General features: G+C 52.0%; 2 protein-coding genes across 4 annotated transcripts in view; both read left to right on the plus strand.

Annotated features, from left to right (window-relative positions):
• Positions 1–12548: 12548 nt before the first annotated feature.
• Positions 12549–45342, plus strand: MMD2 (monocyte to macrophage differentiation associated 2). The gene is given in 8 exon segments (XM_032872765.1): positions 12549–12783; positions 34406–34487; positions 35913–36073; positions 38176–38250; positions 40932–41033; positions 41681–41710; positions 41712–41820; positions 45139–45342. Coding segments are annotated over 8 exon segments (810 nt in total). The 5' UTR covers positions 12549–12736.
• A 14379-nt stretch (positions 45343–59721) lies between these two features.
• Positions 59722–70275, plus strand: part of RADIL (Rap associating with DIL domain) — a 66859-nt gene continuing 56305 nt past the window's right edge. For 2 of the 3 annotated variants that reach the window (XM_032872767.1, XM_032872766.1), the window contains exon 1: positions 63666–64241. In XM_032872767.1, the coding sequence (XP_032728658.1) occupies positions 63707–64241 (535 nt within the window). In that variant the 5' untranslated portion in view covers positions 63666–63706. Of the gene's footprint in view, positions 59756–63665; positions 64242–70275 lie in introns of those variants that run through there. The other variant, XM_032872769.1, reaches the window with a different exon arrangement.

Here is a 70275-nt window from a genome sequence, read left to right on the forward strand (position 1 = left end):
TAATATATAATATAAATACATTTGCATATATTTATTTATATAATATAATATAAATATATTATTTATATAATATAATATAAATATATAAATAAACATATGTAAATGTTTGTTTACATTTATACCTATGTGGCTGCCCATAGAGCCCACCTCCAATCACTGAAGTCAAGGTGTAGCACAGAAGCAATGTCTTTAGTGGTTCTGTCTTTATCAGTTGGCAGTTTCCTGTGGACCATTATTTTTGAACAAAGGCATGTAGGGAGGTGTCCAAATAAATCCCCTGGGTTCTAGACACCGTCCTTGACTTCATTTTGAAAAGCCACCCAGTTTCCCCTTGCTCATCAGAATCTATTATTTCATCCAGGAAAATAACTTCTCTCTCCATTGGTTCAGCCAATGAAGATTTCTAAATGGTGGGGGGTGGGGGGTGGGGGCTGGGAGGGGTAGACTCCATTTCCAATTTACCAGAACCATGACTCTGTTCCCTGAAGTAACAGGGGTCCTTGAGACTAGAATCTCAAAATCCAGTGAACCCAGGGCTGTAGGGAAAGAAACCAAAAAATTTTTCAGTGGATTATTAGTTGTAATCTGCAAGGAAACGCCACCATCTCTACTGCCAGTTGACGACATGTCCTGAATGTTGTAGAATGACATCTCAACCCCACAGGGAGTGGCCTCTTAGCTGGCTTAGCCTTCGGGAGGCCATTCTACCATCTATGTGGGTAATAGGATACGTGAGAGGAATGGTGAATTCCAAGGGCATGAGCCCATTGTCAAGCTTCCTTCCCCTTAATGTAATTTCTTGGCCAGAAAACATATGGTATGAACACCTGGATAACCCTTTTAAAAATGGTAACCTCCAAAGCGTCTGCCTTCGGCTCAGGTCCTGGTCTCAGGGTCCTGCTCAATGGGGAGTCTGCATCTCCTTCTACCCCTCTCCTCCCCCTCCAGCCCTACTAGAGCTCTCTCTTTTCTCTCAAATGAATAAATAAAATCTTTTTTTTTTTAATGGTAACCTTGGGGTGCCTGGGTGGCTCAGTGGGTTAAGCCTCTGCCTTTGGCTCAGGTCATGATCCCAGGGTCCTGGGATCGAGTCCCACATCAGGCTCTCTGCTCGGCCAGGAGTCTGCTTTCCCCCCTCTCTCTCTGCCTGCCTCTCTGCCTACTTGTGATCCCTCTCTCTCTGTCAAATAAACAAAAAATCTAAAAAAAAAAAAAAAAGGTAAAAGGTAACCTCCACACTTTCTCACATTCTGTATCCCTTTCCTTGCTTTATATTTCTACATAGGACTTAACACTTTCCAGGGGACTACAAAACACCCCCTTCTGACTAGAACATAATCCTCCAGGAAGGGAGGGTTTCTGTCTCTCTTGTTCACTCTGAGCTCGTATTACCTAGAAACTTGGAACTTAGTGCCTGAGGAACTAAACTCTGGCCTCCATTCGTGGTGCCCATAATGGGCTGGAGCTGAGGGCTGCTGCCCACTACCCTGTATTGGTCCCACTGCTCTCCTCTCCGGGTGGCCCCGGAAACCACAGGCGAGTGTCGCTGGGGAGTAGTAGGCTGGATTTGCACCTGAGAGCTGACCTGTGTGTGACTCAGAAGCGCACTCTTGTGTCCCAGCTCACCTGGGGACGGCATGAGCTGACATTCCTGATGGCAGGTAGAGCAGGAAAGATGCTCGAGACCTTCTCTCATCACTTTAGGAATCCTCCAGCTAACTGACCTGACGATGCCAATCCCATGAAGAAGAGGTTCCCTTCCTCCTTTCGACCTTAGAGCAGAACCGTCATCTGCTGGGGCTTAAAGCATTCCTCAAGTAGTCTTCTCATGCGCCACATTCAGAGATGAGCAATCCTCCCACGGGCGAGTTTCTAAATAAACCCGTGGTTGAACAGCTGGTAGAGAGGGAAGGAACCACGGGCTGAGTGAAAGGGCGTTGGAGTGCACCTTGCGGGAGGTGAGGCAGTGGGAGGGAGGTCGGGACAAGCACAACACTGAAATCAGACAGGCACACTGAGGTTCAAATCCAGATTCAGGTTCTCTGGAGGTGTGTCTCCTTAAGTAAGATCGTACCCTCTCTGAGCATCTATTTCCTGAATAATAACAAGGGCTAGATAATTCGCCTCTTGGGGGCGCTATGGAGATTGGATGAATGGCAGCAAGCACTTCCGAAGAGGGGGGCAAGAATCTTTGAAAACCATCCCTCCGTGCCAGCAATGAGAACACTGCCCAAAATGAGCAAAATTAACTTCTTCAGAACTCTTAAGGCTCGCAACCTTCTAAGAGGCGTTTATATAAGCACAACAGCGGAATCTCTGTAAAAGCAGTGAGATTTATAGCATTTTTAGTTTTTCCTGATACCATCTCTCCCTCTGAACTCCATGGTAGCCTTGAATATCGGTAGCTTTGAACATCAGCAGCCTTGCGATGGTGACAGGTGTAAAAACAAGCAGTCTAGCCGTCACTGGAAGGGGTGGAAAGGGCTTGGAGCTCCCCAGAAGTCCCATCCCCAGAAAATGGTCAGCATTCTGGTACAGTTTTTGCCAAAGAGCTCCATTTTCTTTTCTTTTTAAAAAGACTTTATTTACTTATTTGACACACAGAGAGAGAAATCACAAGTAGGCAGAGAGGCAGGCAGAGAGAGAGGGGGAAGCAGGCTCTCTGTTGAGCAGAGAGCCCCATGCAGGACTCGATCCCAGGACCCCAAGATCATGACTTGAGCCTAAGGCAGAGGCTTAACCCACTGAGCCACCTAGGCGCCCCAAAGAGCTCCATTTTCAAAGCGTGTCTTTATTTGATCCAAGAGTCTGCTAGTTCATCGTGTGGATGAAGTTTCCTCCTTTATTCCTATTATTCCGAGTTGGTTGAGTTTCATTGTGAAACGTGGTTGGATTTTGCCAAAAGCATTTCTGCCTCTACAGGATGATTCCGTTTGGAATTTGTTTATTTGGTCAGTGGCTTGGTTGGACTGATTCTGAGAAGTCAGCCCAACCCTCGCATCCCCCGGTCCCACCCTGCGCAATCTCTGATTTTTTCCTCTTCTTTTTGCCCTTTAACATGCCTACCTAGGGTCATCCCTGGTTCAGCAGGAGCCACTGATGAGTCCAAGCTTATGCATAAGCCCCTTGGCCAATTAGATTTCTGCCTTTCCTGTTGCATGTATGGGATAGACGCTGCTCTTGTAATTCAGAGAATTTACTTGTTTCTGCCATATTCAGCCAGAAACTCGTAGCTCAGTGTTCTTTCTCTGGTCTATCCTGAGAGGGTGTAACCCTGGGCACATGCACCGTCTTCCCTAAGGCCAGGTTGACTGGAATACCATTTGAAACCCTGGCTTGCTAGGAGGCACTATTGAGAAGCAGGAGCTAACTGTTCCGTAAATGCAGGTGTGAACTTCTGGTAAGCTCCTCGTGCCAATGAGGTTTCCACCTGTTTTGACGCATCTGGATACAGCATGGAGAATGCCTTCAAGTTTACCCCATTTACAGCCGCTCTGAATGTTCTGGAGTGGTGCATTCTTCCTGGCTCCCAGAGCTGTCCGGAATCCCAGGAGGGCTATGGGAATCTACCATATTTCTCTTCAGGCTTGGAGTTTTCAACTCTGGCTTCTGCATGAAGTCAGTCTTCCCTGGTGTAGCAGGAAAGCTCCCCATCCTGGATCCCCACATTCTGGTTTTGGCTGATTACTTTCCTGTGGGTTTCACTTAACACGAGGATAATTGAGAATGTTCCTCTTGTCTCTTTGACTTAGAACTAGAGGAAATAACATTTTGGGAAGAAGATATTATCTGTGATTCCCAGAGCTGGGGTCAATGGGGCAGAGGTCTGTGCATTTTAGAAATTGACACGTATTGGGGAACCTGCGTGGCTCAGTGGGTTAAAGCCTCTGCCTTCAGCTCAGGTCAAGATCCCAGGGTCCTGGGATCGAACCCCATATAGGGCTCTCTGCTCAGCAGGGGGCCTGCTTCCTCCTCTCTCTCTGCCTGCCTCTCTGCCTACTTGTGATCTCTGTCTGTCAAATAAATAAAATCTTAAAAAAAAACACAACTTAGTGTTTAAAAAAAAAAAGAAATTGACACGTATTGCTGAGAAGGTTACTCTGATTATACCCTCCTGGGACAGGTTGGTGGGTGAGCAGCCCTGTTCTCAGCCCCAGATACTTCCAGATTGAGCCAGTTCCCAGGCTTGTCATTTTTAATGTGCAATAATGTGATAATTCTGCTTCTGGCCACCAGAGGCCAGCAAGGCCCAGACAGTGGACCCAAGGGGATTCTCTAAAGGCTAGATCCTGTGCTTTGAATCCTCTTGTTGGGGCTGGGATCTGGGGTGTCCAGTAATCAGGAGGTAGGAGAGTAGGGCAGACTGGACAGGGGTGGATGAGGGCTGGGACATGTCAGAGAGGCCCTGGAGAGAGAAGGGCTGAAGGCCAGAGCAGGCAGTCAGCTCCTGGAAATTCAAACAGTGAACATTTCTGTGACTGATGTTAATTAAAGCTTATAATTATTAATTATAGCAAAAACTGGGCCTATGAGCACCACACACTTGAACTTTATCTCTTCTGCATATATACACATGACAGGTACAAAGATACGGCCTTTTAAAAAAAATTGCTATAGGGGCACCTGGGTGGCTCAGTGGGTTAAAGCCTCTGCCTTCAGCTCGGGTCATGATCCCGGGGTTCCTGGATCGAGCCCCGCATCGGGCTCTCTGCTCAGTGGAGAGCCTGCTTCCTCCTCTCTCTCTCTGCCTGCCTCTTTGCCTACTTGTGATCTCTGTCTGTCAAATAAGTAAATAAAATCTTAAAAAAAATTGCTATACAGGGATGTCTTCGTGGCTCAGTTGTTAAGTATCTGTCTTTGGATCCAGTCATGATCCCAGAATCCTGGGATCGAGCCCCAAATCGTGTTCCCTGCTCAGCAGGGAGGCTGCTTCTCTCCCTACCCCGCTCCCCTGCTTGTGCACACACACACTCTCACTCTCTCTCTCAAATAAATAAATAAATAAATAAATAAATAAATAAATTCTTTCTAAAAAATAGAGAAGATTGTTAGCAAAGAATCCATTGTTTTAGGCAAGGTCACCCTTCTAAGGAGAATGGATGGGATCTATTCATAGATTTCCTAGAGCTGACTGGGGAACTCGCTTATTGACCTGTTAAAGGTTATGTTTCTGGGGCATTTGAAACTGCAGTTGGATTGGATACCAAGTCTTGGTTGACTGACTTAGGACCTTAACCGAAGTGACGCCATTTTGGTCCTATGGTTTTCTCTTTAAACATTCGATTAAGTTTTGTGTTTCTTGTACGTATAAAACCAAAACAAAGTTTTTAAAATCTACTTACTTTTGAAAATGATATTTTCCTCCTGGGGTCTCAGGGAAATTTTTTAAATAAAAAGCCAGAGGACGATCCTCTCGTGTTGAGGGGGAAGTCACCTCCTCCCCCAGCAAGATGTTTGGTGTACATTCTTCTCATGACATAACAGGTTATCATTACTGATCTTACCTGCCTGGTTGTTTTTGCTTTAAATCTGAGGTCCCCAAGTCAGTGGAGGGCCTGGATTTGAATTTGGCTTCAGCCTGTGTGGACGTGTCTCTGGGTCTAATGTCCTTTGAATGATGCCCTGGGCATTTGGCAAATGCAGAGGTAACTTCTAAGTTCCTTTCCTCCTCCAGGATTTGGATAGTATGCTGAGATGAGGGGTGTCTGGAATGCAGAGACCAGATGCCCCAGGATCTGGCCCCCACACCCTTCCTTCCCCAGTTCACTTCCTGCTCTCATCTCTGCTGGTTTAGAATCTCGGGATTTGGATTCCTGGCTAAAGCTGGAGTAGAGCAGAAGGGAGAAGGGCATTCATCTGGAGGTGGTGGGAGGCTGGGACAGTTCAAAGAGTGTCCGATGAGGCACTTGCCAGAAATGAGGAGGTACCCTCCAGGCTGTCAGACCCCTTAAGGGATTGCCGTGCCCACCTTGTGCCCCTTTCCTGCAGCTGCACCCAGTGACTGGTGGATAGGAAGCGCCCCCCCCCACCTTGCTCCTGCTGTCCACCCCAAGAATAATCCCTTGATCAATCTCCTTGCCTTAATCTCCTCTCAGAGCCTAGTTCCCAGGAACCCTAGCTGGAACAAGCTGGTTTCTGGGAGCTACTGCTTTGCTTTCCTGCAAAGATCCGAAGCTGGCTCTGAGCCCACAAACCTGGAAGAGAGGAAAGTCTCCCCCGCCCTGGTCACAGTGGCTTCCCCAGCTGAGCTGATTAGTGACCAGGACAAACCCTGCCCCTTCAGGCTCAGAGCCCAGCACACAGTAGGCTGAACAGAGAATGGACTGTCAGAGTCCCAGTTCTGAGCAATGACAGGGGTCAGGGGATCCTGATCAGACGAGCTCTCCAACAGTTAGACAGACACGGTTAAAAAGAAAGCTATCGGCCCTAAATGGAGTCATTTGTGTTAAGAACCTCACATCAGGAAACCTGGACTTAATACCTAATCTAACTGTAGTTTTCTCCCTCTACCCTCCCCCCGCCCCAAGGTAATCTTGAACCCATTAACCTGGAATTTCCTGGTTGGCACTAGGAAATTGACAGATAGACATTTTCCTGTTCCCCTTAGGAGGGCAAACTTGTCTAAAATAATGCATTCTTTGCTTATAGTGTCCCTTTTCCATTCTCTCTGTCTCTTGAAAAACCTTTCCTTTCCCGCAGTGAAGTTTCCCTCTGCTTGCTGGATGGGATGCTGCCCAATATTCATGAATTGATTAGTAAAACCAATTATATCTTTACTAGATTGAATATCTGTTATTTAACAACCTGTATCAAATAAAATCTGAATATATATTATAAAATCTAATATATACAAGTATATATATAAATTATATGTGAGTGTGCATATGTATACAGACATACGTGTATATTTTACACATACATGTACATAGGCATGGATTATAGATAAAATATAGATATAGACACTGATGTAGGAAATGTTGGGGTTTGGGAGTGAATGGTCAAGAAAGAATTCTTGAGACGTCTTTGGTGCAAAAAGGTGGTTTAATTAAAGCACGGGGACAGGACCCCTGGGTAGAAAGAGCCGTGCCCATTATATACTTTCAAGTTGAGAGGAGGTTAGGGAGAGCGTAAGTCTCTTAGGAATTTGGAAGCAATGTTTCCAGGACCTTGAGGGGCTAGCTGTTGTTAGGAAAAGGATATTTATTTCTGTCTAGTAAAATCCTAGTCATGACACCCTTCAGATGCATATCAGTGGTCCACATGCTTGGAGGATGATTGCTAAGAAAAATCTTGGGGGAGGGGGTAGAGATAAAGGAAGTTTCCAAAGGATTTTTTGCGTGTTAAAGGAGAGTTACAGGATCCTGGAGGTCAGGATAATGTTAAGCTAAGATTGCCTTTTGCCCTTAGCAAAGATTAACATGGAGGCAGTTTCTAGAGGAAGGTCACTCTGCCCGTCTCAGGGACTTGTCAATGGGCTGTAAGTCGGAAGGAAATTTTAATTTTTTGTTCTTTTGCCTTTGTTCCCCGCATCAGATCCCATCTGAAATGACCAAGAGCAGCCAGAAACTGGAGAAAAGCTTGAAAGGAGTAACATTTGCAAGTTTGTAGCTGAGGACTGCTTCAGTATGGATGTCAGCTTTCAGTGTGTTTGCTGTCATATCCTTAGAGGTGCAAGGGGCTGACAGAGAATTTAAATATGTTTCCGGCTTTTCCGCAGAGCGCACTCCACTTTGACATTGACCCCTATGGTCTCCGGTCACGTAGATAGCAGTCTGGTGGGTGGTGTTTGGAGAAGAGTGTGGACAGTGAGATCTGGGATGGGGAGCCTCACCTCTGGGGGGTAGGGAGACCAAGGACAGACTTGAAGACCCTGTCCGGACTTGACCCAGATTATCTGTAGAACCACACAGGTACTCAGTGGCTCCCCAACCAACTGGCCAGGGGCTCTGAGAGGGGGCCCGAGGCATCAGGACTATGGCAAGCTTCCCAGGAAACGCTGGAAGGTGAGCACCCCTGGGCCAAAGTCAGTGAAAAAGCGTTCCCACAGTGCCCCTCCACTGCAGAACCAACCCGGGGCAGTTGTCCAGAGACAGAAAAGAGACTGATGCAGGCAAAGCACCTGTCTGGCTTTGTGATTATCCTTCTTCTTCCTATTTTGCACACCAGGCAGATGTGGCTGGAGGGTGGCAAAGCCAAGGCCAGAGAAAATTTACGTGGGACAGTTTCTTACTGTCCACTCATCATCTACCTACCAGTGGTGGGTGTTTACCTTGAACCCAGTCCTGTCCGTAGCCGTGGTCCCCACAGGTTAGAAGAAGCTGGGCAGGAAGCTGATCTCATGGCAGAGGGCTGAGAGAGGAAAGGGAGTCCCAGCCAGCCAGGAGCTGTCCACCCATGTCAGACAATGCCACTCTGTGACCCTGGTATAGTGAGACAGAGACCAAAACCAGCTCAAAAACTTGTCTAGCCACAGAAATTAAGGTCCCCGTTCAAAGCACAAAAATACCAAAGAGCCCTACTCTCCTGGCTAATATAAATGACAGTCACAGATTTGTCCATCACAGCCCCACCCTCCCCCTGCTCTGTCCCCCTTTTAGAGAAGAAGATATGCCACCAAAAATCGGTCCTGCTTCCTAATAGTATCCAGTAAAAAGGACAACCCCACTTCCTTGAACTTCCCCAAGCACCTAAGGCAAGTACAAATTCTGCCCTGAGTCTTTCCTGACCCTTCCTGGAGGAGAGTCCTACGGTTCCCCATGGCGTACCCTCTGAATTCTTGTAACCAGTCAGTAAATCTCCCTGAAGTCTTTCGCTGGTGGGCTTTGACAGGATAATACCGTGGGGCCCTGGGGCTGGTTCGAAGGTGGCACAAAGAGAAGGAAAGCCCATTTCCTTAAAACCTCTGGCAAAAGTGGCCTTTGAACTGGGTCTGGAAGAATAACTAGAGACCTGCTAGCCAAACTGAGAGGGAAAGGCCTTCCAGGTGGAACAGCATCTGCGTAGTCACAGAGCATGAGAAAGCTGTACCCATTCTGGGAGTCTGTTTGGATTCATTTGCTGGGTATGGGGGCTGGGCAAGGCTGTTTTATCCTAACTCCATCCTGAAGGGAAGGGGACCACTGAAGGGTTTTAGGGAGAGGGACTTAATCAGACTTGTGTTTCAGAAAGTTGCTCTGGTAGGGAGGGTATATGGGCTGGAGAGCCCGAGACAATGGGGACAATGGGGACTTTGTTGCTAAACATATAGTAGATGCTCATGTGGGATCTGCTGATTGAGGATGGAAGTCACCAGGAGGGAGGAGGAGAATCAGGTCAGGTCAGAAGGGGACATCGGTCCTGGGGACAGATGGCAGAGGGTGGCCTCATGGGAGGAGACTGGTGATGTGGTCAGGGCTCCATCCAAGGAAGGGGTGAAAAGCATGGGTGGTTGCTGGGGGGGCGGCTTTCCCTCCCACCCCACTTGCCATTCTGCCCCTCCAAAGAGCCAGGAAGACAGTAGGTACTTAATCAGTGCGCATTCAACAGTGCAGGGCATTTCAGGGACAGACAGATGTAGGTCTGTGCATGCTTGAGCACAGCCCCTCACCTGCAAATTAGGAAGGGCACTCCTACCTTGTAGAATTACAGAGGGCACTAGAGGGGTAATGACAGTGATGACACTGGGCCCGGGCTGCCTTTGTTCCTTCAGTAATCCTGCAAGGAAGGTGCTGTTATTTCTACTTTACAAGTGGGGAAAATGAGCCTCGAGTGGGAAGCACCTGGGTTCAGGGCACACAGCTAGCTGGTGGCAGAAGCAGGTGATGGATCCTGGGAAGGCCACCTTCAGAGTTCCCAGCCGCGGCTGGCCTGGCCAAGGGGGTGGCATGGGGTGGCCTTCTGGGTCGGGGGTCAGAGAAGGAGCCCCAGAGTCCTAGGAAAGATGGGGTGGGTTTTGGCCACCTGGTTGTGGGGCCGATCTCTTAGGTGACTGTGAGCTGTCACTGTGGGAGGGGCTGCAGTTTGCATCTGGAGACAAGGGGACAGGCACCCCCTCCCAGGAGTGGTGATGGACAGGCCCGGTGACAAGGCTGGGGGAGTCCGAACCCACACAGTGAGCAGGAGGTGGGCTTGCACCAAAGAGACGGCTGGCCACAGTGAAGTAGGCACAGGTGAACTTCTGCCATGGGGGGAAAGGACAGAGCCGGGGGGGTGAGGCAGCGGGGATCCCAGAGGGTTCCAGGGTCAGGAGCCCAAGGCCTGTCCGGTGGCTGCTGCCACCCCTGGCACCCACCCCGTCTCCTTCATGCACAGTCTAACCCTGACTCCCCCGTGGGAGTCAGGCCCTCAGTTGCCATAACAACTGGATCCCAGCAGTAAAAATAGTAACATTTCTTATTCAACTTTTTTTTTTTTTTTGCTCTTTGAGAAAAAGAAAATCCAGTTCGAGGTTTGTGTTTCCCTTCAGGGGTCTCCTCTGGGGCCCCACTGAGCCCACTGCCAAGATCTGGGAAAGGTCGACCGCAGGCTGGGGCCGGGAGGAGGCCAGCGGGCCAGCAGCCTGAGGAGCTCTGGTCCCACACCTGTGGCTTCCCTCAGCCTCTGGATGGCTGCGCTCAATGACGATCGATGCCCCGGGCCTGCCCTGGACTCCCCGGGGAAGAGGGGGCCACAGGGAGGTCAGTCCCCTGGGGGCTTTCACTTCTATAAAGTCAGCAGGGACCTTTTTGGAATTGAAGTTGAGGGCAGAAGAGGAGGTATGCCTGGCACCTGGGGACAGGTGTGTCCCAGTGGGGCTGACAATAAGGCCTGGGTGGGGGGGTCACAACAATGGTGAAGGAGGTTAAGGTCAGGGAAGAAGCCATGAAATGCAGGTTCAGAGCTCAGATCCTGGGCAGGTCCTCTGGCTGTGTGACCTTGGCAGGGTCCCTCTTAGCCTCTTTCCCTCCTCCATTGAGAGGACAGGAGGTGTTGGTCACTGTACCCATGAGCCTCTCCCAAAATGTAAAGAGACAACTGAAACAAGTTTCCTGAACGTGACTTATTCTCTCCTGGCACCGTGTACTCTGGACGGAATGTCTTTTCTGTTTCATTTCCGACAGCTGCTTGTCTGACTCCCTGATCTTCTAGAACCACGCTGCCCCCTAAGGACTTTCTGTGGTGTTGGGAATGGTCCAACACGCCAGCCACTGATCACATATAGCTGCTGAGTGAGTACTTGAAATGTGGCTTGTGTGACCCAAGAGCTGCATTTCAAATTGCATTTCATTTTGTTTAACGTAGAAATAACCAGACACAGGAGGCTGGTGGCTTTCATGTTGGAGGTCTCCGCTCTGGGAAGTCCAGGTGAAAGTTCAAAACTTGCAGCTCGCTCTGAGGAAACTTCCAGCTCACCTGGAACCTTGACCTCAAGTCCACCTGGACAAAACCCAAATCACATCTTCCCTCAACTCCCTGCTGCTCCTCCCTTGGTCTCCTCCCCCTCTCTCCACACCCCCAAATGTCATCAGTACTCACCCAGCAGGGCCAGCCAGAAGCCCAGGGGTCACCCTTCACTTCTAATCCATTTGACCTCCTAAACATCCCCAGACCCCTTTTCTGGTCCCTATCTCCAGCCTTCCCTCTCCCCGCAGCCTGTGAATGCCTGTACCTGCAATATTTCTTGTCCACACTAATCCTGCGTGTCTCTGTGCCCAGCATTTGGGAGTGCAGAAATGAATTCCATAGGGTCGCTTTGCCCTGGGTGGGGTTATTTCCTGAATGTGTACTAGGATCTCAAAGAAAGCCTTGTTATTTAAAATCGCAGGGAGCTGGGGTTTGGGAACCCGAAGGGAAGAGAGAGGAGGGGGGGAAGGAGGTGACTGCCTTTCAGTTTAGACACCTGTCCTTCCGTGGTGAAGGCTCTTCTGCTTCCCTCAGTCCCCAAAAGTGTCATCCGCTCCTGTTGGTGGTTTCCCACAGCCTATAACCCGAACCAAGGTCTCCTAAAGGAGAGAGCTGGATTTCGTAGAAGATGGGGGGTGGGTGAGTGGGCAGATCGTGGGTACGCTGCGATCCGACATTAAAATGCGCGTGCCCCTGTCTGGGGGTCGTGAGGGTCCCTAGAGTCACAGTCTCTGGGAGTGGAGAGGTTCCGCCAGAGACCGCGGCCATTCCCGGGCGGATCCCCTGGGCCGTCCCGCCTCGCAGGCGCTCGGAAGCAGCAGGCGCTGGCCTTGGGGGAAGCGCGAGCTACAAGTGCACTTCCCCGGCCGGCCACGCCGGGGGCCTGAACGCCTGGCGCGCCAGCGGTGTCCGCTCCCTTTCCAGCCCAGTCCCGGCCGAGGACAGCGGGGCTCCGTCTAGCAGGCCGTGACCTCGCGACCGGGGGAGGGCACACCGGGAGAGGGAGGGAAGGGGCTCCAAGGGGAAGCCCCCATCCCTCCCTATCGCCCCTCCTCCTCCCCCAGCCAGCCAGGGCAGGAGGGGTCTGCCGGGCACCGGGAGGGGGCCGCGGCCGAGGGGACTAAGGCGATTGGCCCGGAGCCCCCCCCACCCCGCCGGCTCCACCCCCGCCCCATCTGCTAGGGATTTGGCGTCGGCGTCTCGGGCTCCGGCTCGGCTCGGCTCCAGCTCGGGCTCAGCGCGCCCCCCGGCCGGCCCTCGCCCAGCGCCCGCCTACCTGCTGCTCCCGCGCCCCGCGCCTCCCTCCCTGCCTCCCGCGCTCCCTCCTCGCGCCGGTTGTCGGAACCTCGGGCTGGGTGCCGATGGAACCGCCGCGATGTTCGCTCCCCGGCTCCTGGATTTCCAGAAGACGAAGTACGCGAGGTGAGGTTGGGGGCGCGTGGGGAGAAGGGGACGGGAGGGGGCGAGCCGGGAAGGGGACGCGCGCTGGAGGGGGGACGCGCGGGGAGCGGACCGCACGGGGAGGGGCGCGTGGGGAAGGGGACGCGCGCGCGCGGTGGTGGGGGGGTCGCCGGAAGGGGATGCGCGGGGAGGGGCGGCCGAGGCTCTCTCCCGGCCCCGCGCCGCCGGCCTCACTCCCCCCGCCGCGCGGAGAATTCGAGTTGACAAATGGACCCTAGCCTCGGCCGGAAGAAACCAGAAAGGAGACTTGGCGGTCTTTGTGAGAGTCTCGGCGCCCAGCTTTGCGCCCCGGAGCGGGAGGAGCGCGGGTTCCCAGCGCCTGCTCTCCTAGCGGCGAGCCCTGAGGCGAGTCGCTTCACCTCCCGGAACCTCAGTTTCCAGGTCTGCAAAACGGGGATAATGTACGTCCCCGTCCCTGGGGACCCCGTGAGGCACTTTGCGTGGCTCCCGGAGCAGAGTAATCGCTCAGTTTTTATCCGGCGTTTTTGTTAATGAGAAAAGGTGTTAGCACGCCCCAGCGGTGTTCCCCCAGTACCCCCTACACTGCCCTTGCCTTCCCCTCACTGTTCCTCTCACGGCGCCTCCACTCCTTTTCCCCCCAGCCTTCACCGCCCCCATGGCAACTGGAGGAATGAGTTTAAAGCTCTTTTTAGGTGGGGAAACTGAGGCTTAGAACCCAGGGAGAGCTGCTTGTCCATCTCGGCTTTTTCACAGTCCTGAGGCTCAGTTTCTCCTAAAATGGTGATGGCAGAAACGCCCCCCCCCTCCCCGCCCCGCCGGACTGCGGAGTGGAAGCCAAGCTCCCCCTTGCACTGATTACAAGTTAAATGGGGAGGTTCATAACCATTAAGTTTCTCTGAGATTTTTTGGGGTCTGCTTGCCTGAAAGCTGGCAGGAAAACCCTTCCTGGAAGTAGCCCTCAGCCCCTAGAGGTCTGGAGGGGGGACAAGCTGTTCCAGGAGTGTGGGCGTTTGCCTGTGCTTGGGCACCCATGGGGGCACCCAGCCTGCTCTGCTGACTTTTTGCCATCCCCCTTGGGTCTGCTGCTTCTGGGTGGGGTGGGCAGGGGGTGAATTTGAGACAGAGTGGCATCATTTTTTTTTTTTTTTAAAGATCCCATTTATTTATTTGACAGAGAAAGACCACAAGTAGGCAGAGAGGCAGCCAGAGAGAGAGAGAGAGAAACAGGCTCCTTGCTGGGCAAAGAGCCTGATACTGGGCTCGATCCCAGGACCTTGAGATCATGACCTGAGCTGAAGGCAGAGGCTTTAACCCACTGAGCCACCCAGGCACCCCCAGAGTAGCATCATTTTTGATAGCTACATCTATGTGGCTCATTGTCTCCTGACAATTGCTGAGGGTCCCTGTCCCCAGGAGGTCTCCACAAGTTCTGGTCAGATGGCAGAGCTTGATCAGAGATGTCCAGGCTGAGCATGGCATGGGTAGGGGGGAGGCTGTGCATGTCTTCTTCGTAAGGTTGGGGAGTCCCACTGGAAGGGGGCACATGGGGAAGTTCTTGTGGTTTTTCATTTGGCTGGAAGGTGGGAGGGACTGGCTGCCCAAATCCATGGAATCCTCTCTGATATGGGCACTTAGATTTTCAAAGGCTTGTTCTCAACGGTCCTGTATGCTATTGTGAGGTATAAGTTGGTAGAGGGTTTGCTAGAAGGAAAGGGAAGATTCCGGGACTTGAGGCCGCAGGTGCAAACAGGCACAGAATGAGCTCTGAAGCCTGTACCATGGGCCTTCGCCGGTCCTGCATCTGCTGTGTGGTCTCGGGTCAGTGTCTCAACCTCTCTGGATCTCCGCTGGTTGATTTGTAAGGACAGGAGGGTTGTTCTGAATGAGCTGTAGATTTGGACTCTGGTGCTGCCCTCCCTGGCTGGGTTAGAGCTCTCCAGCTGGGCCAGGGGCTGGACCAGGAGCTTTTTCCGTTCTATGGGTGACAAGTCCAGGGAGGAAGTAGAGGACATTGATTAGAACTATTTCTGTTCCCTTCCTCATGGCATGGCCCTTACCCTGGTGCAGCCCACAAGTTAGGTCCTTAATAAAGGCTTCCTGATTAAGTGACTTTAATAGTGTGAGCTAGCGTCATCCAGCAGAAATGTCACACCAGCCACATGCATAAGTGTACGTTTTTTAGTAGCTATTCAATTTCATGTGTGACTGATTTTCTATCTCATTGTCATAAAAAGGCAAAACACAGTGAAATTAATTTAAAGAATGTATTATAGTTGATCCTTAATATGCAAAATGTTGCATTTCAACATGTAATCAATATGAATGGATCATTCATGAGGTACTTAACATTCTCTTTTCATTACATTCTCTCAGCAAGTCTTTGAGATCTATTTGTGTATTTTAAACTCATGACCCGTCTCGGTTTGGACTAGCTATTTTTCAAGTGCTCAAGAGCCCCACGTGCCCAGCGGCTGCCGTATTCAATAGCACAGGAATATCTTCCAGGACGAGACATGTGCGTTTGTCTCATTCAGTTCGGGCTGCTGTAAGGAAGCACCGTAGACTGATGGCTTATAAACAGTAGAAAATGATTTCTAATAGTTCTGGAGGCTGGAGGTCTGAGATCAGGGTGCCAGCATGATTGGGTCCCAGTGAGGGCCATCTCTTGGGTTGCAGACTACAGACTTCTCATTGTATCTTCATGTGGCAGAAAGAGAAGGAGCCTGCTCTCTGGCCTCTTAGAAGGCCACTAATCTCATTCATGAGGGCCCCACCCCCTTGAACTAATTATGCCCTACACGTCCCACCTCCAGATGCCATCACACTGGAAATTAGATTTCAGCATAATAATTTTTTATGGGGGGGGCGCCTGGGTGGCTCAGTGGGTTAAGCCTCTGCCTTCGGCTCAGTTCATGATCTCAGGGTCCTGGGATCGAGCCCCACATCAGGCTCTCTGCTCGGCGGGGAGCCTGCTTCCCCCTTCTCTGCCTCTCTGCTACTTGTGATCTCACTCTCTCTGTGAAATAAATAAATAAATAAAATCTCTAAAAAAAAAGAAAAGAATTTTTTGTGGGGAGGAGGGAGAACACAACCAGTCAGCCCTTAACCTTGTTCCTAGTTAAATGCTGTGTGATACTGTAGAAGATGTTTTTCCTTGTTGAGTCTCTGTTTTGCATTGGGTGATTGGACCGGCTCATCTTTCAGGTTCTAAGCGGAACCCTTGAATGGTCTGCCTAGATCAAGAAATACATTTATCATGAAGCTATAGAAATTAAAGACTGTAGTGTTGGTGCAGATTGGCCAGTGGAACAGAATAAAGAGGCCAGAAACAGATTCATGCCTATAAAGACATTGATTTTTGAGAAAGGTAGTATTGCTGATCAGACGAGGCAAGCCTCGTCCATTGAATAAACGGTACTGAGACAATTCGTTATCCAGACAGAAACAGTGAAACTGGAGCCCTACCGCATTTCTGGATGGATTAAAAATCTTAGAAGTGAAATTAAAAAAAAATGAAAACTTTTAGAAAATAGGAAAGACTATCTTTTGGATTTCAGGTTAGGTAAAGATTTCTGAAGGCACAAAAAGTTAAGACCATTACAGGGTAGATGGGTAAACCAGACCGCGTTAAGAATTACGGATTTCTATTCACTGAAAAATGCCATGAAGAAAGTAGAAGACGAGGAGTGCCTGGTTGGCTCAGTGGGTTAAAGCCTCTGCCTTCGGCTCAGGTCATGATCTCAGGGTCCTGGGATTGAGCCCCGCATCAGGCTCTCTGCTCAGCAGGGAGCATGTTTCCCCCTCTTCCTCTGCCTGCCTCTCTGCCTACTTGTGACCTCTCTCTCTCTCTCTCTCTCTGTTAAAATAAATAAATAAAGTCTTTAAAAAAAAAGAAAAGGAAAGTAGAAGACGAACTGCAAACTTGAAGGATATATTTGCAGCACATTTACCCACCAAGATAATTAACGTCCAGAACATGTAAACAACTACAATGAAAAAAAAAAAACAAGAGGACAGAAAGTGTAAAAAGACCGATTGTTTTGCAGACGAACACAAAGAGAGAGAAGAGAGCACGAATGGGCAGTGAGCATATAAAAATTGCTCGTTTTCATTGGGGGTCTTCCCTGGAGAAACCTGTGCACATGTGCGTCACTGGAAACGGACAAGAATTTTCTCAGCAGCGTCGTTCGTGATAAGCAAGACCTGGAGACATCCCAAACGTCATTGGTAGCATGGCGGATATCCATAAAGACCCTGCAAGGAGAGTGACTTTCCCGTTCAGGCAGCCTTGTAGATAGATCTCATAGACGTGTTGAATGACAGCAAAACACAAAGGAAGGTATGAATCCCATCATTCAATGCTTAAAAACAGGCAAACCAACTGTTGTTTAGGAATGCAGAGGAAGGAAGGTCCATGGAAAGCCAGAACACGATTATTGCAAAATCAGCTCAGTGGCTACCTCTAAGGGAGGGGGGAATACACAGGGTGCTTCTGGGTCCTGGCAGTGTTCTAATTCTTGACTTGGGAAGAAAACCAAGCTGGATTCTCCGTGTCCTACAAGACAGTTCCCATTTCCAGGGGGAGACTTACGCATGTGGCCACGCCTTCCTGCAAGGGAGGCTGGGAAGTGTCGTCCCCACTGTCTTTGTCCATTGTTGCCTCCCTGGGGCCCAGAATAGCACCTGTCATCTGAGTGGGTACCAGTTAGATCTGGTGAATGACTAGTGGCTGTGCACCTTTGGGCATGGAAATTAACTTCTGGGCATTAGCCAACTCCTGTGGGTCTCAGTTCGCTGTGATGCTCATTGACTCCCCAGTTTATAAGGACCAGGTCTTGGGGTGCCCCCAGGACTGGCCCCCATCGCGCTGTTCTTGCCACGGGTTTGAAGTTGCCACTAAGGCCACATGAAGGTCAGGGCCTAGCTCTTCCCACAGCGGTGTCCTTGGGGAGTGGGAGTGGAAGGAGCTTGGAGCTTGGAGCTTGTGTTCTGATTCTGCTCATCTCTTTGCTGGGTTCTCTTAAGTAGGCAACTTAGACACCGAGCCATGGCACCCTTCTTGGACCGTGCACCTTCCTTTCACCATCTCCTTCGGCCCTTAACTGTGGGGGGCAGAAGTTACTTTTTTTTTTTTTTTTTTTTTAAGATTTTATTTATTTATTTGACAGGCAGAGATCACAAGTAGGCAGAGAGGCAGGCAGAGAGAGAGAGGAGGAAGCAGGCTCCCGCCGAGCAGAGAGCCCGATGCGGGGCTCGATCCCAGGACCCTGGGATCATGACCTGAGCTGAAGGCAGAGGCTTCATTGAGCCTCTGAGCTCAATTGAGCCACCCAGGCGCCCCAGAAGTTACTGTTTTTTATCCTTACTTAGTTTGCCTCTGGTCCCAGAGCACGTAGTGAGGTTCACACCTGGACCGTGCTTTCCTTTTCTGCCTCCCACACAACCATGGGGATCACAATCCCTACGGTCACCTGTGTTTGTGGCATAGGGCCAGAGCTCATGCTCTCTGTGTGCGGCCTGCTTTGTTCACCGACAGGCCTGTCCTGAGCATTGGTGGGGCCAGAGCAAGTGTCCCATGGGAAGCCCACACTCCGTATGTCTGAATATTTTAAGTTGAAAATCTAGCTAACAGGCTTTTCAACAAAACAGGTTCTATCCTCTTGGGCAAATACACTTCTATAATGACAGAAATGGAACACTCTGGTAAAGCGTGGCCGTCGGGCCGTTGAAGGCTGGCTGCGGGTGCCTTGGCATTTATGGCTGGGCCAGCCGTGCCTGGTTGGGGAGTAAGATAGAGGCATGCATAATTTGTTAATTGCTGTATATTTCATACCAGTTATTTTTCTCTTTATTGCAGCAAAATCATTAATTATGTTACTTCCACTCAAGATTTTCCCTCAATTTGGGTTCTAGTAATCATCTAGAGTTGTGCAATCCAAGGCAGTCGCACTAGGCCACCTGTGGCTCTTTATTTATTTATTTATTTAAATTAATTAAGTAATTAAAGTCAGCTCCATGCCCAGCATGGAGTGCGACGCTGGGCTTGAACTCACAACCCTGAGATCAAGACTTGAGCTGAGACCAAGAGTTAGACACTTAACCAACTGAACCACCCATCTGCCCCTACCTGTGGTTATTTAAATTCAAATCTTGGGGCGTCTGGATGACTCAGTTGGTTAATAAGCGTCTGCCTCGAGTCCCATATTGGGCTCCCTGCTCAACAGGGAGTCTGCTTCTCCCTCTCCTGCTCTCCCTGCGTGTGCTCTCTCTCCCTTTGTCAAGTAAATAAAATCTTTAAGAAATAAATAAATAAAAATAAAAAATACCCCACAACTCTAAAGTAAACCAAATATTAAAAAATTGAAAAAAAAAACCCTTATTTTTATTTTAGAGTATCCAAACTTTTCTTAAATTTGAAAGGCAAAATACAAATGAAGATTCATAAGCATAAAACTTGAAGTCAGAAAGTACGTAAAATAAAGTATTTGTATTTTGTTTATTTAAGTGCTTAAGTACAGCTCAAGTATTTTGATTTTTTTTTTTTTTTGCAAATGTGATTGAGTCTCCTCTTATGAAAAGGAAACTTCTCGCCTCCAGAGTCAAGGTGAAGAGTAGGTATCATGCCTCTGGTGGGCACATCGGGCCCTGACGAGGGCAAGTTCAGGGTTGATACGAATTTATTAATCATTCATGATGTTCCTTGGCTGCCATGTGCCCATGTTGGGAATTCTGGGTTAGGTCCTAAGTGTCTCCAGAGCCTGGAACCATGGGCAGAGCAGGACATGGTGGCTGAGACCGCTGGGCAGTGACTCTCAGGCAGGAACCCGTGCGCCGTGTCTCCGAGAGCATGGATGGATGGGTTAATGGGGCTTCCCTCTGACCTCAGCACTGGGGCTGCCCATGCCCTCCCCGCTATCTGGTGTCATCCACAGACCTCCACAGCATGTGGACGCGGTCTTTTCTTTCTTAATGTGATAAAGTATACCTAACATCACATTTACCATCTTAGCCATTTTTAGGTGTCCAGTTCAGGGGCATAAAGCTTGTTCACATCGCTGTGCGTCATCACTCCCACTCTGTTACTATCAGATACTCCCTTCCCGCCTCCCCTACCCCAGTCCCTGGCACCACCGTCTGCTTTCTGTCTCTGCGACTCCAATGACTTTGGGGATCTCTCGTAAGAGGAGTCATACAGCGTTTGTCCTTTTGTGGCTGGCTTATTTCACTCAGCAGAACGTCCGCAAGGTTCATCCCTTGTGTCCAAGTTTCCTTCCTCTTTAGGGCTGAACAGTACTCCACTGTATGGGTTTGCAACTGTCTTTGGTCTCGAGGACATGGGACAAGAGATGTGGAGAAGTCCTCTCCTGGGGCTTGCCTGGGTTAGTTATAAAGTGGATGGCTGGGGCGATAGCTCGGACTGTTGCCAGTGATGAGCACTGGATCCCCCGTGACCCAGATGCACGAGGCTCCTTTAAGTTGGTTTGTGGGTGTTGGCGAGAGTGGGACCCTCTAAGGCCATTCTGCAGTGTTCTCCGTGGATCAGTTACACTGGTGTCATCTAGTGCTTGTCAGAAATGCAGAATCACGGGCTCCATCCCAGACATATGGAAGCTCATGCTTTAGGGGAGGACTCAGTTTCCCAATAATACCATGTGAGTGAATGCAGAATTGAGATGTCAACAAGCATGCAGGGAAAGAGGGGCACAGTTTCTACTCAAGTGTCCGGGGCCGGGGGGAGGGTGCTTGAAGGTCAGCCAGGTACTCTCAGTCATAAGTAATAACAGAAAACCTCAACTTGAACTGGTTTAAAGGAGAGAGAAGGAAGGTGGGACAGAGGAAGGGAGATAGAGAGAAGGAAGAGGAAGGAGGAGAGAGAGGAGGAGGATGTGAACAAGGAGAGGAAGGAGGATGACGAGGAGAGAGAAGGGAACATCAGAAAAAAGAAATGAATTTGTGTCCAGAACTGAAAAGTTCAGGAGTGTCTCGGTTCAGGTGCAGCTGTATCCAGGGTCTCAAAGAGGACCCGGGCTGTCTCTCTTTGTCTCTGGGCTCTCTTTCCTCTGGGGGCTGCATTGTCTGGACTGCTTGCAGCCTTTGTGGACCCAGAGTTTCTCTTTCCTGGCAGGATCACCACTGTCCTGGACTCGAGTGTCTGTGTCCTGGCTTGGATCGCATGGCCACTCCTGAGCCTGTCACCGGAGTCCGGGGGAAGGGCTATGTCAAGTCTAGATCCTTTGGAGCATGGAGTTTGGGAGTCAGGCATGGCTTGGCGGGGGTGATGGTGTGTGGTTCCACCTGAGCCCAGTGGAGTGAGAGGAGGAAGGTGTGGCCGAAAAGGAAAGTGAGTGCCTGAGTGCCATCAGATAGGATTGCAGCTTGTTGCATCTGCTGAGGAGGGGGTGGGGGTCAGTGTGTCCTGGGGACAGAGTCTCAGTGTGGGGGGAATGGAACATTCTGGAGCCTGACGGTGGTGGCGGCTTCTCAACAGGGTGAACGTGCTTATCACCCCTGAACTGGACCCTGAAAACTGGTTGAGACAGTAAATTCTACATTGAGAATATTTTACCACGATGAAAAAAAGAAGATAAATAAATGAAACCTAGCTGAAAACAGGGACACATGTAGGTCATTTATTAAATGCGAGGGAAAGAGGAGGAAAAAAAAAAAGGAATGTGAGCATTGATGCAAGGTTATTTCATGAGTCTTCTAGATTCTGACTTTACGGCTTTGCCTGGTCACTGTCCCAGCTGCCAGGTCCGATTCGGGATGCCCTGCGCTATTTCCTTAACCTCCTCAAATCCAGAATTCACCCCCCATCTTCCTGTCAGACGTCCATGTTTCCGAGGTGTCCAGGCCGGGTGTTCTGGAGGCTGTCCCAGTGTGGGGGTCCCTGGGCTCCGTTTGGGGTCTCATGGTTAGACTGAGGCTCCGTGTTTTTGGTCTTCGTGTTTTTGGTGGAAGCGATGCCGGTCCTTCTAGGCGCCTCATAACGGGCAGTGAACCCCGATCGCTTGCTCACGTTGATGTCCTCCAGGTTTTCTGTCTGTAAAAGTTATTGTTGGTTTCGGTAATTGGTAGCCTTTGCGGGGAGGGATTACTTTGAGATTGTGTAAATACTCCAGTCCTCACGTGATGAGAACTTTCTTTCATAAAAGCAGAGAGAAGAATGAGCCCCCGATGCCCTGTAGCCTGAACTTGACAGTTAGCAGCATTTTGCCAACGTTGCTTCATCCCGCTCTTCTCTCTGCCACCATATTTGAGGACAGATCCTGGAGGGTCTGATTTCAGTGCACATCTCTAGCTGGTGAGGACAGGTTTTCCCTAACCTGTGAGCGTTGGCAATAATTCCCTTGTGCTACTGATGCGCTTGAATTGTAACCTTTACCTAGTTTTAGAGAAAGTGTATTTCCTTAACCACATGTGGCTCGTGCTGTGTTAGCTAGCATACCTGTTGAGGTCAGATCAGGTTCAGGATCACGTTCTTGGCCAGAAAGGCAAGAAACTTCACCGTGCGTCTCTCCGGGGCGGCGGGGGGCGGGTGTTAGACATCTGACTGCCCCATTTCCGCTGATGCCAAGAGTGATCTTGGGGTCCCTTGGCTCCTTTTGAATATCCAGCCACTCAGCACTGTCCCCCTCCAAACTTCTCTGCACTTAGTGTACCCAAGTGGTGGGATCTTCATTATTCATCCAAGAGAAAACCATGGTTCATTTCTTGGCAAGAAAGGCCTCCGGAGGACAGAATGAATGAGTCTGTTTGTAGAGTAGATATTCTAAGATTGTGAGTGTGTGTGTGTGTGTGTGTGTGTGTGTGCACATGTGTGTGTCTGTGTGCATTTGGTCCCAGAGAGGTGTAGATCTCCTAGCAGATAGCCTCCGTGTTCAGGTATGGGTGCCTGAATCTTGATCATAGGGGATGGAGCTGGGTGGAAATCCAGCTTCTGCAAATCCCCAGCCCTCTGCTTCGGAGTTCCTGTGGTTCTGCCTGTCCTGGGAGGGTGCGCTGGACCGTTGGCCATCGGTGACACTAGGTTGGCAGGCTTAGTCGTTCCAGGGGCCGTCACTGTGAAAGGGATGTTTTCCATGAGCTCTCATGGAGGATGTTCTGGATTGTAATCCCATCGTGGCAGCAGGGAGGGGAAGACCGCCGGGATGGGGATGGGTCAGGGAGACCAGGGCGGCCTTGTCTGGGGGAGGCTGCGGGCCACGCGTTTTGATGGCAGAGCCAGAGCCATGGTCCCCAAGGAGCCCTTGCATCCCAGCGTCCCTAAGTCAGGGTCTGGCTGTACTCTGCTGGCTGCCTTTATGAGCCTCATTTCCTCTTTGGAAAAATGGGCTAGGAAGCATCGCCTCCCCACTCCACCCCACCCCCCCGCCCCGCAAGCTCCGAGGGCTTTGGAGGGGAGCTGAGGAGTGACTTCACATTCATTTCAGGCTCTGCCCCAGGGAAAGCGTCAGTGAACCGAGCAGGTGTGGGTCCCAGGCTCAGGCAGCTGTCGCCTAGAGTAGCCCGGGGATGGGGTGTGAGCGAGCCTTGTGAACCGTGGAGTGCTGTACAAACAAGCCTACTGGTGTCCCAGCAGCATCCCCAGATGGGACTGGGTGCACCGAGAAGTGATGGTGCTTGCTTGCCCAGGGGTCTTGTGGCTGGTGTCCTGAGAGGCCAACTCTTAGTCACAGATAAGCTGCCTTAGTTTGGGTCTCCCCAGCAGCAGACACCAAGTCAAGGACCCAAAGGCAAGCAGCGAGTGTGAGAAGCGATCCCAAGGCACATCAAGAGAGTGGGGAATGAGCCCAGGGAAGAGCACGCAATCGCCGAGGGGTTTGTTAAGAAGCGAGCTGGTTCTGCTTGGGAGACCATGTGGGGCATGCATTGGATGCTCCCCACTGGGCACAGAGGCCTGGCACCCTCCTTGGCTCATTGTGTCCCTGGCAGAGGCCAAGTGCCACAGGCAGTAAACCATTGGACACTTGGGTGGGGGGTGGGCTTGCCTCTGCCTCTTGTTGCAAGGACTGTGGAAGCCCCCCCGCCCCCCCGGCCAACCTAGGATTTCTGGTTCAAAAGGTCTCTCACTTGCTGTCTTCCAGCAACTTCAGTGAGGCAGGGGACAGGGGTGGTCCCTGCTTCAGGGATGGGCACTCTCATTATCCCAGAGGGGAGGACGTTCCTTAGGGAGCCACAGGGAGGGTACGGGGCTGGGGCTGGGGTCTGTCCAGGTCTGTCCGGCCAGTCCTACCAGGTACACACCTCCAGGCGCTGTCCACATGGAATGCCCCGAAGCCTGTGTTCCCTCCTACAGACCGTGACAGAGTTCCCCACTCCCCTTCCCACCCCTTCCTCAGTTTCCCTTTCCTGTTCCCACTCGCTCTCCCCGGGGATTTTGATCTTGAGACCACTGTGGGGAGGCACCGGTCCAAAAACTCTCTCCCAAAGCCTGAGCCAAGATGCTGTCTGCACCCAGGAGGGTCCTGCATTCATGAATGGACACAAAAAAGTATCCTGGGGCCAAGCTGGAGAAGGGGAGGCTCTCAGAGCCCAGGGCCAGCTTGGCCCTGGGCTGCCCTGGCCTCTGTGGGACAGACAGACAGACTCCGCTTTGTGTGGCAGCCTGGACGCATCTCTTTAGTCCTCTGTCCTGGGATCCCAGAGCTGCCCACTGCCAGGCACGGCCCCATCCGGAAGGGCCGGCCGCTCTAGTTTTCCTGGGAGAGGAGGGCTGCTTCTCTCTGGGGGCTACAGCCCTGAGCCCAGGCTGGGAGGAGAGGGAGAAACTGCAGTAGCTCTGAGGCTGGGCCTGACAAGAAGGGAGGTGAGCAGCTGGGATGTGCTGGGGGTCCAGGCGGTGGGGACCTGGCAGGTCAGCCACCTTTGGCCCTGCCCGGGGCAGAAATGGTTTAGAAAGCAATCCCCCACCCCTTTTTAAAAAAATATTTTATTTTTAAGTAATCTCTACACCTAGTGTAGGGCTTGAACCCACAACCCTGAGATCACCATTCCATGCTTCACCCACTGAGCCAGCCAGGCACCCCGAAAAGCTTCCCTTTTCAGACCCCACCCAGACCTAGCCCTCGGGAGCGTGGGGCTGCTCTGCGGGCTTCTGCGGGATGATAACATACAGGAGAGCCTGCCTTTGGCTTCTAGCTCGAACCCCAGACCCGCTGGGGAACCAGCACCTAGATTAAGGTGTCAAACAGCGCCAGTTGCCAGACACCCCCCACTTAGGCGCGCTCCAGTCGCTGTCCCCCATTCCCGAGGGTACCCATTGTCTAGGTTTTTATCATCAAAGCCTCCTGTTGCTGATTCTTGAAGTTTCTAGAAATAGAACCGAAGAGCAGTACCGTGGTCCAGCGCCAAGTCTGAGATGTGCGCCGGGTTCCCTGTGCAGCTGCTGGCCTGTCCACCCAGTCTGCCATTCCGTGGTGTGGCTCCCTCAGTTTCTGTCTCTCCTGCCCTGGATGAGCATTTTGGGTAGTTTCCAGCATTCTCCTTGCGACCAGCCCCTTCCCTCCCCCAACTCTGATGCGGCCGTTTTGAGAATGCCTGGTCTCAAATACGGATTTCAAATACGGACTTCCATGTTCAAGATGTTTTTTTTGATGAGATTTTAAAAAATTACTGACGTAGTAGATGGACACTGGAGCCGGTGAAACAATGCAGAAATATAAGGGAAAAAAAGTAGTGTTTCCTACCCTTCTCCCCGAGGTCTCTCCCCTAGGGTTCCCCATCACATCTTCTGCTTTTCCCGTTCAGCTCCTGGGCCTGTCTCTTAGGTTGCATGACCTTGGACAAACCTCTCATCCTGGCTGGATTGACCCAGACGTCTCAGAAGTCTGTCTGCTCCAAAATTTTTGGAAGATTTTAAAAGCCAGGAGTTTTCTTAACTTGTTATCTCTCAAGTCGTAATGACTTCATAAACACTGACTGAGATGATGGGCAATTCAGGTAGTTGACATGGGCATTACCTGTTGCATGCCTGGCTGTGCCCTGGTACCAGGAAGATGAAGGTGAGTCGGGGACAGGCCCTTGTTTGCAGTTTGGGGGCCAAGACCGACCCTGAAGCACCCACGGCCATGTCGCAGGTGCTATGATAAGCGTTGCAAGGGCAATTGTGGGAGTCCAAAGGAAGGAGCTACTCTCTCTGCCTAGGAATGCCCCAGGAAGAGAAAGAAGGGGTCCATGACAGCAACGGCTTGTGCAGAGACCTACAGGTGAGAGAAAGCTGTTTACTCTCCAGTCCAGATGGGGCTGTAAGGATCAAGAAAAGCTTTTCAGAGGGGCCTTTGGACCTGGGCTTTGAAGGCTGAATAGGAGTTCTCCAGCTAGAGAAGAGGGGAAGGGATTTTTAGGCAGAAGAAAAGATATGTGGGAGGCCCAGAAACATGATGACTATGGGCCATGGGGAGAGCTTTCTTGGGGTGGGGAAAATTGTGGGGTCTAAGGCAGGGATAGGAAACAAAAGAAGCAGGTACCCCTGGGACACAGGCTCTTTTTGTTCTTGTTGTGCTCTGGGTTGACCAGGGTTTTGCCCGGGTGCATGAGATCTTTGAGTCTTGGTGTTAGACTTTCTAAGATGGGAGGGACTGACAAAGCTGGGGCTTGGGGGGGCTGGGGATCACGGGCCACTTGTGGCCAGGGTTGCTCTGACCACTGGCCAATGAGGCAGTGATTTTAGGAGCTGGGAGAGGGCTCTGTCCCTTCCATTCTTTGCCTCCAGATTCTTCATCCTGGAGAGGATGCCCAGATATGTTATACTATCGTGTAAAAGACTGATGGCAGAACCACAGACAGGGCTGAAAGGGGACGTGAGTGCAGTGCAAAGAATAAACCAGCAGTCTGAAGGTCTGGGCTCACATCTCAGCGGCACTACTTCCTAGCCTGTTGTTCAACGTCTCTGAATCCTTGTATAAGAGGGCAGTCAGAATCTCGGAACTGCTCACTTTGCAGCAAGGCTCAGGCAGGAGGAGGGCAGGGAAAGCGCTTGCCATTTTAATACAGGACTGCACAGGCACCTCCTGGCACTCATGTGTTATATTAGGCAGGACACTGAGCCTCAGCTAAGCACAATTTACTTGAAGAAACACTTGAAAGTGATTTGGTGTTCATCTTGGAAAACAGATTTTCTGCCATCCATCCTTCCGTCCATTCAGACAACTTTGCGTCTACCTATACACTTATTTTTCTACCAAGCTATGTGCCTATCTCTCCTACTCACATGCTCACTCACCCCTTCATCCATCTACCCATCCATCCCCTCACCATCTGTCCATCCCCCACCCATCCATTCCCCATCCATCCCTCCATTTACCCCTACCCATCCCCCATCCATCCATCCATCCATCCATCCCCCATCCATCCATCCATCCATCTACCATTCATTTCCCATCTTCCCATTTGTGGATCCATCCACCCAAACTTCCAGACAAATATCTACTTATCTAGTTACTTGCCTATCAAGCCGCTTGCCTCTCTCTCCAGTCTACTTACCCACCTTCCCATCCAGCTAGTTCCGAAGTTGGTAACTGGAAATGTATTGGGAAGTATGGTTGTTGTCTTGTGGACAGTGGGAGAGCCAATGAAAACATTTAATAAAGTCATGTTATCTTCTTCTTTTCATGATCAGTTAAAAATATTCAAATTTGAGATCTGTAATACCGAGGTGCATCGATAATGTCTTTAGGGAGTTATGGGGATAAGGCAATATTTTGCAGCCGCTGAGAAAGCTCTGTCAGCCCTACAAGAGTAGGGGGACATGGGTAGACAGTCTAACTCCAGATGTTGTCCTCCAGGACTTCCTTTATTCTGGGCAGCTGTGCACTGAGCGCAGGGTCCGTTTCCTGGGGAATGAGTCAGGAATGGTTCTGGAGCATAGAGATGCTGGAACGCTGGGATCTGGGGACTGGGATTGCCTCCTGACCCCTGCCACAGGCCCAGCTCCCACTCCAGCCTGGTGGGCACCCCCACCTCTAGCCTCTGAGCACTCCTCCACCTTCCCACTCCTTTCCTGCTGCCCTTTGTGCTCCAGAAGTTCCCACTGCTGTCTTCCGTGTGACCATCCCATCGTGTCTGTGACATCACCTCCCAGCAGAGGACTGGTCTTCTGTTGTTGCAATCTTTACATCATAAAAGCATTGGCATAGTGACCCTAGGAGAAGTTTCCCCAACTTTTGATTCGGAAAGATTTCGAATGTGTATCAAAAAGTTGCAAGAAAAGTTCATGAACGCCATTCACTTAGAGCCACTGGATATTAACCTTTTGCAATGTTGGCTTTATCACTTCCTCTTCTCTCCGAACCTTTCTAGGATAAATTCCAGACATCTGGACACTTATCCTCCAACACGTCAACATGTGTCTCCTAAGGAAGGGCATTCTCCCCCATAACAATTATCTCTCCCAGCCCATGATACAACACTGTAATCTGATAGGCATTCTTTCCTCCAAACCCTTAAATGAATTCTTTTTTTTTTTTTAAAGGTTTTTTCTATTTATTTGACAGACAGAGATCACAAGTAAGCATAGAGACAGGCCGAGAGAGAGGGGGAAGCAGGCTCCCACTGAGCAGAGAGCCTGATGCGGGGCTCAATCCCAGGACTCTGGAATCATGACCTGAACCGATGGCAGAGGCTTTAACTCACTGAGCCACCCAGGCGCCCCCCCTTAAATGAATTCTTAAGAAGAAAAATGCCATAGTGAATCCTATGGCCTCACCACAAATATGTATTTCATTTTTGTGCATTAACGGGACTTATTCCATCTGTATACATATTTTGACCTTATTATAATCATAATAAGTTATATAGTCACTTTCCCACCTGATGATAGATATATGGCAAACATTTCCTATGTCATTACACAGTTAAAAAAACTGACTTCTAGTTACACACAAAGACCTTGAATATAATCCCATAAAAATTCAAACAGTATAGGGCAATGGAAAATCTCCATTGATCTCCTACCCAGTCCTGCAAGTTCAAAGAAATAAGGGGCAGCCAAAGTCCTCTGTGACCAGAAACCCCAATACCATCCACCTCTCCTCTTTTTTTCCCAGGTACCTTTGGATGTCTTTACCACTGATCTACTGTTAGACATTCAGGTTAACTCCTTTACTGGGATTTGTCCAGCTTGGGCTTCTCATGTACCTTATTCAGTGCTTCTCTGTCTCAGCGGCCCATTGATGTCCCAGCTTTAATACCCATGCCTGGGTCCCAGCCGTGGAGCTCTAGAGATTTCAGATTATTTGATCTGGGATGTAGCTGGGGGCATTGGCATGTTTAAAAGCTTCCTAGGTGATTTTTTTTTCTTAGCATTAAAAAAAACTAAGGTGAAATTGACATATGAAATTTCCCATTTTATTTCATTTTAAAATGGGCTGCACGCCCAGTGTAGAACCCAACACAAGGTTTGAACTCACAACCCCGAGATCAGGATCTGAGCTGAGATCAAGAATCAGATGCTTAACTGATTGAGCCACTCATGTGCCCCCCAAATTTGCCATTTTAAAGTGAATGGCAAATACCCCTAAAAGGAGACCCTGTACCCATTAAGTGGTTGCTCCTTCCAGCCTGGGGCAACCACTAATCTCTCTGTCATTACTGATTGACCTATTCTGGATATTTCATATAAATAGAACCAAATAATATGAGACCTTTTATGTTTGGCTTCTTCCACTCATAGGACAGCATCCCATGCTTGAGGTTTGTATGTGTAGCAGATATCAGAATGTCCTTCCCTTTTACCACTGAGTACTATCCTATCATATGGATGGATCATGGTTTTTTTTACCTACCTGTCCTTGTGCAGCCGAGGTTGAGAACCACTGGCCTAACCTTGTATGGCCTCACCTTCAAATGGGAATAATAATATTTACTTTGCCAGGATGTGGTGGCCTTTAATGGGAGGTACATGGATGGGTCAACCATCAGTAAGAAAAATGGTGCCTGGGCTCTTTGGGCTCCCCAGGAAGAGGTGAAAAGTATGTCTATTCTTGTGGCCTCTTGAGCCATTTTTTTAAGAAGACTTAGTTATTTTAGAGAGAGAGAGAACATGAACAGGGGGAGGGGTAGAGGGAGAGGGAGAAGCAGACTCCCAACTGAGCTCAAAACCTGCCATTAGGCTCAATTCCATGACCCATGATATCATGACCTGAGCCAAAATCAAGAGTCAGTTGCTTAACTGACTGAACCATCCAGGTGCCCCACTTTTGAGCCATATCACCTCATGGTACCTGTAGGGTTGGTAGTAGTGTCTCTTTTTATATACAAGGAAGCTGCAGTCCAGAGAAGGGAAGTAATTTCCCCCAGGTCTCCAAGCACCTAAGTAACTCTGCAGAGATTTTCCATGCAGCTATGCCCAGCTCCAAAGCCCTGACTTCATCTGTTCAGAATGGAATTCAGCCTCTGTCCTTGCCTCCCTGCTGGCATGGACTCTGGATCCTGACTCTGTATGGGGAGCTCTCCATGTGGAGTTGCCCTCCCCTTCCCTCACAAATGCCATGGCCCCGTGGTTATCTAAGCAGGAGGGTTGGCCACAGAATGGTGATTCTGTTCTTCAGATAGGAGGCAGAAAGGCCCACTTCCCTCCTTTAGTTTAACTAGTAACAGCCTCCTGGAAATATCAACTCTTTGGAGAGGAACTTCCCAAAATCTTGAAGGCTGCTCCTTTCCTGTCATCTCTGTTCTAGAACATTCTAAATTTTATCTATACGCTTCATCTGTTAAAAATGAGTCCCTTATATCTCTACTGGGAAATGGATAAACAAGCTATTGTACATCCAGACAACAGAATAGGGCTCAGCAGTAAAAAGGAAGGAGCCATCAGAACACAGTGACAACACGGGTGGACCTCACATGCATGATGCCCAGTGAAAAAAGCCAAACTCAAGAGGCTATGCAGGGAAAAAAAAGAGAGAGAGAGAGGATGGAAGGACTGAAAATAATCGCCAAGAAAGTAATGTGTGATTTAGGAAGGCCCATTTTCTCTTTGTATAAAACAAGTTTATCTTAGATGCATTTTATTTTATTTTTTTTTTAAGATTTTATTTATTCATTTGACAGAGAGAGACAGCAAGAGAGGGAACACAAGCAGAGTGGAACTGGAGAGGGAGAAGCAGGTTTCCTGCTGAGCAGGGAGCCCGATGCGGGGCTCCACCCCAGGACCCCCAGATCATGACCTAACCGAAGGCAGATGCTTAACTGACTGAGCCACCCAGGTGCCCCCGTAGATGTATTTTAAATAGAACTAAGTAAATCCCTGCTTGGCATTCAGAGCCATTTCTTCCCACCTGAAAGCACTTTGACTTTATAAAATAAATTCTTTTTAGACATTAAAAAAAAACCCCAAAAAACAAAACCACAGCAGGCCAACCCTGCGATGGCATTTACATATGGAAAGACAAAGCTGTAGGGGCAGAGAACAGGGTGGTGGTTCTGCGCTTGGGGAGGGGTAATCAGGGACCCTGTGTGTGTGGGTGTTTGGGGAGGATGAAGGATCTCTTATTAATCTTGATTGTGGTGGTGGTGACATCAGTCTCCATTTGCCTGAGCTCATAAAACTGGGTAGCAAAAAAGGGCAAGAAATTATACTGTATGTAAATGCAAAGGAAAAGTGACAACCTAAATAAAACAATTCATTGTTCTCTTAAGAAATGTCTGCCTAGAGGCTCTGAAGGAAGAAAGTAGGCCACAAGGAGGTAAAGAAAACGTTCTTGGTTCTGGAGGGTTGTGGGAACTCTCTTTCTTGGGCGTTTGCCCCGGGGCACTGGGCCCTTGTCTCCCAGCCTTTTTCTCTGCCCGCCTTTCTCCTGTTCAGTGGCTGGAGCACGGGGCAGAGACAAGGAGGGTTTTGTGGAACCCAGAAACAAATAAAGAGCTACCCATCGTGGGTCGCCACAGCAACGCGATGTCGCCCTTGAACCCGTGTGGCTGGCACCGTGGGTAGCTTACTGGTGTTTGTTAAGGGAGCAGAGGAGAGAGTGGCCGGGCCGTGCCTGGTGGGAGGTGGACAAGTGCTCCCTCAGCCCCAGACTCGGTTTCCCACCTTGGAGAAAGACGTCGGCCATGTCCCTGTACAGTTGGCCTCTGCCCGCCCTCAGCCTCGTTGGCACAGCCCTCTTGGGGGCTTTTGGGCGGGATCTATCAAAATGAACACTGTGCCTACCTGTGTTAGTGTCTCTAGGGCTATAGTACAAATGGCCATACACTTGGTGACTGAACACAGATTTGGTCTCCCATCTCCGGAGGCCGGAAGTGCAACACCAAGGTGTCGACGGGTCTGACTCCTTCCCGAGGCCCTGAAGGAGAGGCGTCTGTGCCGGTCTCCCAGCCTCTGGCGGTTTCAGCAGCCCTCTGTGGTCACATCACTGGGATCAGTGTCTCCATTGTCTCGTGGGCTTCAGCTCTGTGGTTCTTTCCCCATAAATACCCTAGTCATAGCAGATTAGGGGCTCACCCTCCTCCGGTGGGACCTTAACTGAGGACACCTGCAGCAGCTGTGTTTCCAGATGAGGTCACTTTCTGAGGTCCTTGGGGGTTAGGACCTCCATCCATATAGGAATTTTGGGAAGAAACCATTCAGCCTGTAACACTGCCCCATACACACTGGGCTGCTTGCCACCCTGCTCTGCACACTCCTGTCTACTTCTCCATGGGCCAGCACCCTTCCTTCTCCTACCTGTCTTTTTGTCTGGTAAACTCACTTATCCCTCGATATCTGTCAGCCAGTGCCCGCTGTGGAGCTGGGTACTGTGCGGGTGTGCCCGTGCCTTGGGGAGCCTGTGCCCTCTTGGAGGCCTTCACACTCTGCTGTGTCCCTCCTCTCAACTCCAGCCAGCATGAAGTAGGAGCTCCCGAGTGTTTCCTGAAAGGATGGGGAGCACGAATCACATGGTATTGGGATTTCTGCTTGGATCTGGTGCCTTCTGGATTGTGAGCTTCTTGAGGGCAAGGCCGGGTCACCCCAACCCACTGTCCCTAGATCTGAGTGTAAAACCAGCATACAGAAGGTGCTTAACAAATGTTCTATGAGTTGTGTGGCACTGATCTGGCATAGAGTTATTGACAAATCCTCAGTGAAGTATGTTTAACATGGATTCAGCATACAGGAGGTGCTCCATAAATGCATTGTGAACTTCATTGGCACAGATCCAACACATAGAAGGTGCTCCATAAATGCTCTGTGATCTGTCATGATGTGGTGCCAGCACCCAAAAGCTCAGGATATGCTCGGAGACCTGCACCAGGCTGGGACTCAGCAGACAGAAGGTGCTCCGTAAATGCTCTGTGAACTCTACCGCGCTGAGCCCTTTGTTCTGAGCCACATGCCTGTCCCTTATGTCTGTGGGTCTTCAGAGTAATTACTGGGATCCTGGGGGGAAGTGTTTGATGTCGCAGTGGAATTTAACTCCATTGGGGGGATGACGGTCAGCAGAGTCCAAGGGGAACAGGTGAACGGCCCATTTCCCTGATCCTGAGCCTATGTGGTCCAGGGAGGGAACCAGGTGCTTGCAGACCTCACCCCCCAGCTCTCTGATGCCCTTTCCCGACCCTGCCGGGTGACCTTCCCAGCTTGACTTGAATCCCCCACAGCCACGCACAGAGTCACGCCAGCCTGGCCCAGCACTAAGTGTGTCCCACCTGGGGGTGGGGGCAACATTCCTACACTCTGTGCTCTAGCCTCCCCTCTGCAAAATGGGTGGGGCGGAGTTTCCCTCCAAGCTCCACTGTGGTCAAAGGAGAGACTAGAGGGGGCCCCAGGAATGCCTACTGCTCCAGATAAAGCCTACTGGCAGTTCCACGTGTGGACCTACGTCCGGCAGCAATGAGTGCAATGGTCATGAAAGAAGTGTGTGCAGATGCTTATGGACAGGGTTCTCCGTGGTGGCCCCAGATCAGACTGTCCACCTCTGGGAGAGCAGATAACATAAATAGTGTCTGGAATTCTCTATGGCGATGAAAACAGCCGATCTCTGCGTCCGACAATATGAATGAATCTCGTCAAAGTCACGTGGGACCCAAGAAGCCAGACAAAGAAGGATTTGTGCTGTGTGATCCCATTGATGGGAAGTTCAAGAACGGGCCAAACTAATCAATGATGACAGTGTCACAAGTGGTTTCCCTCGAGGGAAGAGTCACTGGGAGGGGCCCTAAGGGCCCTTTCTGGGGGCGCGGGCCATGAGCTTGGGCTCCTCCTGAGTGGCTGTGGTTATGCGGGTGGGGGCACAAGTGAGACCCCATCAGGCTGTACCCGCAGGGAGCCCTGCTCTATGTCGGTGAGACAGAGGGAAAGGAGAAACAGGAAGTGAAGAGAATTTTGTATTTAGCAAAGTTTGGTAGCGAATACCACATTGGGGATCAGGCACTAAATACTGGCCAGTTCAAAAAAAGTGTAACATAAAGAAGGGGGAGAGGGAGGTGAGGAGAAGATGGGAGGGGGGCTTGGGAGGAGGGGGATGGGAGGAGGAGGGGGAGGAATGGAGGAGGGAATGGGGAGGAGACGGTGGAAGGGGAGGGGAGGGATCCTCTTTTCCCACCAGGAGGGACCCCAACTTCAGGTCTCCTGGGAATCCTGGGACCACAGCTGCTCCCGGCTTCCTGGCCCAGCTTCTGGGAATGATGCCTCTCTTTCCAGGTTCATGAACCACCGAGTCCCCGCCCACAAGAGGTACCAGCCCACCGAGTACGAGCATGCGGCCAACTGTGCCACCCACGCTGTGAGTTGGCTTTTGGGGGGGACTGAGAGCGGGGGACACTTTCAGGTGGGAGGGGAGTAGGCTCTTCACCCTTGGAGAGAGTCAACATCTCTTCCGCAGCAACGTCCCAACTGACGGCAAGTCCTCTGTGGCCCTTGGAAGAGTGAGTGGGATCTGGAGGGAAGGCCATTTGGGTACATTGGACTGTAGTACTGAGCGTGCCTCTCTTTTGCTCTGTGAACCTTCCTGGCTCCCTGGTTTCTGCACAGCATCTGGACCCTGTAGGAAGCTTGCAGCAAGTGTTAGCTCCTAAGTCGGCCGGCTTCCCCACTGCCACACACTTCTCCCAGGTTCCAGCGCCTGAAGGTGCTGTTTCCTGGGTAGAAGGTACACTTCCAGGCCTTGGCATATGCCGTTCCCTCTGCCTGGAGTACTTGTCTTGTCTAAGAAATCCTTCTCTGGGCAGTGGACCCCTTTGGAAATAATGCAAACTCCAGACCCACGTTGTCCGGTTTGGTAGCCGCTGGCCCCGGAGTGGCTATCGTGTCCTTGAAATGCAGCTCATCCCTTGGAGGTGTGCTGGGAGCGTGACCTCCATGCCCACTTGGGAAGACATGGCAGGGAAAACGGGATGTAAAATATCTCCTTAATATGTTTGTGTATAGTACACAGTATTTTGGATATGCTGGGCTGAACACAATATAGTATTCACGTTCATTTCACCTGTTTGTTTCTCTCTTTAAAAACACGGGTCCCAGAACATCCAAGATGACCTGGGCGACTCACGTTACAGTTCTGTTGGCTGGGGCTGCCGTAGACCATTTCTCCTGAAAAGGTGCTCCTGACAGGCAGAACTGGGCACACTTTCGGGGCGGGGGGTGGTCCCTGAAAGTGCTTTGGAGAGTTCTAGACTTCTCCAGGGAAATGATGGGTTAACCAAGGTGTGAAGAGAGAAGGGTTCTCCAGGTGGGCCTGGTGGGGAGGGCTACTTTTTCCAGAAGGTGCTAACTACATGGGCAACCACACAGGTGTGGGGCGGCGTGGCGTGCCCAGGGACCGCAAGGCTGATGACCGGCGATGCTCCTTGAGGCGGAGAGCCTTCGTGTTTTCCACGACCTTCTCTAGAGCTGTGCTGCCCAATATGGTAGCCACGGGCTCCGTGGGGTGGCTGAAATTGAGACTAAAATCAATGAAAATGAAATAAAATTAAAAACTTCACGTTATTGGCAAGTCACGACTCAGGTGCTTGGCGGTCAGGGGCCCAGTGGATCCTGCGCTGGATGGTGCTGGTCTGGGACCTTCCCACCAGGGACGGAGGTTCTGTTGGACGGTGGGAGTCTGGAGGAGAGGGTGGGCAGGTGCTTGGGGAAGCGCAGGGACTGCGTACCTCCCCGCTCCCCACGTCCAAGCCTGGCCTTGCAGCACCCGTCCCATCTCTGCTTTCAGCTCTGGATCATTCCCAGCATCCTCGGCAGCTCCAACCTCTACTTCCTGTCCGACGACAACTGGGAGACCATCTCCGCCTGGGTCTACGGGCTCGGCCTCTGTGGGCTCTTCGTGGTGTCCACCGTGTTCCACACCATCTCCTGGAAGAAGAGCCATCTCAGGTGCCTCTGCCTAGTCCACGGGAGGGACGTGGGCTGGGCAGGTGACCGGGGTGGGTGGGGGGGTCGTGTCTAGCTGAACCCAGAGGGGTCTGGGGCGGTGACTGTCACACTGTCTTTGCCTCAGCTGGCCACCCGGGATTGCGTCCCAGCTGGGCAGACCACCTCACCCTCCATGAGCCTCGTTTGCTCACCCCCAAGAAGCCCGGAGAGCAAGCCCCCAACTCCCAGTATTGTTATGAGGGAACCTCCTAACTGTCAGAACCGTCAGAATGACCTCCCCCTTCTGGGTACCCCCGCCCCCGCCACCGCCCTGCGTCCAGGCCTCGCATACAGACATCACCCGTAATCTTTTCAATAATTCTGCGGTCTAGGCATTGTCTCAGATTTTTAAATTTTTGCTTTGCTTTCCATTTTTCAAAACACTGGGGCAAATACCCATAACATAAATGGACTCTTCGCCAGTCTGAAGCGTCCAATTCAGGGGCTTTAAACACATTCACACTGTGGCGCCAACACCACCACCCAACTCCAGAACTTTCTTCCTCTTCCTGAATGGAAGCTTTGTCCCTTTTTTTGCAGTGACCCCTCATCTCCAGCTTCAGCGGCCCCCTCCTCCCCAGGAGCCCCGTGACTCTGCTCTAGCCCCCATTCCTGTTTCCCGTTCTTGCCTTCTCTGTGGGTCTCGGTCCTGCCCCACTGTATGAGATTCTTGTGGCTGCTGGAACAAAAGACCATGGATGGGGCCGCTGGAAACAACAGAATTCATTCTCTTGTAGTTTAGGAGGCCAGAAGGCCGAGATCCAGGCGTTGGTGGGGCCATGCGCCCTCTAAAGTCTCTACGGGAAAATCCCGCCTCTTCCACCTTCTGGTGGCCCCCGTGTTCCTAGACTTCCGGCTGTCACTCCCGGCTGCCCGTGTCTTCGCACAGCCTTCTTCCCTGTGTGTCTCTTTGTCCAAATTTCCCTCCCCTTTTTCTCACTAAGAAACCAGTCATTGGGTTTAATGCCCGCTTAACCCCCGGTGGGACTGTGCTGGCCCTTCCTGTCCTCACCCGTCACACAGCAGGTGAAAAAAACAGCACTTGTCTTCCAGGTGGGATTAAAAAATTAATGCTCGTAAATACGCTTAGACCAGTGATGTGCTTATAGCCACGCTGCATGCATCACGCTAGTTGCTGTTATCACTTTCAGTTCTAGGAGGACATGCGATGAAACCACACGCAGGATCCCCAGTCTGTTTCACCGAGGGCTGCAGTTTTCTGGGCAGAATCAGTTTATAGTAGTTATCTGTGGCTCTGTAACACGTTACCCCTCCGTCACAGAGGTTTTATTTATTTTTAAAGATTTTATTTATTTGTTTACTGGGTGAGTAAGAGCGAGAGAGCACAGGCCAGGGGGAGGGGCAGAGAGAGAGGGAGAAGCAGGCTCCCCGCTGGGCAGGGAGCCCGATGCAGGGCTCCATCCCAGGACCCTGAAATCATGACCTGAGCCGAAGGCAGACAACTCAACTGACTGAGCCACCCAGGTGCCCCAGTCACAGGGGTTTTAAATAATGGGAAACCTTGGAGCGTCTATGATCAAGCCTCAGAAATCACCATATTTCTTCAGCCCTCTGTTGGTTACATGTGTTTGCCTTATTCATCGTGGGAGGGGGCCACGCATGGGTGTGGATACCAGCAAGTGGGGCTCTTTGGGCACCATTTTGGAGGTTGGCCACCACACTGGGCGAACACTTTGATGGCTACCGTTGGCTACTCAACGTGAAGTCACGACAAAAACGGTGAACGTTTATTGAGCACATCCTGATATGCATGGTGCTATGCTAAGTACCAACGTGCTTAACCCGCATGACCGCCCTGTGATGGGCTGCTGGTGTCCTCCCCACCCCACAGATCAGAGAAGCTGGTTCAAGGTCATAGTCCGTAAGTGGTGAGGTTGGGATTAGAACTTCGGTCTTCTGGCTCCAGACCTGGACCTGAACCAGATTGCTGGCACCCAAACCCCCAACCCAGTCCCCTCTGCACCTGCAGGCAAGGAGGCACGTTTGTCCCAGGGCGTTGCTCTGGGGCCTTAACCCTGTTCCCTACCCCTTCTCTGCCCCAGGATGGTGGAGCATTGCCTGCACATGTTCGACCGTATGGTCATCTACTTCTTCATCGCGGCATCCTACGCACCCTGGTGAGTATCTCTGTATCCTCCCGGGCAGTGGTGCGGCGGTGGGGGGCCCTGGCCTGTCTTCCTCTCTCTGAATGTCTTCTCTTTGGCTGGGTCATCTGTTGACTCCCACACAAAAGCGTGTCGGTAAAAAGACGCCCTCTGCCCGTTCTCCTTCTGGAAGCAACTACTTAAGACCAGTTTCCTGGGTCTCTTTCCAGAGTTGTTTGTGCAAAGAGAGCCCCAGGTGTGTGCCCATAATACTGTAAATGCATCTGCGTTCATACTTTTCCTCTGGCTTCTACTGCAAAAGGAAGGGCACTATACAAACTGTGATTTGCTTTTGCTCTCTCGGTGATTTCGCCGGGGGCGACTCTCTGTAATTAGTACATTGAAGAATGCCGGAACGCCTGTCTTTTGTTTTGTTTTTCTACAACAGCATAACATTTCCTGGCCGTCCCCTGCTTGTAGATGTTTCTGGCATTGGGGCGCTCCGTCCCTTGGGTAGGAGAGACCTTGCCACAGTCCGTCTCCTTAGTACCCGCGCGTGGATGTGTTGGCTCGAATCCTAGGACGTTGCTAAGAGGCGGCTTTTTCTGACCTCCAGAAACAGTTTCATGTGGCCGAGTGGGTTAATTGGATGTGTGGGAGGAGGTAGACAGACAAAGGGGCTTGGTGACCAGTTTCCGGGCTGGGTCCATGGGAAAGTGGGACATGGGGCAAGGCAATGTAGAATCATTTGGTGGGTATTTTTCTTTGAATGGCTCTGGTTTTCACACCGTTTTCTGCAGAGCCCTCTAGGTCCCCAGAAGACCATGGAGGGGTGGGGGTGTGAATGACCGTGGGTTCCCCCATCCTTGCCTCAGTCAGGAAACCCCATATTTTAATGTTTGTTTTTGGTAGATTGGATTTATGTTTAAGATTCCTGAATACAGTCTTAAAGATTTTTTTTTTTTTAAGATTTTATTTACTTATTTGACAGACAGAGATCACAAGCAGGCAGAGAGGGGCAGGCAGAGAGAGAGGGGAAGCAGGGTCCCTGCTGAGCAGAGAGCCCGATGCGGGGCTTGATCCCAGGACCCTGAGACCATGACCTGGGCCAAAGGCAGAGACTTTAACTCACTGAGCCACCCAGGCGCCCTTATTCTTTTTTTTTTTTTAAGGTTTTATTTATTCATTTCACAGAGATCACAAGTAGGCAGAGAGGCAGGCAGAGAGAGAGGGAAAGGGAAGCAGGCTCCCCGCTGAGCCGAGAGCCTGACGTGGGACCCGATCCCAGGACCCTGAGAAGATGACCAGAGCTGAAGGCAGCGGCCTAACCCACTGAGCCACCCAGGCGGCCCCAGGCGTCCCTATTCTTAAAGATTCTTGAAAGCCTCTGAAGTAGCAGAGAGAGAGGAGCAGAAATATTTGTTTGAAATTCAGCACACCTTTTTTTGGGGGGGTTCATTTTCTTCTTTTAAAGTCAAGTTGAGATTCAGTGTGATATTTTAGTAAGCAGTGACTTGTGTCGTCGAGGCTCCCCGCAACCCCATCCCCGCCAGTCCTCCCATCCCTTCCTCTGCCCGTCCCCTCCGTCCCATTTTATACTGATTCTCCTTCCCACTGGCCTGTTTTGAGTCTGTTTGGAAAGCCTGTTAGAATGATCCTCACTGATGGTTCTTCCAAGTAATGGGTCGGTTTGTTTGTTTGTTTATTTATTTATTTATTTATTTATTTTACCTTTAAGCTTTCCACTTATACACGAACTTCTTCGTAATAACAATTGGACTCAGAGCCGATTGCTTTTTGGGGGACATGGGGGGTGGACAGAGGTTGTATATAAGACATTCTCATTGAAGAAATTCACTCCAGAAAAAAGTGAAAGGATCCTTTCCCCCCAACCACTGCCATCATCAACTGTCCCTTTCTAGAAGGATCTCCCGCTCCCCACCCGACAAGGGGCTCTGATCGGTGTCCCGCGCAGTTACACGTCTCTCTTCACATGTGCAAATAATGCCATCCTGTTACTCTCCCCTCGCTCCCCACCACCAAACCTAGCGACACGCCGGGAGATGTCCGCACCTAAGTACGGACTGGTCTCCTGTTTCCCAGCTGCTGTGACAATGTCACAGCATGGTGTATCTGGCAGGGTGCCTTTGGGGGACAGAAACCATACGATGATTTGAACGTGGCACATTTGGTATAAAGGACTCATCATAGAAGATTAGAGGAGGGGAGAATCGATTAATGAGCGTCAAACACAAAATCTAGAGAAGCCCGTAGTGACAGATACGAGGGACAGCTAAGACCAGGCCCGCCTCCATCCAGGGCAGAGATCCCCCCTCGTCGGAAAGGGCCTGGTCTTTGCCCATGGGGTGACAGAGAGGCTGCTGGAGGGGGCCGTGGGTGTGGCCTGCTGCTGTGGCCAAATGTTGGCGAGAGCTGGGCCCCTGCAGGTACCTGCCCCAGGGGAAGTGGCCTCAGCCCAGCAGCGCAGAGAGAAGCCTGCTCTCGGAAGCTGGTGGGAGAATCAGGAAGGAAGAGCCTTTTTCTCTAATCGTTGCTTATTGTTTCTGTCTGTTTCTCTGTCTGTCTTTCCACCCTGAGAGCCCACATCCCACTTGCAGAGCCATGGGGCCCAGGGCTGCTTTGGGATCTGTCTTCCCAGGAGGGGCTGGGCCCCCGGTAACCCCCCTCAGTCTGTGCCCTTGGCTCTCTCTCAGGCTGAACCTTCGGGAGCTGGGCCCCTGGGCCTCCCATATGCGTTGGCTGGTCTGGATCATGGCCTCGGTGGGCACCATCTATGTCTTCTTCTTCCACGAGCGGTAAGCCAAGGCTGGGGATGGGGCAGGGGATCAGGTGGGCTGGGCCTTCTCCCTGGCCTTGGGGAGAGGATGCCCCAAAACATGAGGGCACAGCTCTGCCCGGCATCCTGGGGTTCAGGCCCAGGGATGGCCACCAGAGCCACAGCCTGTAGGGTTGATCTGAAGAGGTTTTGAAAAAGACCTTGTAGGTTCCGTGTTACCTGTGTTCCCTAAGCTGGGTTTTTAGATGAGGGGAGAGGCTCCATTCTGCTGTATGAGGAAGGAAACAGAGCTATGGAAGCAAAAAGGAGTAGCTGACTTCTGGAATTTCCAGGGAGGGCAAATCTGTCAGCCAGTGCAGCCACTCGGACGGATGGAGGGCAGCTGCCTGGGCCTGGCGGGGAAGAGGTCCTGGGATCCCATAGTGATGACAGCCCCTGGCCGGAGCTGTGGCAGGGGCCCGCACATGCGCTATACTTAGCAGGGACAATCCTGGCCTGTCCTCCCACCGATGGAGACCAAGTCCCAGAGGGAAGGACAGCCGCCCAGGGCCACCCAGCTCTGCCAGCACCTGCCGCGTGTCACGGGGTAAAGTCAGAGCCCGGGAGGGCTGGGCAGAGGGCGGCGTTCCTCTCACTCTTTTGGTTGGGGTGTCCCCTCCTACCCAGAACGGGGAGCTGTGTGCCGTTCCTCCTGGGGAGGCTGTCCCGAGGCCCAGATGGCTTGTCTTCCTGCCAGGTACAAGCTGGTGGAGCTGCTCTGCTACGTCGTCATGGGCTTCTTCCCCGCCCTGGTCATCCTCTCAATGGTGAGTCCCACCCACCCGGCCAGGGGTCTCCCAGCGGGCTGGAGGGACCCCGAGTGACTCTGGGGATGGCCGTGTCTGAGCCCCGCCTCTGGTGCCTGGGCAAGCAGAGGCCTTAAGAAGTACTCAGTAGAGCAGAGAGGCTAGCTCTGGGGACCTCGACTCCCTGGCCTTGCAGGGTCTGACCCTGCCTAACCTCCAGGGAGCACGGCGACCCTCCCCGCGTCAGCCCCCGTCCCCCCCGCATCAGCCCTCATCCCTGTGTCAGGCTCCCTGTGTGTTTAAGGATTCGATAGGAAGACCTACGGACAGCGAATAGGACGGTGCCTGGGACTTAGTAAGTCCCAAGTCCCTGGAGATGGACATGAGGTCCTGTTCATGACAGCCTGGCTGGCCTGCGCGTGGGGGCTGCCCCTGAGTGGCTGAGCTGAGATTGGCCCCCACCACCACTGACTGCAGGGACGAGGATCTTTGGGCCGCTCTGCCTGGGCCCGTGAGGGGCAGAGCCCAGGCAAAGAAGCTGCTGGGTGGGCCACACGTGGACCGCCTCACCTCTGCCAGCCTCAGTTGTCCCATCTGTCAAGTGGGCACAGTAAACTCACCAGCCTGGCACCCTCCCCGAGTTTATTACCTTATACAGTGGTTATTGGGAGGTGGTAAAATTATACGTCGTCAAGTTTAGCAGGGGTTTTGTGTTTTTAAACATTGTATAGCTTTACAAACCTAAGCGGTATGGTTAGGAGGGTCTTCTTTCTCCAAGTTCCCGTAAATATTTACCTGTGTCTTCTCCTGTCTCTCTTGTGGTTTAACCTTCCCACTGTAGTTTCTCCTGGGCGCAGTGATCCGTCCCCGAGCCCCTAGCTAGTGATGTCAATTATCTGTCGTTTCCATGAGCTTCTTTGGTCACACGTTTAATTCACATGTAGATGTGGGTCTCCCTCCGATATTTCAGTTCTGTTTCCCCTAGGGGCCTGTCTCTATCCTGACACCAAACTGTTTTACTTAATGTAGCTTAATTATGTTCTAATCTGTGGCCCCGTCATTTCGTCTGCTCAGCATTTTCCCAATGATATGTATTTATTCTCACAGACTGCCTTTTCCCCTCCAAGTTCATTTTTATTTAAATATGTATATTTATCTATTAGGCTGTATAATATTAAATCAAATATTATATTATTGTATCTATATTAAATATTTAAAAAATTTTAAAGTTAAAAAATATTTAAATTTATTTTTTTAAAAATTAAAAAATTTTCTGATTATTTAAGTTAAACTTTATATAATTTACAGTAAACAAATATTAAAGTTTTAAAATTAAAAAAAATTTTTTTTTAATTTTTAAAAAATTTATAGGGCACCTGGGTGGCTCAGTGGGTTAAACCTCTGCCTTAGGCTCAGGTCACAATCTCAGGGTCCCGGGATCAAAGCCTGCATCGGGCTCTCTGCTCAGTGGGGAGCCTGCTTCCCTACTCTCTCTCTCTGCCTGCCTCTCTGCCTACTTGTGATTCCTCTCTCTGTGTCAAATAAATAAATAAAATCTTTAAAAAAAAATAAAATCTTTTAAAAAATAAAATCTTAAAAAAAATCTTTACAATATTTTTAACATTTAAAAAATTTAAAACACTTAAATGTATTTTTAAAAAGGTTTCAAAAATCTGTGAAGAGTATTTAAAAAATAAATAAGTATGCTGTCATTTAAATGAAAAATGTTTAATTTCTTTAAATTTTAAAGAATTCACTTAAATTTATTTTAAAAATCTTATGAATTATATTAAACCAGCTAGTGTAATATCTTGAAATTTTAAAGCAATTTAAATTTAAAAAATTTTTAAAAATTTTATGAAATATATTAAATATTACATTATATAATTTATGTTAGATAAATATTTTTAAAAAGTTTAGACTTTTAAAAAATTCTTTGAAACTTACTTAAAAATGTATAAATTTTAGGGGCGCCTGGGTGGCTCAGTGGGTTAAGCCACTGCCTTCGGTTCAGGTCATGATCTCAGGATCATGGGATCGAACCCCGCATCGGGCTCTCTGCTTAGTGGGGAGCCTGCTTCCTCCTCTCTCCCTGCCTGCCTCTCTGCCTACTTGTGATCTCTCTCTGTCAAATAAATAAAATCTTTAAAAAATGTATAAATTTTATAAATTACATGAAATAAGTACTAAGTTATACAATATCCATCAAACGATGTATTACATATATTTAAGTACATATATATACTTCTATATAGTCAGGGTATAGTTAAATACACAGTCCCTGCAAAAAATAAGTCTGAAAATGTGTGAAGGAGCCAAGGCCCCCGTCCCCCTCCTCCCCAGTATGGTGCCCCAGCTGCAACCACCGTTCAGTTTGTCTGTCCTTTTCATTTATTTATTTATGTGCAAATCGAGGTGGCCATGCAGACTTACGGACTCCGGACTCCATTGTTCCTCTTCTCTGCGACCTGCTTTCCTCCCTTAGTGTGTGCCGTGGGTGCGTCTCCATGACCGCCACGTGCAGTCCTGCCTGCCTCCTTTGCTGGTGGAGGGAGCAGGAACGGGGAGGGCCTGGGTCTCCTGGGTCATTAGTGCTCCAGTATGACTCTCTCGAGGACCGAGGGCATCCGTGTCCGCAAGGATGCTGAAATACGGTGGAGCTGTTCAGAAGCTGGAGGGGGCTGTCCCTGTGAGACGCGGACGGGTCCCCCCACAGGGCAGTGACCCAAGGTGGAGTTGCAGCGTGGAGGGGATGGTGAAGGAACCCCTTTTTCTGGAACAGTCCGTTCCTGTGCCTCGTACATCCACCTGCAGTGCCTAGCATGTGTTTCTAGAAGGATACCGTCAGCAGTGGGAGCCTGTAACAGGTGTATGGGCGGCCCCGGGGAGATGGGGGGCCGGGGGGGGCGATGGTGTAGCAGGTTCTCCTCGCTCAGTCTCTGCCATTCCCTTTAACCACGAAGCATTCATGTGGGTGTTAACAGCGCTCATCTCTGACAGCAAGGACGACTCCTTTTTTCTTAATGTTTTTTGTTTGGTTCCTTTATAATTCTTCCTCCCGGACCTGTATTCCTTTTAAGAAAGTTGTGATACAGTATACGTAAAACTTGGCTGCTGTGCACTCGGAATAGTCTTCGAGATTTTGATAGAAATGGTAACATCTGAGAATTAAGTTGGAGAGGATAGACAACATGCGTCGAGACTTCCTACCCAGGCATCTGGGCTGGCTCGCCATCCACGCCTCTTTCCGTTTTGGGGTGTGGGAGAGTAGCGGGAGGGGGCTCTCAGCTTTGATGGCTGCCTCTCTGACCCGTGCCCCACCCTTGTCCTTCCCGACAGCCCAACACCGAGGGCATCTGGGAGCTGATGACCGGAGGGGTCTTCTACTGCTTGGGTATGGTGTTCTTCAAGAGTGACGGGAGGATCCCTTTTGCCCACGCCATCTGGCATCTCTTTGTGGCCTTCGGGGCTGGTACCCACTACTATGCCATCTGGAGGTACCTCTATCTGCCCAGCACCCTGCAGGCCAAGGTGTCCAAATGAGGCGGCCCAGACTGCACAGGGTCGGAGCATCGCGAGAAGTGTTTCTATGAACTCTGGTCCAGAGCACGGCTCCCAGGCCCATCTGCACGTCCACGGGCAGAGTTTTGATGGGTCGGAGGCTACTCCTGGGAACAGCCAGAATGTCCTTCGGGTCCCAGGTGAGGAAGAAAGCATGTAGTCATTTTGGCAGAGAAGCCATTAACCCTGTAACGTGTTTCTATTCTAGGCAAGTGTTTCCTAATTCAACCAACATTAACATCCACAGAAAAGGGAGCAGACATTGTCCTGGCAGACTGGGAGACCCTGGGCCCGTGTGGGAGTCGGTGGAGTAGTTTGTACCCCACTGGCCAGGGCCTCCTCTGCGACCAAAGTCCTGGCTGGGGGATTGTGCCCTGTTCAGGGAAGAGGTCACCCAGCCTGTAGATCAGGGATGGTGAATATCCGTGTCCGTAGCAGACATCACCAATCAACTGCAGCACGGCGCGGAATCAGGATTCTCCTCCGGGAGGGGCTCTGGGCGGCCACGAACCTATGGACTCATCACTCACGATGGCACCCCTTAGACTCTCCTGTCCAGTGTGCCCTGCCGTGGGAGCATGGCCAGACCATGTCGGGGAGCCTGCTTATCTCCTGCTGGGGAAGCTCCCGGGGCAGGCCGTCTGGGGGGCAGTGAAGGGAGACCGAGGCAGACAGCCCGAGCAGCCCCTGGCTTTCTGCTCCGCATAGCTGCCTCTCAGAACAGAGGAGGAGTGAGTGGTAGGGGATGAGGAAGCTGTTACTTGGCCGTTTCTTCTGCTGAAAAAATCCAGAGAAAGTATTGGAGCCATTCGTTCTGGGGGGTCTTGCTCCCCTGCTCCAGATTTAGGGCTTGTGATGCCAGCATTCGGATTCTTGCTTGGTGCTGAGCAGCAGCCCTTGGAAGCTCCTCTGATGAGCCCTGAAGGGAAGGCCTGGCTAGTTTGATAGGGATTTGGGCAGCGCGTCCCCAGTGTTGGGATACCCCTACCTCTCAAGCCGCTAGTGGCCCCATGACAAGGCTTCCAGGGACCTGTCCTCAGAGCGTCCCCCTGGGCCTGGGCTGGCCCCTCTGTAGCTGATGCTTGGACATTTACTGGGGAAGGGGATCCAGGCCAAGCTCCCAAGCTCAACGGGAACCTCGGAATCTCTGATCAAGCATCTGTCAAGGCAGACAGTCCTCAGCCTCCAAGACAGGACACCTTGTGCTTATTTCTAGTACATTCTAGTACATTCCAAAGTATTTCAGGGTTCCTGAAATCCCATGTACCGAAGCCAGTAGGAAATCATCAGACACGTTCCTTAGACAGACGGGTTCTGAGCTGACAGACTCTGGGGGTAAGCTTTGTCCTCTTGCCGTGTGTGTGTGTGTGTGTGTGTGTGTGTGTGTGTGTGTGTGTGTTTGTCTACACTGGCACACCCAGCCTCGAGAATCTGCCTTCATCCAGTCTGCCCACCGTCAGTTGGGATCAGGGTTGGAGGTTGGGGTGGGGAGAGGAAGTTTGTGGGGGAGGGCCCCCTAGAGAGGGGCTTGCCAGTGATGGGGGGACAGGGACACTGACCTGGGACTTCTTTATTGGCCCCAGAGCTGAGCTCCTTCTGTGACACTTGCATCTCCTTCTGCCCCCTCCTTTTGGCTACTTGATCTTGGATTTTCCCCAAGACAGCCTGCCCCTTTATGCCCACCTTTGGAGGTACTGGTTCACCCTCTCATCCACCCATCTTATTCCTACTCATCCTCCAAAGCCCTGCTCAGGCATCAGTATCGAGGGACTTCTGGCCTTCCTCTGACTTAGGGCTTCCCACCTACTTCCCATCACCTCCCCTCCACCCCGCCCCCATGCTTACCTGCATCGAGGCTCGGAGCTCTATCCTTCATCACCCTGGTCTTTGCACCTGCCTCCCACCCCGGGAGCTCTTTAAGGGATGAGCTATGTCTTGCTGGACTTGACATCCAATCTGGCTGCTTCTGTTTGTAAGGGCTTGGGCAAGTTCCTTAACCTCAGCTCTAAGATGGGGATAGTAAGGCAGCACCTTGCAAGTTTGCTTAAAGATTCGGTAGGGTAATGAATGTGAAATACCCAGCCTGGTATTCTGATTAGCTCCTTTAGCTGTCCTTGGGAAGCAGCCTTTGAAAATGAAGATGACCCTCGTCCAGGAGTGTCAGCTGTGCTGGCCAAAGGAGTGAATCACTAATGGTGGAATTTCCGACTGTGGACAGGCTGGTGAGGACACTGCTGTAGGGCCGTGACCACGTTCCTTCCCCTTGGTCCAATTCAGGATGTTTCCCACGAACCTTTTCTCTTCCTCAGCATCATTGTGAAAGTGAGTTTCCCAGCATTCCATTTCACCCAAACCTAGGCCCTGGACCTCCCCCAAAGTGTGTCACCAGCAGTGCAGGGAAGGAAAAGATGTTCCTCAGGCCAGTCCCTCCTGTGGGTAAGTGTTCCAGTCTGTGCGCTGGGCAGGTGGGGTGGAGAGGGCAGGGTACTGGGAACTCAGATGCCAGCTCCCTCTTCCTGGCCACTTTTGAGGCTGTCACATGCTAGAACGATCCTGCAGAGTAGCTGTCATGTCCCAGGGAACCAGGGGGGAGGTCAGAAGGACTCTTCCATGTTCTGGGCTCTTCTGTTGCTGCTCCTGAGTTAGGCGGGCTGGGGGACAGGCCTTGAGGTGACAGCCTGCTTAGCGAGTCCCCTGGCCATCATGAGGGCCAGCCAAGGCAGGTGCGCTGGCTGGTGGAGAGTCCTGCCTGCCAGCTGGCAGGCTATCCCTGACAGGCCCTGAGGGGAACTTGCTGATGGCTGTCCCCGGAGCCAGCAGCTTTCAGGCCAGTGGGCTTTAAGCCAACATCACAGACCAGAGCTGCCTTTTTCCCTTGATTGGAAATCGTGCATATGGTAGGAAGAGGGCTGAGCGTCTCCTTTCAGGCTCAGGCTGGGGAGGATCCTAGGAAAGCACTGGGCAGGGATGGGGGCAGGATGGGAGTTGCGAGGGGGCCTAGATGGAGGGCCCAAAGCCAGGCTGGTGGTGGGCGGGGGCCCAGCACAGTGGGGTGGCCTGGAGGGCTTCCTGAAAATGCTGCCCTTCTGGGTTTTCACCGCACCAGGCTCTCCTTTCCAAATTCCTCTGCAAATGCTGCGGTGCTTCCGCTGAGCTCCTGCATTTGGGGTCAGGCCCCTGCTGGAAAGCAGGGGTCGGGGACAGCTCAAGTGCTAAGAGAGGCAGGTAGAGCTCAGAGGTCTGGGAAATGAACCTAGAGACTTAGTCAAGAAGGCAATGGTCACCTTCGCCCCCACATACTGCACGACCAGATGCTGAAAGGTGGGTTCTGGGAACCACATTGCAGGGTTCCGAAAGAACCTGGGGCCGTCCCACGTGAGTACGCAGACGCATACCCTCACAGGTATGGTGCAGCTCAGGTGTGAGGGGAAGGAGCAGGAATCTGGGGTGGCAGAGGCTTTACCCAAAGGGCGCCCCTCCCGGGGGCCGGTCTCTGTGCTGGCGGCTTCCTAGACGTTCTTGTCCACTGGTTGACAAAGTCCCCTCTGCGGGGTAAGGTCCATTCGCTGATCTTACAGAGCGGGAAGCCAGAGCACAGAGAAGTTTGGCGACTTCCCCAAGGGCACCCAGCGTCCAACCAGCAAAACCAAGCTTTGAAGCCAGGACTATCTAATCTCCAAGTGTCAGGTCCCACGGCCGCACCACCTGTTTCCAAGGACACCCACTGCCCCCACGTCTGTCTTCCAAGGAGGAATGCTGGGCTGAACATTCTTAAGAATTTCAGAAACAAAACAAAACACTGGTGTGTAGCATTTGCTGATTTTCGTGGCATAAATGTTCCCATGGCTGATTTCAAGCCGCTGAAGTGACATCACGGAAGAGGTCTTGGGAGGGGATGCCCCTGTCTGGCCCTTGAAGGCCCGCACGGGCCCGTCTGGCACACCACTAACCCCACGGCTTCCCTCACTTCCCAGATTCTCACGGAGCTAACCTGGGGTCCCTGGGGTTCCTGGAAGGAGGGGGAGTGGGCCTGGCACTGGGCTGCCCAGATGCTCTGTCTGGGGGGTCTGGAACCTGGAGCCAGGCAGACCTGCTCAGGGTCCAGCCCTACACGGGCCAGCTTGCCAGACTCTCAACTCCCTCGGGTCTGGCCGGGGAGCCTCTGCAGGGGTTTGCTGGACCCCAGATCCCATCTGCCACCCGCCTAGGACTGCTGCTGAGCCAGTAGATCAGGGTGGTGCTCTGGAGTCTGGATGCCGGTTCCAGAAGCCCCACTCTGGAGCTCATCTACTTGGAGGCCATGCCCCGCATGTCAGTGATGGGGTTCCCGAGTCAGAGTCCAGAGGACAGACTCGTGTCCAGGAGCGAAGGACCTAACCATGGCTCTTGCTTTGAGCTATCTCTTTCTCACTTCGTTTCCGACATTCACAAGGTAGGAAATTCACAAATACCCCTTAGCAGCCTGTGTTTCTACACGGGCCATTCCTGAAGTTGGGCTCGATCCCTAATGTTTCATAAGCTCCGTGCCAAGCCCTGGGATTTGTGTTGTCTTTACAACAACTCTGTGAAGTAGGGAGGATCCCCTTTCATCAACTTGGAGACTGAGGCTCAGAGAAGTTAAGTAACTCATCCAAGGGCACACAGCGAGTAAGTGGCAGCCGTGGGCTCTCCCCCACTCCACTGTCTGCTCCCTAAAACACTGGCAAGTCCGTTTTAGGGTTCCCAGCCTGTGGATAGCTGCTGCTGACATGCCGGTGGGCATGTCAACTGGTCTGTGTGCTCTGACCGGTTATACTGAAGGTCTGAGGCTTTGTTCACTAGTCCTCTGTTCAGGTCCGTGTTGGAAGCACTGACAGAAGCTTCCACTCAGGCTTTCAAAAGAGGCTGATCTGGGAGAACGTGTAGCCATATGGCATGGCTCCTAGTGGCCGGGAGGCCGGCAGGAGTGGTGCCGCCTCCATCCCTGGGCTTACTCCCAGGACATTCTCTGGCCTGAGGCTATCTTGCTCACACAGAAACTGGACCCCTATAAACAGCTCCAAGCCCCAGGTCCCTGTGCACAGGTGGCGGGCCGGGATCTGTGCTTCCCAGGCTGGGAGGCTGAGTAGCAAGACCTTGAACATGATGCAAAAGCATTGGGACAGCTCGGTTTTGTACCCAGAGAGTCAGGGGGAGGGCCAAGGAGTGACCTGACCGGGGCACAGAGCCGGGGAGAGCTGGGGCCGGTGCCTTCTCCTCCCACACACCTCTCTTTCCTTCCCCAGGCACCGTGGCCAGGCTTGTCCCCCTCCAGTGACAGAATGTGCAGCCTGCTGCCTTTCTCACAGTCCAGCACAGGTGGCATGGGGCCTCTGGGTCTGGCAGGGCGGAAGTACCAGCCCTCCCTCGTGGCCTGGTTTTCTGTGTGTGGATGTGGTGCACTTGAACTTCCCACATGCTGTGTGACTTGGGGCCGGTTACTTACCCTCTCTGGGCTTCCTTCTGGTCAGCCGTAAAAGGAGCTGGTGGTCTCGCTCGGCTGATTGTCAGCTGCTGGTCCATTTCCAGACTGTGCATGTCCAGGGTGGGCACAAAGCCCATACGGGGAGGGAGGCTGTTCCATCAGTAATAGTGCTAGTAGATCAGTGTTTCTCCAGCCTTTTTATGGTCGTGGAGCTCCTTTGTGCTCTTAAAAACTATGGAGGGCACCAAAGAACTTTTCTTCATTATTGTTAGATATATCTAATATTAACATTCACCATACTAGAAACTCAAACTGAAAGTATTTGAAAGTACCTATTAAGTCACACAAAGATACACTCCCTACGCGTTAACATCAGTAATATTTTTTCTATTAAAAATAGCTACATTTTTCTAAACAAAAAGAGACTTTGGGGGGGGCCATGGCATGGTTTCACATTCTTGCAAATCTCTTAAACGTCTGGCTCAGCAGAAGCCCACAGGACTCCCCGCCTTGGGTTTTGGTGAGTGTGTGACAGTCACCTGTGCCATAGTCTCTGGAAACCATTTGCATGAAAGAAGGAGGATGTCATAGGGCTTTCATGAAAATAGCTTCATCTCGTGAGCCCCCAAAGGACCTTGGGAGGCCCAGCATTGTGGAGAACCACTGATCTAGACTTTTCCCTCTGTTTTACAGAGGGTTACAAATGTCACTCGAGGGGCCAAGATCCCAGACCAACACTCCCCTCATTTTAGCCCGTTTTTACTGATCCTGGAGACGTGGGCAGGATGGGGAGGCAGGACAGATGTGGGCACTGGTCTGGGACACTCTTGTGGATGTGTTGGCCCTTTGCATCCAGGGCTGGGCAAGTTCCCAACTGTGGTCCTCGTGGACTCTGCCCTGGCCTTTACTCTAGGCGAGTCTGAACATCAGAGGACAAGCCAGAATGCTGGTAGGAGGCTCCTGGGCTGGTTTTCCCAACTCAAGTCTGTAGTGGGTTTGACTCTGCCCTGAGTGGGTCCTACCAAGAGCTGCTTTTTCTGGAAGGTTTAGAGCAGCCGGCTCCGGCCCTGGCATGGGGCGTGAGCTGTGGGGGGGTGGGTGGGGAGGGGAGCACGGCCCTGTTCTGCAGGTGGTCTGGTTTGTAGTGGGGTAGGGCAGAAGAGGGAGGTGCGGACCGGGGAGGGGTCCCTGCCTGCTGCCCGCTGCCTGCTGCATGGCTGCTTGGACCTACGGGATCCCGATTGCCCATGGGAGATAGGAGGCCGTGGTAGTGTTGGGGTGCTCTGCGTGATTGTGACATCCTGGAGACCAGTGGTTAAATATCCCGGGGCTGGCAAGTCGTTAAACCAGGAGCGGTGTGAGATTGGCCTCGGTGGGAATCCTGACGCCATGGGACTCGGCAAAGGCTACAGATCAGAGCCTGGTGCCTCTGGAGAGCTGTTTGAGCAGCATGCCGTGGCCTGTGGTCTGCGTACATGTATCTGCAGTCGACGCCGTCTTTATCAGCGTAACAGGCAGTAGACACATGGCTCTGAACGTGTACACGTTCCCATTCTTGTGTACTTCTCCCGGCAAAACCGGCAAGACAGGGAAACTGAGGCTGTTCAGGGAGGCTACATGACTTGCCCAGGGTCATCCGTGGTGCAGGGCCGTGCTGGAATCCGCGTCATGGCCCTCAGCTGTCACATTGTCCTCCTTCTGCCGCCTTGCTCCCCGGGAGCTGAGCTCCGGGGCCAGGGACCAGGCATCTCCTTCACGTCCTTTTGGGGCCCCATTTCCCTGGCTGGACCAATGCCGTCCTCTGGCTGCTCGGTTCCTGCTCTGTTTTGCCTGAGCCCTGCGAGGCCCAAGGATGAAATGTGGGTGTTCTCTGCTCCTGCCTTTGGGAACTGGCCAGGGCTGGGGCCCTCCCCAGGGTGTGTAGGACACTGGAGCCCAATGCCTCCCACAGGGCCTGACAGCCACGGAGGCCTGAGCTGTGGGGCGGCCCTTCATCACTGGGGCCCCGTGGGTGGTGGGGTGAAGCCATAGTGGGTTACCCCAGCTCTGCATGGAGTCTCTCTACCCACACAACCTCAGCTCACAGGTGTCCGGACACCTACTCTTTGCAAATCCAGCCTCCTGCTGGGCTCTCAAACCCACCTGTACCCTCGTTGTGGCATTGCCATGGGGAGGGAGGTCACCATGTCCCAGCTGCAGGCCCTCACAGGAGGCTCACCTATGTCTCATGGGATCGGGCTGCCCCATCGCGGGGATCAGGCTGCAGGCTGCGGGGGTCAGCTGTCCTCCATTTATTCCCAGACGTCTGTGTTTTCCAAAATTTTTAATCAATATCCATCATAAGAAATGCATTTTACACTGATGCCGGTTCACACATCCATCACTGAAACAGACCTACCTGCGTGATGCACAGGGTGGTTTCCCGCACTGCCCTAGACATCCTACCCTTTGTCTTTCTCTCAGCTTGCCGGGTGCAACTTGTTACAGTGCTTGTATGTCTCACAAGTGGGTCTGGGCCGTCAGCTCTGGAAACTGATCTCAGTGGTTCTGTCCTAGGAAGGCATGGGCGTTGGTATTACGTACGAAGTGCCTAGTTGTGTGATTGGCAGGGGTCCCTGTGGGGCCAGACCTTGAGAACTTGGGGGCCCAGGGCCAAAGGGGGACGGTTAAGGAGAAGGAAGTTAGGAGCTTTGGAGGATCTGGCTGCTCAGAACCCTGACCCCGCTAAGAGGAATCCAAGACCCAATTTTGGGGTCTCTTGTCCTGATGATGGCCCCAGGTTCGGGGGGACCTTGGGGGGCTGGATGGTCATAGAGACCTCAGGAACGTGGGTCATCGTGCCTTCAGTCAGGGCTAGGAAGGTAGGAAGGAGACAGCGAATCCGACTGAAAAATGAGCAACTTTGCAAAAGCTATTGTGCATCCAGAAGCAATTTCAAATCCCAGGGCCTGGTCCCCATGGAATGAATCGTTCGCCAGTCCTGTTTACTCCCCCGGGTTTCACAAGGAATCTTTCCACTCCTGTTGCTTGGGAATTCCTTTTCTTTGGAGGGTGGGGGTGGGGAGCAGGAGTCTGACTGCCTTTCACATGTGTTTTTCTAGACATGTCGTGTCTACAGTGTTGGAGACTAGCATCTGTGGCATGACTTTAAAAAATAAAAAAAAGACGTCCTGCTGGTATTGGACCTTCTTTGTGTTTGTGAAATTTCTCTTTTATATTAATACGACCTTTGATAAACATTTGTAGCCAAGAGGAATAATCCTGCTGGTCAATGTTACTGTTTGCCCTGGAGTAGAAAGAACTTAAAAAAAATAAAAATTCAAGATGGGTCACGCTTGTCCAGCTGTCTTTTTAGAAGTAACGTCTGTCCAGAGATGCCTGGGTGGCTCAGTCGGTGAAGCCTCTACCTTCGGCTCGGGTCATGATCCCCGGGGTCCTGGGATCGAGCCCCGTGTCCCGCTCCCTGCTCAGCGGGGAGCCTGCTTCTTCCTCTCCCTCTTCGCCTCTTGTGGTCTCATGCAACTGCTCTGTCTCTGTCTCTCAAATAGATAAATAAAATCTTTAAAACAAGACCTATTAAAAAATGACATCTGTTCATTCTTTTTATCAAAGCAGTCTCTGTTCACTGTAGACTTGGAATATTCGGAAAAGCGTAAAGTAAAAACTCTTCTGTCTCGGTGCAAAACGAGGGACCCTAAAATACAGTCGCTTCGAACATCAGTAATCACGGGCATCTCTCATGGCTTACGTCAGTCGGGAATTCAGAGTCTGGGCCTCAGCCCGAGGTGTGAATGCCGGTGGCGAACTCCGTCCGCTCACAGGTCCGGTGGGTGACCCTGGCAGCTGGGGAGGGCCCTGACTGACCAAGCAGCCTGTTCCAAAATGTAGATTTTATTATTCAGGGATGGTAAAGCCAATAGATCAGGAAATGACTGACCTGGATAGGACAGTGTGTCCCTCACAGTTCCGGGGGGTGGGGGCACAGGATGCCACACGGGGCCACGCAGGAAGCTCTAGGGTCGATCAGGAGATAGCAAGGGGAAGACATATGAATTGTGGCTTCCGAGGGAAAGGACAGTTAAGGTTTAGGATCAGATTTCAGATTGGCTAGTTTGAAGAATTTCCGCAGGCTCTGGGGCCGAGGGGCTGTCCTTCCTTGTGTGGTATTTGGTCCTGGGGGGAAGAGGACAGGGGAGTATTGGTCTGGAGAATATAGGAGCCCAAAAGAGAAGGTGGGTGAGGGCTGGTCTCCAGCTCTTTCTGCCTCACAGGTGGGTTGTTGACTCTCTCCAGAGATCAACTACCCCCGGGAGGGGCAGTCTTCCCATGATCGGTGTAAGGGCCCAGCCATGAAAACGTCAAAAGCAAAGACACCTTAATACACACCGAGTGACTTGCCCCTTGGTCTGAGTTTCCCTTTCCAACAGGGTGGCTGGGTCCCAAGAGAAAGAAAGAGCCAGGTATGAGACATGACCTTTTTTATGACCTAGCTCTGGAAGTCTTCACTTCTGCTATGTTCTCTAGGGACACAGCTAAAAAGTCCTTCGGTGGGGCGGGGGAGTCCTCCCAAGTTCAAGGGGAGGAAAGGCAGATCTCCCCACCACCTGGTGACGGAGAGTCTGAGTTACAGTGGAAGAACAGTGTGTGAGATGTGGATGTATCCACAGGCCCATCTTTGGCTACTGCCTCAAACTCCATCACCCAGAAATAATCACCGTTCATAATCCTGGTCTATCCCACTGGCCCCTCTTCTTGAGGTGTTTGGCAACAGAGAAGCGATGTTATTAATAACATTTTGTGTTTTGGGGCAAGTCCGTTAGCCTCTCGTGGCTTCCGTGTAGACACTGAATTAGATTAAGGCTCTCACGCATGTCTCTCCTTGTGTGAGAGAAAGATCTCCAGCTGGACCAAGCTCTTTCAGCCCAAATTGAAAAATGACCACGTGTTCCCAATTCTCACTTCAAAAAAGTTACTGCATCGTATTTTCTCAGTCTTAATTATTTGTTCTTGTACATACAAAACCAAACGGTACCCTCCATAAGAAATGGTCACAGGCATCAAACCAAGTCAACAAAATAATGAATGGAAATGTCAGACTTAGCCGAACATACCTGGTTTTAGACGTGTGTTTCTTGAGGTCACCTGCACTCATGTTCGTGATTTTATGTTGTGATCCTGTCACATGGTCGGAGTTGATCCTAACTCCTTGGTTGGAAATACAACTTTTCAATATGTTCCCCGGCCCCAAGACTGGGACTAGAGTTTCCAGAGCCTGCCTCCCCATGCATAGTTTACTAACCACAAAGGTGGGTGATTTCTTAAGTCCCACCAGCACTAAAATCTTTGACAATCAAACAAATGGGGTTCAGGTTTTGTAGAACAGACCAAGCCAACAAGGGTCAAGTGACCTTGACCTCAGCCATTTTAACGGCGTGGAAAGCTTTGTTTCAACTGGACACACCTACTCCTGGCTTCATTTCCCATGTCTGTGCTTGGAATCAGTGTTTTCCAATGAAACGTCTCTCCTGAGCTACAGATCGAAATGCCTATTAGACACCTACGTCAGAATAACCATATCAACTTTAAACTGAATAATATCAAATACAATTTCTCCATATTCCTGGTACCCCATATGTTCCCAGTGCCAGGAAGTACTACACTGTTGACTGGAAGTTGCTTAACATACAACACGGCAAGAAAAGTAACAATCACTGAGTTTTGGCTGACAAGTGTACAGGGAACCACCAAACCCGGATTTGGGTTTCGGTGCCGAGTTCAGTGCGAATGGAATCCCAGGATTCAATCCCTTGTTTGGACAGAAAGAAAGGCCGGGATCTAAGACTGTGCATGTGCTTGCTGCCACCTGTCCTTCCTCTCCTCTGGTCCCCCCCAGAAAGACAGGAACCCTGTCTTTCTGCCTCTAGACAGGTCATCTCTTGGGAACCCTGAACTTGGGCCCCCAGAGCCTTTCCTTGATGATATCTCGGTCTCTGTTGCCCTCTGGTGGCCATAGTGGGGCAGCTCAACACTCCGTTTTATTCCGTGGATTTCCGAAGACATTCAACCTTGCAGCTCAAAAACTTATTTTCCTCACCTAGCCATGGGCCTGGCGCAGATGAATAAAACTCAGTTGTTAGCCCTTGATAAGCCTCCAGCTGAAGGGACGAGAAGGAGATGGGTGGCAATCTATCAATTCCTTTGTTTACTCATTTAGCCAGTATTTAATTGAGCACCTGCTAGGTATCCAGTATTACAGTAAACAAGGCAAATGAGGGGCTTGCCTTTACAGAACACGTTTGAGAACAGAAGTTCTGCGTGGCTGGAGTGCTGGGTTGGAGGGGTCATGGAGCAGTCAGCAGGCCCGGTAGGTAGGGTTTGATGTAATGCAAACCCGGGAGCACAGGAGAGCGGTGCAGGTCCAAGTCTAGAGGACAGGGAGCCCTTCCCGGAAAAGGTATTAGCTATCTATTCCCACGTAACAAACTGTCCCCAGACCAGTGGGTTAAATCAATAAGAAACTGTTCTCATCCTGTGGTTTCCGAAGTTTGGGAATTTGGGAGCAGTTCTGCTGGGTGGGTCTGGCTCAGAGACCCTCAGGAGATGCAGTCAGCCTGATGGTCAGGACGGCATCCGTCTGAGGGCTGCTGAGGCTGGAGGGCCCATTGGGGATCCCCTTGGAGGTTGACTACTCCATAAAAAACACCAGATCTGAGGGGCGCCTGGGTGGCTCAGTGGGTTAAGCCTCTGCCTTCGGCTCAGGTCATGATCCCAGAGTCCTGGGATCGAGTCCCACATTGGGCTCTCTGCTCGGCTGGGAGCCTGCTTCCTCCTCTCTCTCCCTGCCTGCCTCTCTGCCTACTTGTAATCTCTGTCAAATAATTAAATAAAATATTTAAACACACACACACACACACACACACACACCAAATATGAGTCCTAAAGGAAGAGTGGGGATTGGAGGAGGGATGAAGATGTGTGTGAGGGCTGAACTGGGTCCCTCTAAAATCTATGGGTTGGAGCGCTGACCCCCAATGCCTCAGAACAACTGGATTGGCAGATGGGGCCTTTAAGAGGGGATTAAGGCAAAACGAGGTCATTGGGGTGGGCGTTAATCCACTATGACTGGCGTCCTTAGAAGATTAGTACACAAACACACCCAGAGGGCCCCCACGTGAGGACTCGGGGAGAGCGGAGCCGTCCCCAGACCAAAGACAGAGGCCTTCGGAGAAGCCAACCCTGCTGATGCCTTGATCTTGGCCTTCTAGCCTCCAGACCGTGAGAGAATAAATGTCTGCACGTTCCGCTGTCCAGCGCGTGGTGTTCTGCTACAGCAGGTCCGGAAAGCTAATACAGTTGAGAAAGTTGAAAAAGTGTTCCAAGGCCTGAGCCAAGATCTAGACGTGTGAAACACTGTAGTAATCCCATATAGTTGGCATTACGAGATCCTGAAGAACAGGGGCCAGCAAACTCCTGTACAGAACCAGAGAATAGTATTTCCTTCATGTTATTCCAGGCTGTAAACTCTCTGTTGCGTGACAATGGTTATAGACAAGACATAAACAAATGTGTGGGGCTGTGTTCCAATAAAACTTTATTTACAAAAACGGCAGCCCACAGGGCATCGTTTGCCAACACCTGTTGAAGAGGGGTGCGGGGGCTGGGTCATGCCAAGAAGTACCTTAGGAGGAGAACACAGAACTAACCCCAGGCTCTCCTTCCAGCCCTGATATTTACCTGTTGAGGGTCGAGGTTGGGGGAGTGGTGGTATGTGGGGAGTCCTGTAAAGGGTCTTCTATAATCCAGGCTCAGTTCTGGGCTCTACCTCTGTCTGGTCTCTCTGAACCTTTTTTTCTTCATCTGAATAGTGGCAGAAAAAAATGTCTGCCTCCCACGAGTCAACACGTGAGCTCTAAGTGAGATGACACAGTAGGTAGTCCATTAATGACTGTCCCTCCCCCTTTCCTCTTGCATATAGGAAGTCACTCTTATAAGACTTTCTACCCCAATAGCGAGCTGTCAGCAGAAATGTTCACTGCCAGGGTCAGAATTCTGCATCTACATTCAAGACCAGGTGAATGCCCCCGGGGGTGGACAAAGGGATGAGTCTTTCCCCAAGGTGAAACCCCAGCAGGAGGGCTGATGCTAGACTACTAAGGACGTGAGCTTCTGTTGAAACACGTTATCCAAAGAGGGCCGTTGGGCCAGAACCCCGGAGCTGACCTGGCCCCGTTTTGCGTCGTTTTAAGCAGAAGTGCCATTATTTGATTTGTTATTTAAAACTCTGGCTGCTGGGTGGGGACAGGTTTTCTGGGAAATGGGACACTTTCAGGGTCTTAGCTGTTCATATATTGGGGCTGTCCCCTTTTTGGTAATCGTTTGGTTTGCCTTTTTCCCTCCTTTTCCTGGGCCTGTCCATTGGGGAACTAAAAAGTGGGAACAAAACAGCCCACCGGTCCCCCAAGGCCTTAGACCAGCCAGTGGCACTAGAGCATAGCACAGCTCCGCCTCTCCTTCGGAGGCCCCACCCCTTGAGCTGTGTTCAGGGGTTTGCTGCTTTGGTCCTGGCTCTCAGCGGCCAGCCCCGCCCCCCGGGGGACCCCGCCCCTATACTCAAGGCCATTAATTGGCCGGCAGGTGGCGCTGGCGCTCAGCCCAACTCCTCACGAGCCCCGCCCCTCCCTCGAGGCTCCACCCCCTCGAGGTCTAACCCTCGTTCATTAGGTAGGTAGCCGTCAGGGGCCCCGCCCCACCAGGCCCCGCCCAGCAGTTGGCGGAGCGGGGGGGGTAGGAGGCCCCGCCCCCACAGCCCCCGCCCCTTGTAGGCTCCGCCCCGTCCGTTGGGCGGCCGGCAGGAGGCGCCGCGCCACGCGCGGGGCGTGGGGCGCGGGCACGGGCTAACGGCGGTGTGGGAGCCGCGCGGGAACGCGGCGGCGGTGGCGGGCTGTGGCGGAGGTAAGCGCGGGTTGCGCGAGGAGCGGCGGCCGGGGCCCCGGGGCGCAGAGCTGGCCGGCGGGGAGGCCGCGGGGCGCGCGCTGGGGCAACGGGGCCCTCTCGGGGCATCTCCCGGGCTGTTCCGGCCGGGCTTGTTCTGTTGTCATGGAGACCGGCCACTGTCGGGCCCCCGGCGCGGCTCCGGCGGGGGAGAGGGGGTGGGACCCGGAGAGGGGCGAGCGCGGGCGAGGGCGGCCGGGCCCTGCGGGTTCCAGGGTTCGGCTGCGGCCACCGTCCCCTGAGACCCGGGAGTCTGGCCCTCCGCTGCAGGGCACCCCAGTCTCCCTGGTGGTCCGTTCGAGGAGGTCTGGCAGCGCGGGCGCTGCACGGGAGCAGGGCATGGGGGTCCGCGCCCTCCCTCCAGGGTCGGCGTGACATTCCCCCCCCGCCCCGCCCCGGCGCGCACAACCGGTCCTGGTTTTTCTGCTCACATAGCAGCGCGTTCCCCACTTCTGTGCCAGCTGAAAGCATTGTCTCCCAGCTATTTCTGTACCACCTCCAGCCCCTCGACAAATACTGCAGCTAAGAACACAGATGCTGAGCTGGAGCTCGCCCCCCCCCCAGGAAGAAACTGTCTTATTTCCCATCAGGGAGCCGGTTGGTAGGACCAAGGTGGGGGGGAGCTGCAGACCCGCCTGCTCAGCACCCCCCCCATACCCTGTTAAGTGGTTAATCTGAATTGCCCAAAAGAATTTGCAAGTGGAGGGTGATTACAGGTGTCTCCAGTTAGTACCTCTTGTGCATTCCAGAGAGGAGCCGGTCCTTAATCCCATTGGTGGGAAAAGTCACCTCTTAAGAGGGTAGCCTGTCAGAATTACATCTGATTAAATTATTTTTGTAGTTGACAGCACTGCTCTGGCTAGAGCTGTCAAGGTAGGATTTATGGAGGGTGGGGACAAAGCCAAGCCTCAGAGTCTACCCTCTTCCTTCCCTGTCCTGGTGGAAATTCTAATGAGTTCCACATTGCGGCGTTGGGCCGGCCATGTGCCTCCACCCATTTCATCAGCCCGGTTCTGACCTCGCTCATTGCACTCATTGGTGTGACTTGAGCTTGTTTTCATCAGAAATTGGATTCTTTCTGGAGAACAAGAGAAAAACATCGCCCGAGAGAAGCAACAGCAAGTGTCTTACACCCTTGGGCCCGTATTTCCCCCAAATGTTTGTGTGAAAGAGGAGTGGGCAGCAAGAGGAAGGACAGGTCATGCCTCCAAAACCCAGATCGGGTTACCCAGGGCACGCCCTGCTCTGGAGGGTGTGCCTGCGCTCCTGGCCTTGCTAGGGACTGTCCGGTGGCACAGGGGGACAAATAGGTCGTCCTCTGCATTCTGCAATCAGGGAGGATGTTGGCGAGGGGACACGTGGCCGCCGTCAGGGGGGGCTGCTCTCTGAAGATGGCCACAGAGGGAGTGACCATGGGGAGAAAAAGGCTTCCTGACCCGATAGACCAAACAGACCAGGGTCTGTGTTTGCCTGGACTTCTTGGGGCTTAAGAAGGCGCTCATGAAGAGAACAGATCACAGTCTGTCCTACATTTTCTCTGCTCTTGATGTGCTTTTGCGAATTTTGCCTTGGAATCCTGCTGAAGAGAAGGGAGGGGAGCTCACTTCTGAGGCCCTGGGAGGGGACCTAGCAGCTGGGTCAGTTTCTATCTCTTGTTTATTAAGGCAGAATTAATACAGAACCTGGCCCCGGTGCCAGGCACAGCAGTTCCCATCTACGTCGCATCTGGGGGCCTTTCTTGCAGTCTTTTGACGGCATGGTATTTAAGTTCGAATTCAGACCCCTTCTCGAGAGGCAGCGGCTTCCAAGCCTCTGGGCCACTTTGGGTTTGGGCCGAGACCCTGGGACCTGTGCTTGAAGGAGGCGGCCGGGTAAACAGAGAGTCTAGGGGGGGTTCAGGTCCTTTGAGAAGGTGCTGACCCAGAGGCTTCTGAGCCGGGCTGTCCTGAGAGGCACGTTGTGTAACGCTTGTGTAATGCGGAAGGCTCCAGTGGGAATGGGCTGCGGATGTAGCGTATGAACTTAGCATGCAGGTTCTAGCCAAAAGGCCTCAGTAGTATCTGACCGGCCCATGCAGGGAGGTGCGGGGGTGGGGGCCGGGGCCAGCTCTGGCCTCCTTAGGATTTCACAAGGAGATGGGTCTCACATTCCTCAGGAGGAGAGAAACGAAGCCTTTCTAGAGCCATTCACGGAGGCCAGAGAGAGCCCCAAAGACTTGTTCTGCTGAGGACACTGACTGCAGGTGCTAAAGAGCTTTGGGAGGGGGCGGGGGGGGGCACAAATGATAGGCTACAGGACAGGAGTGTCCCCCGCCCACCCCCGAGGGGGAGGCATCAGTGTTTGGAACCTCGTCTTTGGCCTTTGGTGCTTGAAGCTGTCAGAAGGTTTTGAAGCATTTGGTATTCTTTGAGGGTATGTGGCGGCTGACAGACCCAGGCTGGTCCTAGAGGAGTTGAATGGCAGGTCTGCTTCCACACTTTCGTCCAGACGGAGTGAGGGACTTAGAGAACATGACGGAAGCCTAGAGGACGGCTAGCAGGAGGCCCAAGCGCAGGACCTCTCTGGGTTCCCTTGGGGTCAGTGTGGGTCCTTTTGTTTGGGGGGTCCTCAGTGACTTTCTCCTGCCCTAAGCACACAGCTTCGCTTCCAGAAAGCCTTCTCTGGTGCCTATGGAGCCAGGAGTGGGTCAGGACTGCAGACACTGGCTGAGTGAGTGCTGACATTTGTCCCAAAGGCAGTGGCCCACTGCTGTACTCACTGGGACCTGGGCCATTGTTTGCAGAGCCTCGAGAGGGTAGACTTTTCTGGGTTAGTCTGCCTGCTGTTGTCTTCAGCGAGGACATGAGCATAGGAGTTGAATGTAGGGTGGCTGGGTGATGGATGGGTGCGGTTTTTCAGTGTCCCCGACTTGTTGCAAAGCTTCAGTGTTTAGGATGCCGAGGCTGCCTTCCTGCTCCCACAGCTCCTGGGCGGGGAGAGCCTGGTAAACTATCTCTTTAGAATCCTAAGCCCTTCGAGCTCTAGGTGCATGGAATTATGATTTTATGACACGCCACAGCGTCCCAGAGCTGTCTTCTGATTTGTCCAGCGAGACTGCATCGCTGGCCTGGACCAGGCCTGAATACCAGGCTGGATGCGGTGGGTGGGTTGCATACATTCCAGTCATGCCTCCGATGGTTCTGGAAGAGCCCTTTTGTGTCCATTGTGGTCGCGCGGACGTTGTAGAGCAGCTGTCCCAGGGAAGCAGCTCCTCCAAGCCAGGACTAGTCATCGAGGAGCCGCGTTTTGGGGGATCTGTGTTCCGGGTGTCCGATCACTCTGTTAATGTGTCCGTGTCTTTGCCTGTTTTCTTAGTTCCGTTGGTGCTTGTGATTAATTTCCCGTATTAGAGGCTATGGTGTAGGAGAGGCTGAGCTTAAGGCAATGAACGTTGCTGCCCTCTGTGGGCTGCCTCCCATGGGATAGGGCCAGCCCTGTCACAATTCTGCTGGACAAGTCCGCTCATCCACGTGCCCACGGCCTGTTTCCTGGCTGCCTGCCACAGGGCGCACGTGCCTGGCTCTCCGCAGACATCAGAACCCCATTGCAGAGCGGGTCTTACCTCTTGGTGACCTCTTCATGCTTCCTGGTAATGGCTTTCCTTGAAGGGCACTTCAAGCTTTTCAAACCTGCTTTGTCCCCTGCAGTCCCTGCGACTTAGGTGCTCTGGTGGCCGGAGGGAGTGTGCCGCTGCTTGGGTTGGGACTCGGGACCCTGGATGGACCCTTATGTCCCCTAGACTCACCTGAGCCTCGTTTGCTCTTGCCACTCGATGGTCGATGCTAATCCACCTGACATTTTTCTCCCAGGACGCAGTATTTTCCATGCCATTGGCCAGAGCCGCCCGCCCTTGTCCATGACGACTGGCCCACCATGTTTTATGGGACCCACTTCATCATGTCTCCCCCCACCAAGAGCAAGCTGAAGCGGCAGAGCCAGCTGCTGTCCAGCATGCTGTCCAGGACGCTGAGCTACAAGTACCGGGACCTGGACACCACCTTCTCCAGCCTGGGTGCCAGCGACGACCCCGCAGAACTCTCCACCCAGCTCTCGGCCCCTGGGGTCCTGAAGGTGTTTGGGGACAGCGTCTGCACTGGAACGCACTACAAGAGCGTCCTGGCCACCGGCATGTCCAGCGCCCAGGAGCTGGTGAAGGAGGCGCTGGAGCGCTACGCCCTGAGCCCCGAGTGCGCCAGCCAGTACGTGCTGTGCGATGTGGTGGGCCAGGCCGGCGGCTCGGGGCAGCAGTGGCAGGCTGAGTGCTTTCGGGTCTTTGGAGATAACGAGAAGCCCCTCTTGATCCAGGAATTATGGAAACCCCGAGAAGGCTTGTCCCGGAGGTTTGAGCTAAGAAAGAGGTCCGATGTGGAGGAGCTGGCAGCCAAGGATGTGGACACCATGACCGCAGGTGAGGAGGGGGAGATGCCTCAGGGAAAGCGGGGGCTGGCCTGGGGAGAACAAAAAGCCAGAGGCTCAGGGCTCTGTTTGGGGGAAAACTCAGGAAGGTATGTTTGCTCTATCACGGCGTTTAAGGACTTCATAGATTTCCCGCTTTAATCCAAGCTGCCGTGGAGACTGCGGTCCATCTCTCCTGCAGGACTGGGGGCTGGTGCTTTAGTCTTGCGGTCAGATGCCTGGGTGCCGAGAGCCGGGTGCACCACGTGCTCTGGGTCCGTGCGGGTGGCGGGTGCGTTAGAGAAGTCTGGAATCTCAGAGACTGGCCGGTGAAAGGATAAGGGAGGAAGTGGGGTCTCCAGAGGGGATGGGGTGCATTAGGTAGGCCTGGGTCTGTGGGTACCTGGGTCAGTTGGAGGCCTCTGGGCTGCTGCTCTATGTCTGCTTCTTGTTCAGTTGGTGGGAAGTTGATTATCTTAATAAGTGAACACCATAAATAATAATTTTTTCAAACGTGGAAAGACTTCTAAATGTATTTTAAGTTGTATTTGTTTTTTTCTTAATTTCCTGGAGAAAATGGTGGCTCTATGTAAAGAAGGGACTTGTTCTGTGTGGCCCTGTGTTGTCGTTTGATTTCATGATGTCCTGGGGTTGAAAGGGCCTTGAGCCCTCCTGACCTGTTGTGTGTGTCCCCGAGGTGTTGCAAATGCTCATTCTCTCTAGCCCTGCTTCTGCTCTGGGGCCTGCTTTGTACTTTCAGTGTGTAGAGATGAGCAGGGGGTGGGGGGTCGGTAGGTCTCCCCGGGGCTGGGGTCACTCGGGCCTGATGGGAACCTTTGAGTCTCACAGTCCAGAGGGGGCCATGGTTGACATTCAGCAGCAGTGGCTCTCTGTGACCTTGGGCAAATTAGTTTGCCTCTTGTGGCCTTGGTTTCCCAATCTGGAGAAGGGGGCCATAACTTCAGCATCGTGGGCGTTAGTGATACAGTAAAGCGCTTAGCATGGCGCGTGGCAGACGTGCAGGGGGTCATAGTTGCGTATTATTAATGTTTCCTGTATGTGGCAAGCAGTCTGTTCCGTGTGCTCGTAGGCAGAAGTGAGCTGAGGACAGAGCTGGGGGTCCTTCTGATGGGGGGGAGTTACCCCTGACGGCTCTGGGAGTTGCTGGCACATGGTGAGAATCACAAGCAGGCCTGGGTGTAGTTTGTATCATTGTTTTCAAGCATCCCTGGACCAGCACCCCGAGTTCCCCAGCTCCCCCGCAGGCCCAAGCTTTTTTTTTTTTTTTAATTTATTTATTTGACAGAGATCACAAGTAGGCAGAGAGGCAGACAGAGAGAGAGGGGGAAGCAGGCTCCCTGCTGAGCAGAGAGCCTGATGTGGGGCTCGATCCCAGGACCCTGGGATCATGACCTAAGCCAAAGGCAGAGGCTTTAACCCACTGAGCCATCCAGGTGCCCCCAGGCTTTGGTTTTTTATCTGGTCGTGCCTTGCCTCCCACCAGGCCAGGCAGACCTGCTGAGGGCCTGCACTGGTGTTCAGCTCCTGGTCACTGTCTCACCTGGTGTTTTCTCTGCTGAGTGAAGGGCACAGGGATCACTCTGCCCTGGGTGCCTGGCCAGGGCCTTTGAAAGCTTGCTCTGTGTCGTACAGGTGATGGCTGTTGGGGCTCTGGGGCCAGATGCCGTCTGTAGGACACAGAACTCTGTCTCCTTCTTCACCAGCCCCTTGTAGATGGCCTGCCTTTTATGTGAGTTGAGGCAAGAGAAGGCCTGATTGCCCACAGCCTATTCAACCTGGTGTTGGTTTTGCAAAACCTTTCAAATAAAGAGTCTATTGACAGGGACCAGTCTCACTGACACACTTCTCTGGGCTGGAAGTGGGTTGTGTTACCTGCCTGAAGCAGGCCTCCTGGACCCTGGGAAGCCGGCCTTTGCTGCTGGCCTTCCCTTGGGGTGTGGTCTGGGCACTCTGGGACCCCTGACCATGCTGTACCCCCAGCCCGTGATGGGCAAGACGGTGCAGTGAGGCATGTGGAGGTCGCGGGTCGTCTGAGCCGTCCCCCAGGAGCCGCAGCGAACCTTCCGTGTGTGTTGACGATTCTGGGCCAAGTCTGATAATGAGAAGGAATCTCAAGCTTGTTGGTCCACCTGCTCGGGAAGACTTTGCCCGGTGTCTCCTGCCGAACCCCACCTCCCCCGGCCCCTGCTGTGCCTGCCTGTCCTCTAGAGTGGGGGCGCCTCGCTGGCCTGTGCGTGGCCGGGAGGCTGCGGGGGGTTGGGGGGATAGGGGGGACGTGTGCCCAGGGGCAAGCAACGCCTGCTGAGTGAGGTGGGGCGTTTGGTGTTCAGGACCCAGCTGAGTTCCCCTGCACTGCGGGGCTCCACGCTTCAGTGCTCTCCTCCTTCCCCCAAAAGCAGGCAAGCTTGTCCCTACTCTTCCTGTGAGCCAGCAGCAGTCCACCTCGTCTGTGAAGAGTGGTGGAGAAGGGAAGGGACCGTCTGCGTGTGCACATACGCACGTATGTGTATATGTGCGTCTGTGTGCACCAGTGTGTGCAGTGTGCATGTGACTTCATGTGGCCTGGGGGTCGGGGCTTGCTTAGCCAGTGCCCAGGGCATGCGTCCGAGTGGCTCTTTGGAGCTAAGAAGCAGCCGGGAATGGGCGCCGGGAAGGCCCTCTTCCTGCAGGCTCAGGGGGGTCCCCTCTGAATCCGGGCGTGAAAGGGTGTGCCGGGCGCTTCCTGGGGCTCCCCTTCACTGTTTGGACCACTGCTATGCACCCATAGTAATGCACTCAGGCACTCTGGGTTTTGTTTTCATAAACACTGTCTTTTCACAGCTGCCAGCTTCCCCCTGATTTCCAGAGTATCAAAATATTGTGCATCCGCTCCGGGAGAGAGGCGGCTGCGTAGGCGGGGCAGCAGGGCCTCTCCCACTCGCGTATTCCCAGGAGGCTGGTGTTTCGGATCAGGAGCACAGACAGGGCTCTGGGTTCTGTCACTGACACGGAGATAGTGATCACTTCTGCACACTTTGGGGAGGGGTGACAGCTGGGCCATGTGGTCTCTATCAGTGGCTCGGGAGGGGGAGAGTGAAGGTTCCTTTGTGTCTCTAGGACTGAAGGGTGTGCTTAGCCTGGATTTCTCAGCCTTGGCCTCACTGACGTTTTCCGCCCGCGGTTTGCTGTGAGGGCCGACCTGTACACTGGAGGGTAGTTCGTAGTTCCAGGCCTCTGCCCGCTAGGTGCCAGCAACACTCCTACTCCCTGTGGCAACCGAAAATGTCTCCTGGCATTGGCGGGTGTCCCTGGGGGCAAACTGGTCCTGGACTGGGAAGCATCAGTTTGGACCCAGCGGCCTGAGCTTAGTTTGTTGGCCACAACAAGTGCTTGACCACTGGGGCCAGTGGTCAATGTTTCTTGTATGTGGAAACGTGGCCATGTGCCTTCATGGTCCTCAGGCCACGCTTGCTCTCTGTGGCTCACGGAGGGACTTGGGTGCCTTGAAAGCCCAGTAACTTAAGGGTGACATGTGGCGCTTGTTTTCCTGCCCGTGGATGCCTTTCTGTGTGGCCTACGTGGCCCTCGGAGGCTCGGCATTGTTCCAATCCCTGCACATGGGGGCTCCTTCCCTGCTTCGGGTGTCCTCTGTGAAGGAGGAGAGCTTAGAGCGGGTCTAAAGCCTCTGACCCGAGGTGTGCAGGCCATGCCACTGCAGGGCCTCTCGGCCTCGGGGCTTGTGACCAACCACCGTACAAGGGTCTGTACAGTGTGGGGCATACAGTAGGGGCTCGTTAAGTGCCTGTTGAAGGAGTGCTGCCCGTAAGGGGAGCAAGCTCCTCCCTGAGTCCCACTTCCCACGTGTGTCTAAGACTCCAGAGTTGGAATCCATTTTCTTTGCTGGGGGTTGGGGATGGGGAGGAGAGAGGGTGGTGTGCCGAGGGGGTGGCGGTCCCTGGTGCAAGCTGTCGCTTGAGTGACGGGGACTGTGCCCCTTGGGCACCTGACGGTACAAGTTGCTCACCTCCCCTCTCCTTCAGGCCCAGTGTGAATGGCCGGTGGTGGCAGATACATTGACTCTGACTTCGGTGTGTGGTTCCTTAAACCTTTCCATCCACAGATGGGCAGATGGAGCCTGGACCCCCCACCCCCCTGCCAGTGACAGAAATGTTGGGGCTGTCCTCTGCTGTCTCCACTCATGGATTGTGCACCATGAATTCTGTCCTCACACGTCCCCCAACCTCCCTGTGCTTTTGACATTTTCCTTCTGCAATGAATCTGCTCTTTAATAACTTTTCTCAGGATAAAAGAGGCCATCTGGGTTTTCATCTCCTTTTATTTGGGGGTGACTGCCTTGTGAGTCTTGAGTGAGACTCCTTTGAGCATATTCTCAGGGATAGAATCATTGTGGGCAGAGTTTATTTTACACGGTTTGGTGAAAAGCAAGACAACTGCTAACTCTTCTTATCAGTCTAAAGTCATTGAGCTTAAAAGACATTTTTGAGAATTTTTAATTCAAAGAGAACATAAAGTCAAATGGTTACTTGCTTGTACCCCGTCTCATCTTTAATTCCTTGTGTAGATTTTTAAAAAGTCCAGAACCTTCAGTTTCACAAAGAAGTGCAGTGTTGGAGGCGGCTTAACAGTCCTGTTCCCCTGAGCTGGGTGGCACCCACCGGGGGGCCCGGCCAGCAGCACCCTCATGTCCCCGGGGACTTCTGGCCACATTATACAGGGAGCCTCCAAAGCTTACCTTCAAACCCACAATGGGAGGTCAGAACTGGTGTAAAATGTTGACAAGCTGTAAACTAGAGGGATTGGCGAAGCGGCCAGTGTGGACACTGCAGGGCAGGAATTTAGGCAGTGAAAGGAGAGTGTGTGTGCGGGCGTGCGGGCTCTCCTGCGGTGCTGGAGCCAGAGGGCTTAGGTGTCAGGGTGGGGGGATGAGCAGGAACACCAGACACCTGGCAGCCCTCAGATCCACAGTTCCTCATCTTTCTTCATGTTTGGCCCCCAACTGGGATGCTCACATAGTGAGAGGGGGTGATAATTGCTTGTCACTAGTAACTAGTGATTTTATAAATAGCATTTAACTCATATTTTCTAAAACCTCTTTATAGTTTTACCGAAATTGATTTTAAAATTCTGGAAGAAGTATGTTTAAAAAAAAAAATCCATTAGCCAGCATTTGTGCCTAGTATAACAAATCCACTGGTTCTTGATCCCTTCTGGGTTGTACCAAATTGCAGCAAAGCAGATCAACCTCTTTAAAGTTGTCTTGAAACGGGTAGACATAAAACCAAAATTTTGAATCTGGTTAAATGGAAAGAGAAACCTCATTTAGTCCAGCCAACCATGCAAAGCATATCCAAGAAGTATTAACATACTATAACAACTTTGTTTTATTAACATTTAAAGCAGGTTGGTATCTGTTGGTTCCCAAAAGCGTCTTATAATTTTGGGGAAAGATTGCGGGGGATATATTCAAATCATATAGCATAGTGTCTCTTACTGGTTTTAGATAATAATAAACAGAGAATGCTAGTCAACTCCTTTTTTTCCTTCTGATGGTTGTAGTGGCAGAAACATCTCCAGAGATCTTGAACACATGTTCGGATGCGTATGGAGTGAAAGCAGTAAGTGAGGCCCAAGTTCACCTTCTTTGCTGTGCTGTCCTTGCATAGACTGAGTCCATCTTTGTGAAAGGAGCCTGGTTCTCAGATGCCCAAGATAGGTTTGAACAAGATGAGCATGGGTAGGGTAGATTGACCTCCTCAGCTCTGAGACGTGTTTTAAAACCATGGTAATTAAGACATGTGGTTTAGGGGCAGGATGTCCAAGCAGATGGGAGGTACAGGACAGAGAAGGCAGAGGCAGACCTATGTTGATTGACCCAATGGGAATTTGGTGCAATGTAGATTGCCTCCTAGGTAGTGGGGAAAGGATTTTGTAATTGGTGTTTGGATAATTGGCCTCAGCTGAAAGAAGAAAAGACTTTGTGCTTAAAAGGCACAAACCGCAAGGGGAAAAGGTAGATGGATTTGACT

The sequence above is a fragment of the Lontra canadensis genome, unplaced genomic scaffold, assembly GCF_010015895.1.
Source record: "Lontra canadensis isolate GAN:19392208 unplaced genomic scaffold, GSC_riverotter_1.0 scaffold45, whole genome shotgun sequence".
NCBI lineage: Eukaryota > Metazoa > Chordata > Mammalia > Carnivora > Mustelidae > Lontra > Lontra canadensis.